Source organism: Schistocerca americana, chromosome 4 (genome assembly GCF_021461395.2).
Source record: "Schistocerca americana isolate TAMUIC-IGC-003095 chromosome 4, iqSchAmer2.1, whole genome shotgun sequence".
Classification (NCBI taxonomy): domain Eukaryota; kingdom Metazoa; phylum Arthropoda; class Insecta; order Orthoptera; family Acrididae; genus Schistocerca; species Schistocerca americana.
In genome coordinates, this window is record NC_060122.1 from 183,638,609 (window position 1) to 183,710,697 (window position 72,089).

At 41.4% G+C, this 72,089-nt stretch overlaps 1 protein-coding gene across 1 annotated transcript; it reads right to left on the bottom strand.

Annotated features, from left to right (window-relative positions):
• Nucleotides 1-29,504: 29,504 nt before the first annotated feature.
• Nucleotides 29,505-53,311, bottom strand: LOC124612517 (odorant receptor 43a-like). Its single transcript, XM_047140771.1, has 3 exons — nt 53,204-53,311; nt 41,696-41,851; nt 29,505-29,606 (listed from the first exon to the last, which is right to left on the bottom strand). The coding sequence occupies exons 1-3, from the start codon at nt 53,264-53,266 to the stop codon at nt 29,547-29,549; spliced, it is 279 nt and encodes a 92-aa protein (XP_046996727.1). The 5' UTR covers nt 53,267-53,311; the 3' UTR covers nt 29,505-29,546.
• Between the last annotated feature and the right edge of the window lie 18,778 nt (nt 53,312-72,089).

The window sequence follows — 72,089 nt, forward strand, 5'->3', positions numbered from 1 at the left end:
AAACCAAAGAATATTCCACCTTATTGAATTGAAATATTAGCAGCTGAACTGAAGTTCCATTGTCAGGTTTTCTCTCGACGCTTTCCGGCGGATGCCGAGGAAGTAGACAGGCGCAGAGTCCGGGGTCGATAGCCGGCGTAGCTAAGATGTGGCACCTAGACGTTCTGGCTGCGTCGAAGTATCTTCCGGGCAGTCCGCGGCGGATAGAAAGACGCCTGCTTCCCTTTCTTCCGGCTATTTAACACGGTGGCTCCAGTCTTCCTCCGCTGATTCCAGAGTGATGATTGGCGGCCATTGGCGATCCCTGACTGGTGGATGGTGATATCATAGTGTGACCATCCTTGCCGGAAAAAGGCTCGTGCGCGTGCGTAGTTCGCCGCTGATTGAATGTTTGGCAGGAACGCCTCTAGTGCCATCAGCCGGAACGCGCCGACACTAAGCTGGAGGCGCCGTTTAACTCTGCTGCGGTAGTCGTCCTTTGCGTTTGTGTGGCTGTGCACGCCACAGCAGTTTCGTCAAATAGTGAGCCAGGGTGTGAATCGGACATTCAAAGAAACTACAATCCCCCTTGAAAGTGTCCTCCACAAATGGGGACTGAATGATGGGTTTAAGGTGAAATCCATTTGACCACGGAATAATAGCTCCGAACATTTTATTAATTGTACACGTTTTCCTTTACACACAGAGCACCGAATACTCCTCACGATGGTCCTTCGATGGTGACGACCCATGCATATGCACCACAACATCGGTGAGTACGACTGAAATGGGCACGTGATCATCGGCACTGGACCTTGGCGGAATGACAGAGCGTCGCATGGTACTGCAGGGACGGAACCAAGCAGGCGGTGGCTCCATTATGCTCTGGGGAACATTCACATGGGGTCCATGGCTCCAGAGGAGCTCATACAGGGCACTATGACGGCCAAGGAGTACCATACACTGGTTGCAGACCACGTGTACATCTTCATGACGATCATGTTTCCCAAAGGCAGTGTCATTTTTCAACAAGATAATGCGCCATGTCATAAAGCTAGGAGTGTGATTGATTAGTTTGGGGAACACAGTGTCGAGTTTCAACTCACATGCTGGCGCCCCCAACTCGTCAGACCTGAACCCGATGGAATACATCTAGGATATGACTGGACGTGGCGTCTGAGCTCATCATCCCACTCCCAGAAGTTTTTGGGAATTAGGTGACTTGTGTATGCAGATGTGGTGCCAGCTCTCTCCAGCGACTTGCCCAGGCCTCATTGCTTTCGTGCTACGATGTTTCGCCACTGGTATCTGCGCAAACCGTGAACATAGAGGCTATTAGGTAGGTGGCCATAACGCATTAAAAGTTCTCGGTTTATTTGCCGCCACAAATTTGGATAAAATCCCGAGCTTTCTAAGACTACCTCTGTCATCTTAGTCAGGGGTAAAACTGACCCCTGACCAAGATGACGGAGGTAGTAATCGAAATATCGGGATTTTATCCAAATTTGACGCGGCAAGTAAACTGAGAAGTTTTATGCAAAGACTCCATTGCGAAAGACTTCGTAGTCAGGTGGTCATAATGTCCAAATGTTAAAATGTGTGTGGATTCCTACGGTACCAAACTGATGAGGTCATTGGTCCATAGACATACACACTACTTAAACTAACCTAAGCTAAGAACAACACTCACACACCCATGCTCGAGAGAGGAGCCAAACCTCCAGTGGGAGGGGACGCCCACCCATGACATGACGCCTCTGCGCAGTTGGTCATAATGTTCTGACTGATCAGTGTAAGCGGACACAGTTACACTGTCGAGGAGCGATTAGTGGCATATGTGCTGGTGCACTAACGTTCACAGAAAGAGCAGACAATGCGAAATAATAAGTGCATTTACAGACCCCTTTGGTAAAGCATCTCAACGTGAAGTAAACCTGCTTGATAGGGAGAAACGTGCTTCTGCACTGTACAGTCACTAATGTCATCACCTGCCAAATGCTGAATACCTACCTTTCGCAACGCGAACCGCTGTAAGATATGCAGTTAGACAGCCAATAAGTTGTGGAGGTTACCAACAAGCACGTCTAGCCACGCTGACTCCATTGCCATAGCCAGAAGCGCCAGTGCCAGTTTTCTCACTTGTGGAGCCATGGCATGGGCCACATGATCGAAATGGTTCCACTATTTCATGATTGGTTTTGATTCCGGTAGTTTGGTGGCCACCGGAGTTAGGTAAGCTCCTTCTGGCTTCTTCGAACAATGCATGTACGCTGCGAGCTGTGTGACACGTTACAGTCCTTTTGGAAAATGTTATTGCTGTGCCGTGTTGCGACTCGCGTTGGTGCCGTTGGTAGGTTGGCATCCTGTAATAGGGATAGTGGCGTTTCGTTTTCTCCTTGTGCTCACTGGCGCCACTACATTTGCTAGCGGTGTCTGTCCATGTGTGGCAGCAGCAACGGTTATCGATATCTAGTACAGTTGTACTATATTTGGAGAGATGTCAAGTGTTTTCTGGGTCGGAGTGTGTCAGTGAGTTCGGTTGGGACAGAGCAGCAGTGAGGGCCGGCAGTGCGAGGGCATGCTGGGACCGCTGGCAGCATGTAGGCACTGCCGGATCGAGTTGCTGTAGTTGTGAGGGCCACAACCTCGTTGTCCACTGGACCCAGGACGCTTTAGTTGAGTGAACATTAACCCGGTAGTGAAACCTCTATATATGAAGACAGTACCTGTTCTCGAAAGAACAGAATACTGGTTGATGATTGTGCAGCTTTTTCTTGGAATAAATGATAACTAACTGAACGCCTCAGCTGCCGACAGGTGTTGCTGATATACCTCGATGTGGACAGCTGAAAATGTGTGCCCCGATCGAGACTCGAACCCGGGATCTCCTGCTTACATGGCAGACGCTCTATCCATCTGAGCCATCGAGGACACAGACGAATAGCGCGACTGCAGGGACTTTCCCCTTGCACGCTTCCCGTGAGACTCACATTCCCAACTGTCCACAATTCTACATATGTATTTTCCCTGGGAAAAACTGCACGGTCATCAACAGTATTCTGTTCTTACGAGAACAGGTACTGTCTTCATATATATAGTTAAAGGCTACCCAGCCAGTGACCTGCGTCTGTGCGAATGCGCACAGGTTACCCAAACTCTTACGGGAATCGCCAAAGCGTGCGCGAGTAATGAGTGGATGGGCAAATGTCTATAAGGTACATTACATATGTAGAATTGTGCCCAGTTGAGAATGTGAGTCTCACGGGTATGCGTGAAAGGGATAAGTCCCTGCAGTCGCGCCATTCATCTGTGTCCTCGGTGGCTCAGATGGATAGAGCGTATGTCATGTAAGCAGGAGATCCCGGGTTCGAGACCCGGTCGGGGCACACATTTTCAGCTGTCCACATCGAGGTATACCAACAACACCTGTCGGCAGCTGAGGGTTTCAGTTAGTCATCATTTATTCCAGTGAAACCTCCATTATCTTGAAATCATCCCATTTGTTCGCGCGTTGCTGCTCGCACAGTCGCTGAGATGAAGGGCAACGAGTGGAGTGTTTGAAGTTGACGAAATTAACTATCCATCCACTTCTTATTATTAATCATTCAATTCCTTGTGTTATTATTGGTGAAATACAACCAGCGGTATTATTCTGCCTAGTGGCCGCTGACGCCCCAGTTACCTGCCCTGGAGGTTAGCGCATATTTGGGGCAGTGTACCTTTCCTCGCCTTGCCGCTGCTGTCTGGTAAGGCGTGTAGTTCACACAGCCTCCTTGATTGTGATTCGGATATTTTGTTTCTTTTGGACTACTTTGATCATAGTGAATCCTGCTGCTTCTGTATGTTCTAAACACAGGATTCTGAAGACGCAGTACTGTCCGCCAGTTCCGCCTTGCCTGGGCTATTCCATCGTTGTATTGGTTATCAGACATCAGGTAGATTTTGCAAGAGGTTTGTTCTCCGTTTCAACTGTCACTAGTTTGAGTTGCCATCCGGATAAATGAATAAAACTCTAGGTTGCCTGGCTCATAGTTTACAAAGTTGAGCGACTTACCCCAGTCTGTCCTTGGAGCACTGTCTGAGGTCCACTTCTCTCTTGATTTGGTCAGATTGTGATGATTGTTTAAAAAAATGATTTTTAATTATTACTATTTGGGCCTTCAGCCGACAAAGAGTTTTAATTTCTTGTTAATAAGGCCTTCAGCCATGGGTGTAACTTCTCTTAAGAACTGAGGACTGAATATCTTATCACTGAAATATCTCTCGAAGAAGTTTAATTGCTTCTCAAAAATTTGCTATTCAGGCCTTCAGCCGTCCAACTGTTTTTAGGTTATTACTATTGGGGTCTTCAGTTGACAAATAATTTGAATTTCTTGTCAATAAGACCTTCAGCCGTGAGTGCAACTTGCTTAACAATTTTTTAAATTAGACATTGTGTCTTAACAGTCACATTTGATAATTGTTCCTTATTGTCAACTTTATTAGCAATTGTTTACAAAGTGTACGTAATTTAAAGAAATAAACTGAGCATCCAATGGCAACTGATTATGGCCCCATCCACACCGAATCCTGCCTTTCCATAGGTACCAGGTTTCAACCGTACCGAGGAAGAACTGTATGCAGGTGTTGACAATGTTCTTAAGGGTAGATACGCATTTGTGTGGATCGTTTGTGCCTTCCATAGTGTCGACATCATCCAGGGAATCTGCGAAAACAATGCCCAGACCATATCACATGCAGGGCGTTTGTCACACACGATTCACGCCGTTCATGGTACCAGCTGTCTGTAGGACGGAGCATAAAACTCATCTGAAAAGCCTAGCTGTAACCACTCAGTGGTCAGCAAGTCGCAGTAATGGCGTGCCAATTCCAGCCTTCGTCGACAATGAGCAGTTGTTAGCATGAGTGCATGAAGTGGATGTCTACTGGAGAGGCACGTTAGCAGCAACGTCCTCTTAACGGTTGTTGTGGAGACGCTGCTGGTAGCCCCTTGGTTCATCTGGGCGATCAGTTGCTCGAAGATTGCACGTCTCTTCGCCCGTACACTTCTCTACAACTGTCTTTCGCCACAGTGCACCACAGTTGGCTCCGGGCAATTGTTGGATAACGTGGTTATACTTTAACCACTGCGGTACGTCAACGGTTTACATGCTGAGCCGTTTTGAAAATGCTTACGCCCTTGACGAGAAACCTGATGATGGTGGCCTTTTGAATTTCAGTTGAATCATACCGTCTCCGATGTACGACAACGACCGTACTGGCATCTGCATGTCCTCAACACGTTTTATATAACCTCCACTGCTAGTGCTGCCATCCACCGTATATGAGTGTTTACTGCACGTTGACTTCGAACATAGACTGTGGTCTCTGGAAACGGTTTTACCAGGCGAAAGATAAAGGCCAGGACAAGGGCTGTGGTGCGGAAGAGGAACCCAAGGGTAGCACAGCATCAACACCATTCACAATTAAAAATTTTTAACAGAAAATTTATTTAACAACTGACTAGCGTAATTTGATATAGTGACCTTAACTACTTGCTTGTATTTATGATAATGAAATATGAAGGAGAAATTATTTTGCAGATCTCAATCAGTTTGAACAATGTCAGATATATCTAAAATAGTGATCTTTTAAAAAATGCTAAAAATAATGATCTCCTAAAAGAAGATAAAACTTTTCTTAAATACATTGTATTATAAATAGCTCTGACAAACCCCAAGAACGGAATAATGGTACAAAAAGTAATATGTTTGCTTTACATATTTAACAATTACACTCCTGGAAATTGAAATAAGAACACCGTGAATTCATTGTCCCAGGAAGGGGAAACTTTATTGACACATTCCTGGGGTCAGATACATCACATGATCACACTGACAGAACCACAGGCACATAGACACAGGCAACAGAGCATGCACAATGTCGGCACTAGTACAGTGAATATCCACCTTTCGCAGCAATGCAGGCTGCTATTCTCCCATGGAGACGGATGTAGTCCTGTGGAACGGCTTGCCATGCCATTTCCACCTGGCGCCTCAGTTGGACCAGCGTTCGTGCTGGACGTGCAGACCGCGTGAGACGACGCTTCATCCAGTCCCAAACAGGCTCAATGGGGGACAGATCCGGCGATCTTGCTGGCCAGGGTAGTTGACTTACACCTTCTAGAGCACGTTTGGTGGCACGGGATACATGCGGACCTGCATTGTCCTGTTGGAACAGCAAGTTCCGTTGCCGGTCTAGGAATGGTAGAACGATGGGTTCGATGACGGTGTGGATGTACCGTGCACTATTCAGTGTCCCCTCGACGATCACCAGTGGTGTACGGCCAGTGTAGGAGATCGCTCCCCACACCATGATGCCGGGTGTGGGCCCTGTGTGCCTCGGTCGTATGCAGTCCTGATTGTGGCGCTCACCTGCACGGCGCCAAACAGGCATACGACCATCATTGGCACCAAGGCAGAAGCGACTCTCATCGCTGAAGACGACACGTCTCCATTGGTCCCTCCATTCACGCCTGTCGCGACACCACTGGAGGCGGGCTGCACGATGTTGGGGCGTGAGCGGAAGACGGCCTAACGGTGTGCGGGACCGTAGCCCAGCTTCATGGAGACGGTTGCGAATGGTCCTCGCCGATACCCCAGGAGCAACAGTGTCCCTAATTTGCTGGGAAGTGGCGGTGCGGTCCCCTACGGCACTGCGTAGTATCCTATGGTTTTGGCGTGCATCCGTGCGTCGCTGCGGTCCGGTCCCAGGTCGACGGGCACGTGCACCTTCCGCCGACCACTGGCGACAACATCGATGTACTGCGGAGACCTCCCGCCCCACGTGTTGAGCAATTCGGCGGTACGTCCACCCGGCCTCCCGCATGCCCACTATACGCCCTCGCTCAAAGTCCGTCAACTGCACATACGGTTCACGTCCACGCTGTCGCGGGATGGTACCAGTGTTAAAGACTGCGATGGATCTCCGTATGCCACGGCAAACTGGCTGACACTGACGGCGGCGGTGCACAAATGCTGCGCAGCTAGCGCCATTCGACGGCCAACACCGCGGTTCCTGGTGTGTCCGCTGTGCCGTGCGTGTGATAATTGCTTGTACAGCCTTCTCGCAGTGTCCGGAGCAAGTATGGTGGGTCTGACACACCGGTGTCAATGTGTTCTCTTTTCCATTTCCAGGAGTGTATTAAGGCAATCAGCATCCTGAACTACTGCCACTTCGTGCCAAACCGTAATGATAAAAATACTGACGTCAAGAAAACGAATGATTAAATTTATAACATCGAAAATACCTTCACAAATAAAATTGTAACTAATATCATTTCATAAGCAATTATTTCTCAAGACATACAATTGGCTGAAATCGTAAAACCAACATTCTATAACTGGCTAGTAAAAATTTACAGAGATTAAAATGTGATTAAATGAATTCATGCACTCGCACACTGTAAGAAAATACTGGTAGCCACACACTTAAACACAGTTCAATTGGCAAGTGACAAGGAAATTTAGCGAGGCACTTCAACAGAACCGTTTATACATTATAGCCTTAACACAAATGTCACGTACATAACTTAATCCATAATCGAAAGACAAGGCGCCAAGCCGCTAGATCGTTCTCCTTTGTCATGGCAATATTATAAACACGGTTATTACATTGGGCAGCTCGCTTCTTCCATCAACTGGTCGGCCCAGACTATTTGGCTCTCCATAAACAATTTAAATAGCTTCCCCAGCAATATGGAGAAAAGGCGACCAATTACAGGACCCGAGGAATAGTGCACTAAAAGAGACTAAGTTTATATCATTACTAAGGTGAAATAGTTGACCACACCAGCTTATACTGCCTAAAGGGGTGCTTAGCATATGAGCACTGACACAAAGTAAACTTCGTTATCTGGCACGAATGAAACCTGAATGTACAAAGCTACTGCCAGTCTGCACTAAAAAGGTTCAGTGTATGCTATTACAGGAAACACGACACGGCAAGAAAGCGTTTACAGTTAACATGTTAGCCCAGCTGACCAAGCTATACGACATAGTTACTCCCAGTCAGCACGAATAAGGCTCAGCGTCTGTCATTACAGCAAGCACAGCACGGCAAGGGAACGTTTACAGTTAAAAGACTAGCTCATGTAATTCAGCTGACCAAGCTATGCCACAAAGTTACTGCCAGTCTGCACTAAAGAGGTTCAGTGTATGTCATTACAGCAAGTATAACACGGCAAGGGAGCATCTACAGATGACTAGCTCATCTAATTCAACTGACCAAGCTTTACCACAAATTCACATGCAAACATATGCTTGAGCCGGCTGCACTTTGGACAATTGTAAGCAACGTGCATAGCTGCGGACAAGAAACTCGATTCGTGAGAAACATTCATAACCAGCTTGTGATACAACTCGCCACTTTACGAACATTCGTTGGACTCAGATTTGTCCGAAACTCACCAAGGCTCACCGATTTCAATCTCCGGAACTGATCCCACCAGGCAGCGTACACAATGGTATCAATAGACACGAGGCCACCACTTCACAGCTCCACGAACCACCTCATCGTATTACAATCGCAGCCGACGAAAGGTAGTAGCAGCCGAATCATTAAGGGTCGGTATCCAAACCCCGTCCTGGCCCAGGGCACTCCTCCAAAATCTCTCTCACGATTGCCGTCCACACTCGTCTTCCAGTTCGCGGTGTAACTACTGAAGTGTCACTCCCAATTTCTCTACTCGACCTCTCGAAACCTTGCAAAGATATTCTTGCCGAATGGAAGCGAACATTCGCACTGAACGCCATGGCTCGATCACATTAATGTTACTGGACCACATACATCAGGTAGTGTCGAAGACAGGGTTTGTAGTTGCCATAAGAAAATGCAAGAGGTGCCACCGTCAATCAATGAAGCATTCGCCAATCAAATTCAATAGCAGAACAATAAGACGACATTAAAATGGCTTGAAAATAAGAAGTTTTAAACCAAAAGGAATGTCAGCGTTGGCGGTAATATTGATGTTTTATTGATGGCTAAATTGATTTTCAATCACATAGCGATCATCTTCAGTGCTGTGGTGTACAAATCTGTGGTGTACAGCTTTGGTTACTGATAACTAGATACCAGTGTCTACGAGTTTAATTTGTACACCACAGCACTGAAGATGATCACAATGTGATTGAAAATCAATTTTGCCATCAATAAAACATCAATATTACGGCCAACGTTGACCTTCCTTTTAATGTAACATATATGGTCATTGTTCACACAGCACTCCATGGGGTCACCAATTAAGTTTTAAATTGTTTTCTGTGAACATATATTCGGACGGTGTGGAATGGTGTGGGCGACCTCCTGTACATTGTTGGCACAATTGCCAAATCCCATGTCTCGGGAAAAGTGTTATTGTCTGACACAACACGGTTCACATTCGAGGAAAGAGGTTGTATAGTATAAGGACAATCTACAAGCTGTGCGAAAGCTGGAAAGGGACCTGCATCATATTATGGTATGAACCAGATCAAGGGTACTGGTCAGGCCAGGTTTTTCTGAAGCATACGTAAAATAAATTATTGTTTGAAAATAATACAATAGTGTTTAATGCATAAGCTCGAAACAAAAGAACATGAATCTTGTGTCGTTAGAACTGCTCCAGCATACTTTGCTCTGCATATGCTTTAGTTGTAGATGAGAAATTTTGAGGTCATTGGACGGAGCCTCGGTCGGCACATCTCAAGTCTAACTGAAGTAACGACAACTTCGAATGCTTCCTCAATACTATCGCGCAATTCTTCATTATTCTCCAACAGATTTCGAGTCACATGGAACTCGATTATTCCCCACAACGAGCTGTCGGGCGTGGTTACGTCTGCGTTTAGGGAACAATAAGAGAGGACTACCAAGAACGAATCGCTCAGATTAAAATAGGTCTTATGCGCCTCCTGTTCAATCTGCACACCGAAGCAGTAACGACGTGCTTAAAAGAAAAATTCAAGTGCGTAATTAAAATCGAAGGTGAAAGGTTACCAGTTATAAGATTCGCTGATGAAGTTGCCATACTTAGTGAAAGCGAATAGGAATTACTGGATCTGGTGAACGGAACGAATAGACAAATGAGTACGGTTTATGGACTGACATTAAATCGAAGAAAGACGAAAGTAATGAGAAGTAGCAGAAACGAGAAAGCGAGAAGCTTAACACCAGAAATGATAGTCACAAAGTAGGTGAAGTTAAGGAATTCTGCTACCTAGACAGCAAAATGCCCATGACGGATGGAGCGAGGAGGATGTGAAAAACAGACTGTCACTGGCAGAAAGGGCATTCCCGACCAGGAGAAGTCTACTGGTATCAAACATAAGTCTTAATTTGAGGAAAACGTTTCTGAGCACGTACATTTGGAGCACATAGCATTGTATGGCAATGAAAAATGGACTGTGGGAAAACCGGAAAACAAGACAATTGAGGCGTTTGTGGTTGAATTTTGAAAATTAGGTGGGCTACTATGGTAAAGAATGAGAAGGTTCTCCGGAGAATCGGAGAGGAAAGGAATGTATGGAAAACACTGACAAGTAGAAGGCTCAGGATGATAGGACATCTACTAAGACATCAGGGAATAACTTTCATGGTACTAGAGGGTACTGTAGAGGGTATGTATGGAAACCACTGACAAGAAGAAGGCTCAGGATGATAGGACATCTATTAAGACATCAGGGAATAACTTTCATGGTACTAGAGGGTACTGTAGAGGGTATGTATGGAAAACACTGACAAGAAGAAGGCTCAGGATGATAGGACATCTATTAAGACATCAGGGAATAATATTCATGGTACTAGAGGGTACTGTAGAGGGTATGTATGGAAAACACTGACAAGAAGAAGGCTCAGGATGATACGACATCTATTAAGACATCAGGGAATAACTTTCATGGTACTAGAGGGTACTGTAGAGGGTATGTATGGAAAACACTGACAAGAAGAAGGCTCAGGATGATAGCACATCTATTAAGACATCAGGGAATAACTTTCATGGTACTAGAGGGTACTGTAGAGGGTATGTATGGAAACCACTGACAAGAAGAAGGCTCAGGATGATACGACATCTATTAAGACATCAGGGAATAACTTTCATGGTACTGGAGGGTACTGTAGAGGGTATGTATGGAAAACACTGACAAGAAGGAGGCTCATGATGATAGGACATCTATTAAGACATCAGGGAATAACTTTCATGGTAATAGAGGGTACTGTAGAGGGTATGTATGGAAACCACTGACAAGAAGAAGGCTCAGGATGATAGGACATCTATTAAGACATCAGGGAATAACTTTCATGGTACTAGAGGGTACTGTAGAGGGTATGTATGGAAACCACTGACAAGAAGAAGGCTCAGGATGATAGGACATATATTAAGACATCAGGGAATAACTTTCATGGTACTAGAGGGAGCTGTAGACGGGAAAAAGCTGAAAAGAGATTGAAATACATCCAGCAAATAATTGAGGGCGTAGGCTGCAAGTGCCACTCTGAAATGAAGAGGTTCGCACGGGAGATGAATTCGTTGCGGGTCGCATAAGACCAGTCAGGAGACTGATGATTTCTGGGAAACCCAGGGGAGGAAGATGCACGATGCTAGGACTAAAGTGCAGACGTCTGTGTTAATTTAGGGAACCACAGAGGTCAGAAGTTATTGGGGTAGACAAGCTATTGAGGACGTCGGGCTAAGGGCTACTCTGTGAGAAGGTGCTCGGTTCAGGAGAGGAAACGGTAGCTGACCACATCAAAAAGATTGAAGAATAATGACACGAAATAGGTATTATGTATAGAAGATTCTGCTTGCGATGTTTCCGGAAACTAGGTCGAGTGCAACACTGTACAGGGGTACGCCAGTAGGTTACAGAAAGGAGGTGTATAGTTGCGTCACGCGCGTAGCGTCTGTTTGTACGGGAGAAGCCGGAAGCGACTGAGCCTTGTGTGTGGCAGCCGGGAAAGCGTGTCTCGCAGCGGCAATTACAGGAAGGCAGGCGCAGTGTTTGGTGTAGCCGCCGCCTGCAAACAGCCGTGGGCTCGGGAGAAGGAAGCGAAATAGACCGCTCCAACGACCGCACGAGAGCTTCCCCAGCCGTCCGTAGTCGTCTCACGGGAACTGCATCGTAAGTTGCTAACCGGAGGTTTCGACTTCCACTACCGGGTTCGCAGTTGACAACGAATTTTATCAAAGCAGTAGAACCGCATGAAAGAGAGTCAATACATTACAGGTACGCTTTTATCACCCTGTACAAAAGTCTAATAAGGACACATGACAAAAAAATTGATCATCCTCAAAAGACATAATGCTAAAATCGTTTAACATCGCTTTTACCCTTGGTTGTTGTTGTTGTGGTCTTCAGTCCTGAGACTGGTTTGATGCAGCTCTCCATGCTACTCTATCCTGTGCAAACTGCTTCATCTCCCAGTACCTACTGCATCCTACATCCTTTTGAATCTGGTTAGTGTATTCATCTCCTGGACTCCCTCTATGATTTTTACCCTCCATGCTGCCCTCCAATACTAAATTGGTGATCCCTTGATGCCTCAGAACATGTCCTACCAATCGATCCCTTAGTCAAGTTGTGCCACAAACTACTCTTCTCTCCAGTTCTATTCAATACCTCCTCATTAGTTATGTGATCTACCCATCTAATCATCAGCATTCTTCTGTAGCATCACATTTCGAAAGCTTCTATTCTCTTCTTGTCCAAACTATTTATCGTCCATGTTTCACTTCCATATATGGCCACACTCCATACAAATACTTTCAGAAACGACTTCCTGACACATATATATATATCTATGCTCGATGTTAACAAATTTCTCTTCTTCAGAAACGCTTTCCTTGCCTTTGCCAATCTACATTTTATATCCTCTCTACTTCGACCATCATCAGATATTTTGCTCCCCAAATAGCAAAATTCCCTTTACTACTTTCAGTGTCTCATTCCCTAATCCCTTGGTAATGGCCATAATTCATCGAGAAAGAGAGGGCGTAAGTTTCCTCAGCTATGCCATACAAGCTAAAGGTACTCATTAACGTATAGAGGCCGTAGAACTACCAGACTGCGGAGGGAGGTGAGGGGAGGGAGGCGATATGTAAATTGCTGTGTGTCATCTGCTGTTCCAGATACTTTCTATAAGGTTAGGTTTGGGTGATATAGTGTGTCACTTGGAGTGTGACAGTGCACTCGACACTTCGTCAACGGAGAAACGTATGTCTTCAACCTTGTGAGCCTTTTGAAAACTCTTCTTTTCATCTTGCGAGCGGTACAGCAAATTTACCCGCTCGAGACAAACGGACCCGAAAACGATTCCGCTTAGAACAGGGCCTCAGTGACCTTTTAAGTCCTCACAGACAACAGATAGACAGAAAGGCTCTTTTTCGTACGATTACTTGTCTGCAGAGCAGTCACTGTAAGGAGTTACGTTCATAAAATGTCTGGAAGTACGAGTACAAACCGATTTGAAGTGGAAAGACCACATAAAATTAACCGCGAATAACATAGATGGCAGAATGAGATCCATTGGAAGAATCGTCAGGAAACGTAGTCTATCAATAAATGAAGAAGCTTACAAAACACTCGTCCGACGAATATTTGAAAATTGCTAGTTAGTACAGGATCAGTTACAGACAGGACTGAAAAAAGGAATAGGGAAGATAAAAAAAAGTAGCTCGTTTCGTAAAAACAGGGAAATAACACTTGTGCCGCGCGTTGTAGCCGCGCAGTTTGAGCGTCTTGTCACGGTGTGAACGGCTCCCTCGTCGGAGGTTCGAGTCTCTGCTGGAGCATGGGTGTGTATGTGTTGTCGTTAAAGTAAGTTACTTTAAGTAATGTGTATGCCTAGGGACCGATCACCTCAGCAGTTTGGTCCCATAAGACCTTATCACAAATTTCCAAAAATTGACACTGCACCGTAAGGTGGTTTGCGAAACATACGAGTAGATGTCGATGTAGAAGGTGTAGGAGAGATGGCAAAACTTAGTCACCAAGAATGTTGAAATAAACATCCTGTTCAGGTCATCCCGCATGAGTGGGCCCGAGTTCAGCTCGACAGACAATCACGGAATACCACGAAACCATCTCCAGCCTGCACTACAGCCCCAGTACAGTGTCTGCTAAACGCTTCATTGAGCCCTCGGTACAGTCTACGCCTTGCGTAACGTGAGAAGAGGCAAAATGCGACTGTCGGACCACACTATACGCCTCCAGTCAGATTTGTCCAGTTTCTTCGTCGTTTGGCCGAATTAAGTCGTTCATCTTTATGTGCCACTATGAACAATGGTCGTTTTCGAGGTACGCTATTCCGAATGTTAATTTTATTCAGTAACTTCCGCAATTTCCAATCAACAATTGTTTGAGATGGAACCGTATTTATTGATAGAGGCATTTCGTGTCAGGTTTGAAACCTATTGTCAGCGAGGCATCACAGAATCTCCAATCTCTGCGGCTTCCGATCTTTCTACGACTGCAGTTCTCCCTTGTTAAATGGCTCCTAGTGGTACACCAATTCTGAAGGCGTCCAAATACGATAGCACGATAGCTTTTTTTTTCCACGCTGTCACGTCTCCAGAACGACCCATCTGGGCTGCACTGATACCATATAACAGGCTGGCACATACACAGAATTTCTCTGCCATAAGTAATGCAATGATGGAGGATCATGTGATCATTCAGTGAGTTTAGAAATATAAACCAAAAAGTAGTTTTGAAGAAGGATTAAATTTGCGCTGGAGAGAAAAAATATTTCATTAAGACTTACCAACAACATTATAAATCTGGCAGATCCTGCAAATAACTTAGCATACCAATGGGACCAAATGCGTTGCCTCTTGATAAAAGATCTCATGAAGAACAGCAATAAAAGTAAATGGTTCAAATGGCTCTGAGCACTATGGGACTTAACATCTGAGGTCATCAGTTCCCTAGACTTAGAACTACTTAAACTTAACTAACCTAAGGACATCACACACATCCATGCCCGAGGCAGGATTCGAACCTGCGACCGCAGCAGCAGTGCGGTTACGGACCAAAATATCGCGAAGAACCGCTCGGCAATAAAAGTAAAACAATGGGAATCGAGTGCACTGGAATTATGCCAACTAGCACTATGACATGTACGCTAGAAAGATGACCATGAATGTCGTACACATACTTTGATATGGTGACAGCAGGATAAGTAATGTTGTCCTACGTAATGAGGACTAACAAGTTAAGTATTACTGCAACGAAAATATATCACAATTCGGTGTGACTGTGAGTATCAGATGCCGGCCGGGTGGCCCAGCGGTTCTAGGCGCTACAGTCTGGAACCGCGTGACCGCTACGGTCGCAGGACCGAATCCTGCCTCGGGTATGAATATGTGTGATGTCCTTAGGTTAGTTAGGTTTAAGTAGTTCTAAGTTCTAGGGGACTGAGGACCTCAGAAGTTAAGTCTCTTAGTGCTCAGAGCCATTTGAACCATTTTTTGTGTCAGATAGCCTATTCTGAAAGTATTTCTCTGGCTAAAATGGCTCTGAGCACTAAGAGACTTAACTTCTGAGGTCATCAGTCCGTTAGAACTTAGAACCACTTAAACCTAACTAACCTAAGGACATCACACATATCCATGCCCGAGGCAGGATTCGAACCTGCGGCAGTAGCGGTCGCGCGGTTCCAGAATGTAGCGCCTAGAACCGCATGGCCACTCCGGCCGGCAAAGTATTTCTCTACTGCATAGCATTATATACACTGAAGCCACAAACAAACTGGTATACGCATACATATTCAAATGCAGAGATGCGTAAAAAAGGCAGAATACGGTGCAGTTGTCGGCAAAGCCTATATGAGACAAAAATGTATGGTGCAGCTGTTAGATCGGTTAGCGCTGCTACGATGGCAGATTGTCAAGATTTAAGTGAGTTTGAACGTGTTGTTATAGTCGACGCACGAGCGATGGGACATAGCACCTCCGAGGTAGCGAAGAAGTGGGAATTTTCCTGTACGACAATTTTACGAGTGTACTGTGAATATCATGAATATGGTAAAATCTGCGGCCGGATAAAGATCCTGCAAGAACGGGACCAAGAACGACTGAAGAGCGTCGTTCAATGTGACAGAAGTCCAACTCTTCCGCAAATTGCTGCAGATTTCAAAGCTGGGGCATGGAGAAGTGTCAGCGTGCGAACTATTCAGCGAATCATCATCATCCCACTCGTGTACCCTTGATGACTGTACGACACAAAGCTTTACGTCTCGCCTGGGCCTGTAAACACCGACATAGGACTGCTGATGACTGGAAACATGTTGCCCCGTCGGACGAGTCTCGTTTCAAATTATATCGAGCGGATTGATGTGTACGGGTATGGAGAAAACCTCATGAATTCATGGACCCTGCATGTCAGTATGGGACTGTTCAAGCTGGTGGAGGCTCTGTAATGGTTTGGGGCGTGTGCAGTTAGAGCGATATGGGACTCCTGATACGTCTAGATACGGCTCTGACAGGTGACACGTACGGACACATCCTGTCTGATCACCTGCATCCAGTCATGTCCACTGTGCATTCCGACGGTCTTGGGCAATTCCAGCAGATCAATGCGGCGCCCCACATGTCCAGTGTTGCTACACATTGGCTCCAGGGACACTCTTCTGAGTTTAAACACCTCCGCTGGCCACCAAACGCCCCATACATGAACATTATTGAGCATATATGTGATGTCTTGCGACGTGCTGTTCAGAAGATATCTCCACCCAGTTGTACTCTTACGGATGTATGAACGGCCCTGCAGGATTCATTATGTCAGTTCCCTCCAGCAGTACCTTAGATTTTAGTCGAGTCCATGCCACGTCGTGTTGCGGCACTTCTGCGTGCTCGTGGGGGCCTACACGATATTAGGCAGATGTACTAGTTTGTTTGGCTCTTCAGTGTAGATTCGAAACATGGACTGTAACCATCAGAGGTATGGACAGATTAACAGAAATCATCCATTAGCCATGTGAAGCACCAAGAAACTAGCAAGTCACATAGTTTCTCTGTTTGTTTTCATAGTTTAATTATTTAATTTTGAGTGTTTCTGCGTACTTGCATATTTTAATTCTTAAATTCATTAAGTATTTTGATATTTGAAAGACGTAGTGCCACGCAGCCTCTGCCGCTGTAATAATTTGTCTGGTTTGAATGGCTAGTGAGCGTTGACCACAGCTCATTCCGTTGCCAGCCTCTGTTCACGAAGCACCAAGTGACTAGCAAGTTACGTATTTAGTATTTATGTTTGTTTTCATAGTTTAATTATTAAGTTATTAGAATGGTTAGGGAGAGGGGGGTGCGTGCTGTCTACGTAGGCAGAAAGACGTAGCCGCAGTTCGCGAACAGCTGAAGAAGCTTATGGCACAACGCGTGGGACACTTCAGGCGTCACTCGTTTCGCCCACGAGCTCTGCTGTCAGGGCACCTTGCAGCACATCAGGCTCGGGAGATCCGCGCTCACTGCAGATTGAGTGTCTGGTTGTTAAGGGGTCGTGTCGCTCGAGGCGGAGAGTCATTGTGGTCGAGTAGGCACGTGGGGGTCGGGGTTTACTAATTATCGGGAGCTCCAGTGTTAAGCGCGTTATGGGGCCTCATAGATAAATAGCCTCCAGGGCCAGGAATAATACCGATGTGCACGCGGCGTGTCTTTGGGTGCCATGCAACATGTGGAGGTGGCTCTGCCTACGGCTGTCAGGAATGTGGGCTGCAGTTTCATGTGAGTTGTTGCTCATGTCAACAGCAATGACCCCTGTCGCCTGCGATTTGAAGACATCTTCAGTTCCTAAACGTTGGTGGCAGAAGTGTTGAAGGTTGCTGGCCTCGCTCATGGAGTGCAAGCACAGCTCACAATTTGCAACATCATATCCAGATTAGATTGCGTCCTTTTGTTTGGAGCTGTGTGGAGGATCTCAACCAGAAGCTCTATCGATTCTGTAATGACGATGGCTCCAGATATCTGGACCAACGCTATACAGTGGCGAGTTGTAGGACTTCCCTTGATAGGTCAGAGGTGCACTCAAGCAGAATAGTAGGTCTATTTGTGAGGTGCTTATGGGGTTTCTTTAAGGTTAGGTAACAGTTTGACTTCTCTGATGAATGGTCGCCCGTCGATACACAGAAAAATTTTACAAACTACTCTGCCAGAAGAAAAATTTTACTTGGAATGCCTTGTATTTACGTAGTAGAATACTACGCCCATTGCAAATTACAATTGTATTGCCGTCCTTTGTATCGTAACTACGTAGCAGTCGGTAGTGGAAGATTTAAAAAAAGGAAGAAATATGTCAATATAACGGACTTTCTTCAAAAACGGAGTAGCGGCATCAATGGCAAGGTTCCAATTCTCTGCAAATTATAAAGTTGGGACAGGATTTCTACGATTCTTGCACCTACATTTTAAGTATAGTACATGATCAAGAGCACTGTTATATAGAACTGTATACAACATGTGATTTCTAGCGGGGGCACTTTGGCAGTTAGTTAGTGATTTTTGTATGGGGCCACAATAATCAAAAACTTTGCTAACAGGTTGGGCCTTCGCAGTGTATATCGCTTTACTGTACACGGATGTACGATAGGTGTCACTTTAATATATACACACAGCTACATTTGCTCTCTAAGTAGGTTTCTGGAGGTCAAGAGAACGGTATGTGTGCAAAACACACACAAATTGCTTGTTGTAGTATGCAAGTGCGATTACAGAACTGTGATCGTAAAATAAAAAACATGTCATCTTGTATCACAATAAAATTGTATGAAAGTACATAATAATTCGCGAACAAAACACATGTGGCCTTTCTGTCGTAACGTTTTTGTTCTATAGCGGTAAGAAATTCCTCTGATAAGCTGAAATATTATGACCACTGCCCACTGCAACTTTGGATGCCGCTTGGTGGCGTTGCAAGCATGTGACCTGCTAACAAAAGTATGTAAGCGGGACGGGCACGACGGCGGATCATCCTAGAAAACATATGGGCTGCAAATGAGGAAACCCATTGAGATAGTTGGTCGAATGTTCATTCGTTGCCGTCGTGGGCACCTTCAGCAAGGTAAAACAGTGAGACTACCACTAGGCTCTAAATGGTTGGACGTCCACGACTCTTCAGAGGAGGTTTGTCTGCTAGATAACGTAAGATGGATGGTGATCCGTGGCATCTCTGCCGAAACAGCACAATGGTGGTGCGCGCACAAATCTTTCAGAATACACCCGTTCATCGTACATTGTTGAACATGGAGCTCCGCAGATGACCACTGCTACGTGTTCACATGTTGAATCAACGCCATCGTCAGTTACGTTTGCAGTGGGCATGGGACCATTGGGATTCGACCGTCGATCAATGGAAACGTGTCGGCTCTTCGGGTGAACCAAATTTTTGCTAGACTAGTTCAATGGTCGTCTCCACAAACGCCGTCATCGAAGTGAACGGCACATCGAAACGTGCAGCGCGCCACGGACGCAGACTGGGGGAGGGAGTAGTACTATGCTGTAGTAGACATTCTCTTGCACTTGCTTGGAACCTGAAGTAGTAATCGAAGACACGCTGACAGATGCGAACTAGTTGCATTTATTCATGCTTGATGTCTTCCCCGATGGCCATGTCGTCTTTCAGCAGTGTAATTGTCCATGTTTCGGAGCCAGAACCACGCTACAATGGTTTTAGAAGCATTAGCATTACAGTGAACTCACGTTGATGTCTCGGGGACCAAATTCGCCTGTTTTAAATACTATGGAAATAATCTAGGTCGCTATCGGGTGCCATCACCATTACGCAAATCAGCTGCCCGTTGTTTTTGCTAATTACATGCCCTTTACGTATACATCTAATGACACATACCTCCACAAACCTATTGTCAGATCCCTGATACGCTGAATTAGTGGTGTATTTCGTTCCAAAGAAGGAAAAACAAGTTATTAACCAGGTGCTCGCAATGTTTTGATTCATCAGCGTTCATTGTGTTCCTATATTTACATTATTAATGACTACAACTTCGTTATGTCATTGATTGATTGTGGCTGACCTACAGACCAGTTACAGCAATATAAATGACCCGGTGGACAATGTCGGAAGCTCGTTGACGCTGGTCATTGATGATGCGATTGTGTATAAGAACGCAGAAATTCTGGAACATTGTAGTGAATTGCGGGAAGATCTCCAGAGGATTGATAATTGGTACATGGACTGTTACTGACACGCCGCTGAAAACCATAAATTACCTAGGAGCAACTTCCAGAGCGATCTAAAGTGTAATGACAACATAAAACATAATGGAAACAAAGCCGATGCCACGCCGAGATTCATAGTACTTTCACTCACCACGCACCACCGGTGACATGCATGTGTTATCCATCTGACTTTTTTTTAGTCTTCGTATAGACATTAGAATCGTTCCGGGGAAGGTTTGTGGAACACGTAACGGAAGAAATCAGCGTTGTGCATACCTCATGATGGTTTGGGTGCATACTATAGACGTTCACGTGCAATTTGCTAAGGGGTGAGACTTCACTCCCTCTTAGGAATGAAACATACGTGATGGTTTTGTTTATAAAAGAACTTATTTTCTACTTCCAGAATGGAAACACCCCCTGGGCTGTGGCTAAGCCATGTCTCCGCAATATCCTTTCTTTCAGGAGTGCTAGTTCTGCAGGGTTCGCAGGAGAGCTTCTGATAAGTTTGGAAGGTAGGAGACGAGGTAATGGCAGAAGTAAAGCTGTGAGGACGGGCCGTGAGTTGTGCTTGGGTAGCTCAGTTGGTAGAGCACTTGCCCGCGAAAGGCAAAGGTCGTTCGAGTCTCGGTCCGACACACAGTTTTAATCTGCCAAGAAGTTTCATATCAGCGCACACTGCGCTGCAGAATGAAAATCTCATTCTAGTAAATTTGTGATTTCATTCGATGAAGAGCCTTGATCATTAAAACACTATCGCTTTCAAAAGACTCAATGGATTCAAGTCAGATTTTTTCTTTACAGTATTACCAAAGCAGCTTCGAGAAACGCTTTAACGTTACTTGGTACTAAGAAGTTGTCTCTTTTCGTTTTATTACCTGAATTGTCCTCATACAAATATTATGTTGGTATTTTTTTGATTGTCTTCATGGTGATGTGGAGCAGAAATAATTCTCAGAACTAGTTCACAAGCTATGACTAACGGTTCCAATTACTATTTAACATCGTCTTTAGAGAGGTGTATTAGTACTGTTTCATTTTTATTCTATTTAAGTAGCCTGTTTATATGTTGGCAGCACTTTATTCTGCATTTATATCACTGACAGCGCTGTGCGGCCTTGCTAAGAGACTCTGTGGCTGGAAGGACTCGCAATTAAAAGTTAATAGCTAGCAGTGATGGAGGTCGGTAATGTTAGAGCGAGCGGACGGACTGGACATGTGTCCGCCATGGAGAGTTGATATTGGTTGGACATTGATTGTAAAATGTGGGCAACGGAATATAATTTTTGGAACTGTATGTCACATGATTATGGTAAAAATCTGCTAAACACCTTGTTTACTTTGCAACAAAATCGTTCCTTTGCTATCTACATGCCTATTAGTAGTTAGAGCCTACAGTAGTTAGAATCTTTTTATTGAGCTGGCTGTATACTTGCTGTATTTACTGCAGTTCGTGTCATGAAGACTTTCTGTTAGGTAAGTGACGTATGGAATGTATGGGATATTGTTAGGATTTCTTCTAATTCAGAGCCATTCTTTTGTGTTAATTAATAGTCAGATTGCGTTGCGATTGTATATTGTGGGTCATAAATGAATATAATAAGTTTGCGCTGTATTTTTCAGGGAATATTCTGTAGGTCAGTGTTGAAACGATAAAGACAAGCAAAGTGACAGTACGGTGTGTTTCACTAATCAGTTTTAGAAGGTTCAATTACGTTAAGCAATTTAAGAAAAAACGTAGAAGTTTCACCTTTTCAGTTATTTCAATCTAAATAAAAATTTGTATTTAGAAGTTTCACTATTTGCAAATGACTTTTTCATGGGCACTAAACGTAATTATTTGTAAATATTTTTTTACGTTCCATTAACTCGAAACTTATTCTTTATACAAGATTATTTACTAAGGAATGAAGTCTACAGTTCACGTTGTGACGACGACGAAGTCGTTAAAGATGGAGCACAAGCTCGGATTGACGATGGACGTAAAAAGAAATCAGCAACCACATCCATGATAGACCTAAAGGTGATTGGGTCGGAGGTTCCATCCGTCGTTTTCTCAAATGCTAGTCCAGTGTCATACCAAAAAAATGGTTCAAATGGCTCTGAGCACTATGGGACTTAACTGCTGTGGTCATCAGCCCCCTTGAACTTAGAGCTGCTTAAACCTAACTAACCTAAGGACATAACACACATCCATGCCCGAGGCCGGATTCGAACCTGCGACCGTAGCGGTCGCGCGGTTCCTGACTGAAGCGCCTAGAACCGCTTGACCACTGCGGCCGGTAGTGTTATACCACAGTGCTGTTCTGCTCCCTGATCATATAGAATATTAATTTGTGGGCCATCGGTCTTCTGTCTGGTTCGATGTGGTCCACCACGAATTACTCTTCTTTGTTAAGCTCTTCTTATGAGGCAATTACGTGCACCCAACATCATTAATTATATCTAGGATATATACTAATCTCTGAAATTCCCTACAGGTTCTACTCTCTAAAACTTTCTCCAGCAGCATGAAAAATATTATCTGATATCTTAACACACTGGGGATGTACAAAAATCTGGAAACCCGGCGAGAAATTCATACTTCAACATAAATACAGATAAAAGGCAAATCTGCAGGTAGCACTGTTGCACCTGACCTCGAACGGCACAGTGCCATTTCCTCAGTATGTTGCAAGTGTCAGTCGCGTGCTCACAATAGCGTTCCGCGCTGCCGTTAGTGCATTTTATTAGAGCTAAGTGAATTAGAATGTGGCCACATTGTTGTGCTCATATGATGGGTTCTTGCGTAAGCAACGGAGCCAAAGTTTTGGGAGTTTCACAAGGGAATGTATTGATGATTTATACAGCGTACGGGGAAAGTGGGCAAACATCATCCACTAAGTCATAAAGCTGACGAAAGTGATCATGACGCAAGGTCACTGAAGCGGATTGTGACAAAAAATAAGAGGACGATAGCAGCGGAATTCACTGCAGAACTAAATGCTGCACTTGAGAAACCTGTCAATACCAAAACACACCAAAGGAGCTCCATACGCAGGGAATTTCAGGGTAAGGTTGAATTCTAAACCCACTCATCAGTGATGCAAATGTCCGTAGCTGAAAATGTGGCGCTGAAGCCATAACACCTGGACTAGAGAGCAGTGAAGGAACATCATTTGGTCTTTTCTGTTTCCAAATTCAGGTCGAGTTTAAGTCCCAACAGTGAAATTTGGCGGGTAGGTAGTTGATGATTTGGGCTCGCCGGCCGGTGTGGCCGTGCGGTTCTAGGCGCTTCAGTCTGGAACCGCGTGACCACTACGGTCGCAGGTTCGAATCCTTCCTCGGGCATGGATGTGTCTTATATCCTTAGGTTAGTTAGGTTTAAGTAGTTCTAAGTTCTAGGGTACTGATGACCACCGATGTTAAGTCCCATAGTGCTCAGAGCCATTTGAACCATTTTTTTTTTTTTTTTTTTTTATTTGGGCTCCATGTTACTCTGTAAGGTCACATCACGATCAAGGATTACGTGACCATTTTGGGTGATCACGTCCATACCATGGTACCAAGTTCGTCTCCCAATGGTGTAGCTATGCCGAACGGCGTTAGGACGCCTGTTAACCTAGCTCGCATCATCCAGGACTGGTTTTGTGAGCATAAAAATAAGTAGTCGCATCTCCTTTCGCTATCACCATCACCAGATATTAGTGTTATTGAGCCTTTGTGGTCTGCTTTGGGAGAATTGTGAGTGACTACTGTAACCTCCATCATCGTCTCCTGAACTTACCATTACTTTCCACTGTTTTGCAGGAACATTCCATTGAATAAGCGAAGGACAACTATTTATCCATTCGGAGGCGACTGGAAGCTGCTTTGAATGCCAACGGTTTTCCTACACCGTTTTAGGTATAGCAATGTTTTGTGTTTTTGATATTTCCATATGGTCTCCCATATGTCCTCTCGTACTGTCCTTTCTTTTGTCAATGTTTCCTAGAATTCTCTTTTCATCTATTATGTGGAATACCTCATTTTTTTATCTTATCAGTAACACTAATTTTTCAGCATTCCTCTATAGAATCACACAGGACCAACGATCACGCAAAAGGATAGACTCACGTAGTCTACATTTATAAGACTAGTATAGCAGTTGACGCGGGTATATCGTATCGCTGTGCTTACAAAGCGAATTCAGGGAACACGACGGGTTTAAGACTTCTCGGAAAAACCAGTCCGGCTTAAAACTGCAGTAGCTGGAAACAACTGTGAGCTAAAGATGGGTATTAACAGAACGTGGAGGACGTACAAATCGTTACTATACATCGTTGTTTGCAACTGCATACACTGAAGCACCAAAGAAACTGGTATAGGCATGCGTACTCAAATACAGAGATCTGTAAACAGGGAGAATACCGTGCTGCGGTCAACAACATCTGTCTAAGAAAACAAATGTCTGGCGCAGTTGTTATATCGGTTACTGCTGCTACAATTGCTGATTATCTGGATTTAAATGATTTTGAACGTGGTGGTGTAGTCGGCACACGAGCGATGGGTCACATGATAGCCACGTCGTAGTGAAATGTAATTAGCGGTCTTACGTTAAGCTCAGTCAATAGACGTGCTACGGGTGGTGAAAGCGATTGTATGTATTTACCCATGACAGTCCATAAGTACCCAACAAAGCTGTGATTTCATCAGTGTGTTTGAATCACTTCGTTTACTAAACAAGTGTGACTGTCTGCAACTACCCTTAACGTAAATATAGTTGTACGACTGAAAGGATGGTGTGTAATGTATCCGTTCAAGTCAAATAATTGATTAAATGCCTGTTAGCCTAAGAGTACCAAAATGTAATCAGCCAGTTACATGTAATAATTCTAGTTTCCAAGAGTAGGTAGTCCCTTCGCTAAACCGTCCCTCACGTATACTTTGGCCCCAGTCAGTGTGACATCAATGAAAAATTATTTAATTCAACAGTTATTATGCAAAATGGTTCAAATGGCGCTGAGCACTATGGGACTTAACTTCTGACGTCATCAGTCCCCTAGAACTTAGAAGTACTTAAACCTAACTAACCTAAGGACATCACACACATCCATGCCCGAGGCAGGATTCGAACCTGCGACGGTAGCGGTCGCATGGTTCTAGACTGAAGCGCCAAGAACCGCTCGGCCACTTCGGCCGGCTATTATGCAAAACCATGCAGGAAAGCTGCTATGAGAAAGAGGGCACCAGTTTTGGGTTTTTGGTTGGAAAGGGGAGCGTCAAACTCTTGACAACTCTGCGCCAAGCCGAGTCCTCTGCTTCTGGGACAATGTGGCCGCGTCTTGCTAACTGCTGGAGTTGCTTGCTCTTGGCTTATGCGAGGTAACAGTCGGGGATGTTACCTCCTGGTCACTCTCAAATGTGTTGATATCTTGAGCCAGCTGTAGGGACAGCTGTTCAACAGACAAATTTAAATGCAGAAGTTGCTGAGTGATCATTAGGGCAGCTGCTCTCAGTTCATTTTGGTCAACGGCGCTGGGCCAATACGTAAGCAGTTTCTCCATGAGGCGAGGCCTTGTCATTACTTACTTCGCTTACAGCCTGCGCTAATCCTTTCATCGCTAGTCGGGACATTTTTAAGCTACTTCTTGGGGCTACTAGCTGTGGAAGAGAAATGTGTTGGTTCTATCTTTTCTGTAGAAACTGTGCGTGTGTGCGCGCGCCTGTATGCAGTTTGGCTTCACGTTTCCCTTTGCCCACAGCGAGGTTCTTATTTTAATGTAACGAAAAAGGCTTTCGTATGTCAATTTCAATTATCCCCGCACTGCTAAAAGCATCAAAAAACTCCTTTTATTTATTATTGTCTTGTAAATTTAATTTTTTTTGTATTGAATGACCTTGTCAGCAAGCATTTAACTTATCCCTTGCGAGACACAATAACAAAATATCCACTATTGGTGTTATTTGTTTTATGGGTGCAAAATCGTGGTCCGAGACGTAATTCTTCGTATAACATTTCGTCTTTCAGTGCTGGGGACATCACCAGAAGTTTTAGTGACTGAAAACGCAATTACACTCTCAAAGAAGCTCAGCAACTGTTTATAATTATGTGACGATTCGTGACGTTATCAGGCCGCAGAGAGTCGAACCGAAATATGTTATGGAGCTTGTTTGGGGTTGGTGTCGCTTTTTTTATTTGATACTAAGACCTGGAACTTTTCTAATTTTCATTCTTTTTCTTTTCTGTTAAAGATGTTTTTTGTACTTTCGAATTTCTATGGCCTCTCTGTCCATCCTAGCATCGTAATACATAACAGTATATCTTTGTAAAATGTGCACGACACGTATCCCTCCTGCAAGTAAGCACAGAATCTGGAATTGATTGTTTGAAGGACAAATGATATTTAATGCCGTTCTGTTCAGAAAACTACACCGCACAACAACACTCCCTTAAGTAGAACCCTCCCCCAGCTTTTACCTTCTCACCCGTATTTCCGGATACTGCTAAGAAGTCTGCGTTCGTGAACTTTTTTTATTTAAATTTCCATAACAGGACTTGCGCGTAAGGATTTTCACTGCCTGACGAGTACCATAAAGAATTTGTCAAAGTAAAAACACATTTATCATCGTCGAATACTTGCACATCACAAGAAACTGGCAGTCATGGAAAAGATTCGAACGCGAAAAAGTCGATCAATTCGTTTCTCTTCTATACTCTGTGCTCACTTCTCAAGCGTTAATCGCCATAAGCTCGTACATCCATCTGGAGAGTGAAATAAGAGTCATAATTCGTCATCATACGTCGATAAATTTAGAGCAACGATCCGACAGCATGTCCCGCAACAATATTTACTGATCAGTCCGCCTGCTTAGCTGGGTGGTAACGTGTTCGCCTCCCATGCAAGTGGGCCCGGGTTCGATTCCTGGCCGGGTTGGAGGTTTTGCCCGCTCGGGGACTGTGTGTTGTGTTTTCCTCATCATCATTTCATCCTCACCACCGGCGCGCAAGTCGCCCAATGTGGCGTCGAATGCAATAAGACTTGCACTTGGCGGCCGAACTTCCCCGAATAGCGGCCACCCGGCCAACGATGCCTTCCGCTCATTTCCATTTTTTTTATTTACTGATCAGGAAAGACCGAAAGAACTATTGTGGTCAAATTCCAACTTCAACGATATCGTCACGTAAGTAATTTGTATACAAACGATGAAAACCAGGTAGGGAATTTTTTAAATCGGTAGGCTTATGTAAAATAACCAATTACATACCTTACATGTTTCAGCTTGTTCAGTTACATACCTTATAAGGCAGTTAATCAATAATGATCTCAGTATGACAGGGTAACAAAAGAAAGTGCACCCACAATATTCGCGTGAGAGACATAGTCGCGTGTTTAGTGGCGACGCGACACGCTGACATGTGTTGTCTGCACAGTCTTTCTTAAAGGGTATCATAGCACTAAAAACAAAATTTAAAATAAGCAATACTTCAGGCTTGCCAACGGCCTTGCCGCAGTGTTAACACCGGTTTTCGACAGATCACAAAAGTTAAGCGCTGTCAGGCTTGGGTAACACTTGGCTGGGTGACCGTCATGATCAGCCGAGCGCTGTTGTCAAGACCTTTTGAGACCTATTGACGACTACCTGATCGACAAGTATCGGCTCCGGTAACAAAAACTAACAACATGCCCCTCCATCCAGTGGCGCCTAACAGCTGAAGGTTACAAGGCGGTCGGTCCGCACCGACGATATATACCAGGTAGGGATTTCTTAAGTCGGAAGCCGTAAATAAAATATCCATTACACTCTCAAAGAAGCTCAGCCAGCCGAACTGTTTATAATTATGTAACGATTCGCGACTTTATCAGGCCGCAGAGATTCTAACTTGCTAACTGTAGGAGCAACTTGTCCGTGGGTTATCCAAGGTAACAGTCGGGGATGTCCCTTCACGTCACTCCCAACTGAGCTGGTATCTTGTGGCAGCTGCGTCGAGAGCTGCTCTTGAACGGTGAAGAAATTGCACAGTGTCAGTGTCGTCCTTGGACGGAACGCTTTTGGCGTAACTTCGGGAAGTTTCATTTTGGACATTAACATGTGTTGGAAGAGCAGTTTTAAATACATCTGTGATGTGAGAATATGTCCTATGCTCCACAATTACGTTCCTGGATTATCGGTATATCTAAACTGCACATTATTGGTGTGGCTTTTCATTGAACACGCACTTATTTGTGTCAATAAATGGTTGATTTTGAAAAAAAAAGAATGCCTTTAAGGAACATATGTGTAAAAATTGTAATTCTTTGCCCAAATTTATAATATTATTGATTTTTTTTTTAGATTTAATAGATTTTATACACAACTCATGTCTCAACATTGCTGCACAGTCTCAGGGGGAGAACCCTGGTTTACATATACTTTGTAAAATATTTTACCATACGTAAATTCTTAATTTTTGAAACATCTTATGACTCTTGTACAAATATAAAACTATTTATCATCCTGTAACACCACATTATTTAAATCTCTGATAGAAAATCACTGATGTAAAACTTTCTAATGGGTCACATGGTAGCTCACCTCTATTCTAGAACAGGTTCAACCAAAAATAGAAAAGAGCTCTGTGTAGTCAGTTGTCAGTTTGGTACAAACACTTCCTGCAAATTACAATATTTTTGTATGAATTTTGTGTCGGAACTGATGGTGGTACCATTGTAAAATGTCGTAAAGTCTTAAATAAAATCCTAGAATAAGGTACAACGCATTTTTTTTGGAGTTATATTGTTGTTCGAAATACTACCGCTATGATATACAACATGTGTTTCTACAGTAATTGAAAAACACGCCATCGTATTCGAAGCGGTACCGCTTCTAGACGAGACGGTAATGCATTTGGCGGCAAGACACCGGAAACAACAAACCATTAAAAAGTTTAATCTGTGGTTTACTAACAGAAAATATTTCAGTGCACTGATCTTAACAGTAATTTCGCATCTTATCATCTCTCTTGTAGCGCTAACAATAGTTGCAATGGACGCCGGTAAAGTATCATGACAAGCATGTCTTAACTCGCAGACCATTATATAAGAGTATTTATTTCTCAGTGATACATTATATGTAATAACAATTGTGCATTGCTACTGACATTGTAGACACGTATGTTACAATAATTTTTTATTGCTAGTAGGTTTTGTATGGACGACTATTGACAAATTAATACTAGTTTTTCATAAAAGAAAGGGTGTATCCAAAGTTTCCATGTAGTTTAAGCTTCTGAGAAATCTGTGTCATTACTTTTAAATACAGATTGTTTCCTTTCTATTCTCAAACAAAAAGACCCAAAGAGTAGCTCTAAAAAGTAAGCTTAATGGTTTATTACGTGATATCTGGACCGCTAAGCTTCATGGCGATGTTGGCCACTGGGGCATTACCTATTACGTTGCAATGTGTAAAGCATGTTGAACATCGCGTACGATCCATTCAAAACCTGAAAAAGACATTCGCATCAAAATTTTATCAAGTGCTTAGAATTTTGAATATAAATTATTACTATCAAATTGTATAACGATGATAAGAGCAGAAATTTTTAATCAAAATTTTGATTCAAAAGAGACAAATCATTATTAAAAGCGTAAACAACTTTTAACAAATGTTTATGGTAGAATGTTACCTGGCATAACCAACACACTGACGTAAAAACTTGCACATTTTTAAAAAGAATAGTCTCCTTCAGCTGTCGTTTGACACATTCCTTCACATCTATATTCCAAAGAATCCTTTTCACATAGCTTCACCTGTGTATTTTTACGGAAAAAATGACGAGTAAACTGTGCCTTTACAGTTTTTACTCTGTTTACAGTGGATTTAACAGAACGGAATATTTTGGCATGAGTTGAGACAAACGCTAGTGATAATTATTACTAAGAGAGAGGCGTTCCATTATCTATACTGGTGGAATTTGCAGCGAGTATTCAAGAAAATTCGCTTATGTTTCATCTAATTTTCTTGATAGCACATGAGATTCTTACTAGGACAAGGCAACGATTAACTGCTTTATTTAGATAACGAGGAACTCTAACTTTTGTTGCTGATAACGAAATTAATTTTTTGTTTTCAAATGAGGGTGATGTATCAGCGACATGAAAAGCAGATATCCTTCTGTGAATGACGATAACTCGCTTTTGTAGAAATCACATGTTTATACACTAATCGTATTTTGTACCCTGAGATTTACCGTCCGAAGAAATTAATATTCAAATTAATGTACGAAAAAGAGGAAAGTATTAAAATCTAGTTCATCGACGTTATTAAACTTTTAACAATATTTATAGTCTTTGTTTTTCGCCAAAAGGATGAAATATTTTTAATTTCGGTACGTAACCATATTTTCACGATTTCCATTCAGTAATGTCTTGTGAAGTGATTTTGTGGTAATCACTTAAATCTGTCCACAAAAACCAATTAAAGACACTTCCTGGCAGATTAAAACTGTGTGCCGGACCGAGACTCGAACTCGGGACCTTTGCCTTTCGCGGGCAAGTGCTCTACCAACTGAGCTACCCAAGCACGACTCACGCTCCATCCTCACAGCCTTACTTCTGCCAGTACCTCGTCTTCTACCTTCCAAACTTTACAGAAGGTCTCCGGCTCTCCAGGCTGTGGCTACGCCATGTCTCCGCAATATCCTTTCTTTCAGGAGTGCTAGTTCTGCAAGGTTCGCAGGAGAGCTTCTGTAAAGTTTCGAAGGTAGGAGACGAGGTACTGGCAGAAGTAAAGCTGTGAGGACGGGGCGTGAGTCGTGCGTGGGTAGTTCTGCTGGTAGAGCACTTGCCCGCGAAAGGCAAAGTTCTCGATTTCTAGTCTCGGTCCGGCACACAGTTTTGATCTGCCAGGAAGTTTCATATCAGCGGATACTCCGCTGCAGAGTGAGAATCTCATTCCACCCAAAGACCATTGTTACGGTAGGCTTATGCAATGTCAAGTCACATTGATGTGATCACCTGTCAAAAGCCCGAATTACAATGTTTTGCAGCGCAGGCCGCTGCGATAGAAACAGGATGAGGATTGTTGAGGTTCTGGAAGATGACGACTAGTATATGGAGCCACGCCGACTTCAGTGGCGTTTCCAGATGCGATATTCCTTGTTGAGGACCCATGACGTGAACAATCTGATGGAGGTGGTCCCACAGAGTTTCGACGGGTTTAAATCCGGGCATTTAGGTGGCCATGGAAATGTGGTAAAGCCATCCTGGTGCTGTTCGAACCATAATGTACCATAAGAACTGCGTGACATGTTGCATTGTCATGCTAGTAGATTCCATCGTGCCAAGATATCAAATGGGTTCAAATGGCTCTGAGCACTATGGGACTTAACATCTGTGCTCATCAGTCCCCTAGAACTTAGAACTAGTTAAACCTAACCAACCTAAGGACATTACACACATCCACGCCCGAGGCAGGATTCGAACCTGCGACCGTAGCAGTCGCGCGGTTCCGGGCTGCGCGCCTACAACCGCTAGACCACCGCGGCCGGCCGTGCCAAGATAAAACAAACTATATTTATGGGTGGACACGGTCCCCAAGGGTAAAAGCATACTTGTGTTGATCCATTGTGCCTTCCAGAAAACTAAACTCTTGAAGGTGATGCCGTCCATCCTGGACCTTTCTCATGATGGTCAGAGGTTGTTTGCCTTCAGATGTTTCACACCATACAGGAAAATGGCTATTTGTCCGATGGAGCATAAAACATGATTCATCTGAATCTGGACGTCCAGTTGCGATACTGTCGTGCAAACTGTAGCCTTAGTCACTGAAAATAACAGTCATCATTGGTAAATGGAACAGGCGCCAGTTGTGGATGCCCACATGAAGCAACATTGACTGAACGATCATTGAGGAGACACTGTTGGTTGCCCATTGATTCATCTGTGTGGTCAGTTACTCAACAGTCTGCACATCTATTCGCCAGTGCACATCTCCACACATATAGCTCAGCACCGTCCTCTATGGCTCTTAGTGCACCACACTTGCCTTGGCGCTGGTTCTGGATAGCGTCATTTTGTAATGCACACTATGCTTTAATTATAGTTGCGCTTAGTCACTTCGGAAATGCTTCCACCCTTGGCCTAAAATACAATTATTACGCCCTTTTGGACGTTAGATAAACTGCTCCACTTCCACATTATGACAACGACTGCACTGTCTTACTCCGTAAAAAAAACAAAACAAAAAAGAAAATCTGCATAAATCACAAAATCCTACGAATTACCTCATAGTTTTGTAATCTATGTTTCTTTTTCTGTAGAAAAAGTAACCCAGAAGCTACAAAAGGATTATACATTCTTTTTAGTCATTCACCTCATTCATCTCAGTCCTAAGAAAAATAGATAAGTAAAAGAGAATATATATATATATATATATATATATATATATATATATATATATATATATATGTGTGTGTGTGTGTGTGTGTGTGTGTGTGTGTGTGTGCATGTAGAAAATCTAAAATTGGTCATTTCCCTTCTCATTTACTTACTTATTTTTCCTAGGATTGAGGTGAATGACGTGAATGACTCTATGAAACGTGGAATCCTTTTGTAGGTTGTAAGTTATTTTTTCTACATAGTTTTATTTTATATTTAATCAGTGGTCAGTGGACACATCAAGCTGACTTTCAGCCTTGTCCTCTGACTGGCAATCACGTTGTTTCTACTAGTTATATTTATGATACAGATTGGATAATTAGTTATGAAATAATATGAATTTATATCAGAATCACCGCTCAGTAGTGAAACTCATTTAAAATCTAAAAAAAATCGTAAACCTTCAATTAATTATTTTCCAGATCTAAATTCCACATTTCTTGTAGGAAATCTGCATTTCTTCCATACTTCACATAGAGTGTGCTCAGCTTTATATGATCAAATAGTGATGAAACAATAAACTGATTATTTTTTCGATTCGTTTGAAATGTGATGAATATGGAGTGAGGCATATCAAATTCTGCTGAGCTATAGGAGTTCGTAATATCTACCTCAAACTTCTTCTTCCCAGTCAATGCAGCAACTTCCACAGTTCGTAGTTCTTAAAATGATATTGGAATTTTTGAAATATTCAAAATATTTTCTCATTGTTCAAGCTCAGAACTAGATTCCTCTTTAGCTATAGGTACACAAATTTCCATACGTTCTACAAGTCTACCATCATTTGGAAGAGTGTCTTTCATTTCAATTTTAGGACCATTGTAATCAGCCCGTTTAAGAATAGCACATGCAGCTCTTGAGGGCTATGTAAATATTACAGAAAGATCCCCCTCCCAAATGACCTCTTTATAAACTCTGAAAAATCCACCATGCATTACAGATGGACTAAGATGGACTAAGCACCTTACATTTCTTCCTCATTATTTTTCCATTGTTAAGCATATCATCTTCCATGGCTATTTTATGAGTAAGAGACGAAGCCAAATCCAACAAAATTGATGATGAAATAAAAGGACGTTCGGTTCTATATAAAATATTATTTTCTTTCCTTATGGTTATAAAATCGAATAGCTTTTCAACATGTTTATCAATAAATATTTTATTAGATGTTCTGTCATATTTTAGGTTCTATAATCCATCAGTATTAAATATCCTACTCTGAGTAAGATTAGGATGTACTCAACCATGACCAATATAGATTTTAGTTTCGGTAGCCTTAGTAGAAACATTTAAGCTATATTTACTTTTCTCACTAACAGGGAGTGAGAAAAATTGATACTCTTTGCACATTTAATATGGACAAAATTTTACAAAGCCATTTATAAAGTTTGGAGTTAATTAAATTCTTATTTTCATAAGTTTCAGTCATTTCGAAATCCTGAATAGGAGAAAAAGGCGAATATATACACGATAGTGTGGTTCATGGTTTATTCGTCCACCAAATTTAGAATTAGGTTTGAATGAAGCAATAATCAAGTTTCTCACTGAAAGTGAAGCGAACGAGGTGGCGCAGTGGTTAGACACTGGACACGCATTCGGGAGGACGACGGTTCTATCCCGCGTCCGGCCATCCTGGTTTAGGTTTTCCGTGATTTCCCTGAATCGCTCCAGGCAAATGCCGGGATGGTTCCTTTGAAAGGGCACGGCCGACTTCCTTCCCATCCTTCCCTAATCCGATGAGGCCGATGACCTCGCTGTCTGGTCTCCTTCCCCAAACAACCCAAACCCAACTGAAAGTGATCTGTATGTTTCACAAACATTCCATTAGCTGACTGAAATTTACACTATGTAATCAGAATTATCCAGCAACTGGCTGAAAATGACCTACAAGTTCGTGCCGCCCTCCATCAGTAATGCTGGAAATCAGTTTGGTGCTGGCCCACCCTTAGCCTTGATGACAGCTTCCACTCTCGCAGGCACACGTTCATTCAGGTGCTGGAAGATTTCCTGGGGAATGGCAGCCCATTCTTCAGAAAGTGCCGCACTGAGGAGAGGTATCGATGTCGGTCGGTGAGGCCTGCCACGAAGCAAGCGTGACAAAACATCCCGAAGGAGTTCCATACGATTCAGGTCAGGACTCCGTGCCGTTCAGTACATTACAGGGACGTTATTGTCGTGTAACAACACTACCACAGGCCGGGCATTAGGAACAAGTGCTGGACCATGCTAAGCGATGCAATCGCCATCTCCAAATTGCTCCTCAACAGTGCGAAGCAAGAAGGTGCTTAAAACATCAATGTAGGCCTGTGCTGTGATATTGCTACGCTAAACAACAAGGGGTGCAAGCTCCCTCCATGAAAAACAAGACCACACGATAACACCACAGCCTCCGAATTTTACTGTTGGCGCTACACACGCTGGCAGATGACGTTCACTGGGCATTCGCCATACCCGCACCCGGACATCTGATCACCAAATTGTGTACCGTGATTCGTCACTCCACACAACGCTTTTCCATTGTTCAATTGTCCAATGTTTACGCTCCTTACAGAAAGCGAGGCGTCGTTTGCCATTTAGCGGCGTGACGTGTGGATTATGAGCAGGCGCTTGACCATGAAATCCAAGTTTTCTCACCTCTAGTCCAACTGTCATAGTACTTGCTCTGGATCGTGATGTAATTTGGAATTCCTGTGTGATGGTCTGGACAGATGTCTGCCTATTACACATTACGACCCTCTTCAACTGTCGCCGGTCTCTGTCAGTCAACAGACGAGGTCGGCCTTTACTCTTTTGTGCTGTACGTATCCACTTCACTATCACATCGGAAACGTTGAACCTAGGGATGTTTAAGTGTGTGGAAAATCTCGAGTACAGACACAAGCGAAAACCAATCACCTGACCACGTTAGAAGTCCGTGAGTTACGCCGAGCGCCGCATTCTGCTCTCTCACGATGTCTAATGACTATTGAGGTCGCTGACATGGGGCACTTGGCAGTAGGTAGCAGCACAATGCACCTAAAATGAAAAACGTATGTTTTTGGGGGTGTCTGGATACCTTTGATCACATAATGTTTGTCGATTAATTCGAATGGAATAATTTTAGTAAAATCATTAGCAAGTCTTTTCATTAGCAAGAATTGTTTGGCCACCAAATCGAAGCACACATTCAATGCTTTTCTTCACATCCATATGCAGTTTTACATCACTTTCAATAGTAACTTCATTTAAAATATTATCTGCCTTAATGTGAGTACCTGGCTTTTTTGAATGAATAGCTTTCTCTAAGATTTTCAAAGTATATTGTCCACCAGGAATTTCTATTGCCTCTCCACTGCAAAACAATTTATTACTTTTGGACATAATATATAGTGTTAAAAATAGAACCAGCTGATGTGACATCACTGTAGCTGTCTCCATCTCAATTTTTTTATAAGAGCAGATGGCTTACTACTAATTTACTAATAATGAAAATATTATTAATCAAATGAAAACTGATAAGAAACCTAAAATAAGAATTCCAGAGAAGAAATGAAAACATAAGCTTGAGAAACTTATGCCTAATTCTAATTTATGAGGAATGATAGGGCCAAGTGGATATGAAAACAACATTAATGGTTGACAACTATCCTCTAGCTGTGGGAGAGTTTATACAAATGTGTAACCAAGTGGGAGACAAAAATAACGAGAAGATTATTACTTTTACTGAAAATAGTGATGAAGCCATTCCACTACACCAAGGTCAAGACAACAATTTTCTTGTAGAATTTGATGTTTTCATTTTCGAAAAATTGGTGGAGAATGTTTTACTAGATGTAGAAACAGTGGGAAAGATTGTTTTTATTTAGCTCAGACATATTCAAAAATACCAAAACAATTAGTGAGAAATAATCTAATTTTCTAAATATACACTCCTGGAAATTGAAATAAGAACACCGTGAAATCATTGTCCCAGGAAGGGGAAACTTTATTGACACATTCCTGGGGTCAGATACATCACATGATCACACTGACAGAACCACAGGCACATAGACACAGGCAACAGAGCATGCACAATGTCGGCACTAGTACAGTGTATATCCACCTTTCGCAGCAATGCAGGCTGCTATTCTCCCATGGAGACGATCGTAGAGATGCTGGATGTAGTCCTGTGGAACGGCTTGCCATGCCATTTCCACCTGGCGCCTCAGTTGGACCAGCGTTCGTGCTGGACGTGCAGACCGCGTGAGACGACGCTTCATCCAGTCCCAAACATGCTCAATGGGGGACAGATCCGGAGATCTTGCTGGCCAGGGTAGTTGACTTACACCTTCTAGAGCACATTGGGTGGCACGGGATACATGCGGACGTGCATTGTCCTGTTGGAACAGCAAGTTCCCTTGCCGGTCTAGGAATGGTAGAACGATGGGTTCGATGACGGTTTGGATGTACCGTGCACTATTCAGTGTTCCCTCGACGATCACCAGTGGTGTATGGCCAGTGTAGGAGATCGCTCCCCACACCATGATGCCGGGTGTTGGCCCTGTGTGCCTCGGTCGTATGCAGTCCTGATTGTGGCGCTCACCTGCACGGCGCCAAACACGCATACGACCATTATTGGCACCAAGGCAGAAGTGACTCTCATCGCTGAAGACGACACGTCTCCATTCGTCCCTCCATTCACGCCTGTAGCGACACCACTGGAGGCGGGCTGCACGATGTTGGGGCGTGAGCGGAAGACGGCCTAACGGTGTGCGGGACCGTAGCCCAGCTTCATGGAGACGATTGCGAATGGTCCTCGCCGATACCCCAGGAGCAACAGTGTCCCTAATTTGCTGGGAAGTGGCGGTGCGGTCCCCTACGGCACTGCATAGGATCCTACGGTCTTGGCGTGCATCCGTGCGTCGCTGCGGTCCGGTCCCAGGTCGACGGGCACGTGCACCTTCCGCCGACCACTGGCGACAACATCGATGTACTGTGGAGACCTCACGCCCCACGTGTTGAGCAATTCGGCGGTACGTCCACCCGGCCTCCCGCATGCCCACTATACGCCCTCGCTCAAAGTCCGTCAACTGCACATACGGTTCACGTCCACGCTGTCGCGGCATGCTACCAGTGTTAAAGACTGCGATGGAGCTCCGTATGCCACGGCAAACTGGCTGACACTGACGGCGGCGGTGCACAAATGCTGCGCAGCTAGCGCCATTCGACGGCCAACACCGCCGTTCCTGATGTGTCCGCTGTGCCGTGCGTGTGATCATTGCTTGTACAGCCCTCTTGTAGTTTCCGGAGCAAGTATGGTGGGTCTGACACACCGGTGTCAATGTGTTCTTTTTTCCATTTCCAGGAGTGTATTTAGACAAGGTGATACAAATTTAAATCATATTTACCATGAGTTTGTTGATTCTGATTTAATGGTTGATGATTTTAATGAATATTGTCGTAAAGGCTGGAATGAAAATCCGTTCGCATTTTTTTAGTGATGTACATAGCAAGGAAACCTAATGGAAGAAAATACAGATATCAAATTATAGATTTTTTGCAACAAATGAATGTTAAATGTAAAAGCTGTTTTATTAAGATGTTTTTGACGATAGTAAATGTTGGCAAAATATGAGACAGAAGTTGTTAAAAATGCTAAACTAAATGGAAAAAAATTTAAGAATTGGAGAAAAGTATTAAAGCTTTAGAGTCAACAATCAAGAACAGAATACGAAAAATATAAGAAGGAAATCAGCCTGTCACTAGTGTAAATGTGTAGGTAAATCAAGGAATTGAAGGATTAGATGAAAATGTTCTGAAAGCTATTGAAGCAAATAGATAAGTTGAAGAACAAAGTATTCCATAGCATCCTACCACTCATCAGTCTGAAGAATTTGGAGGTGTACCAAAAAATTTGACAGTGTGAAACTCCACAGTTTCATTAAACATTAAGGGAATGAAAATACAGGCTGCACGCAATAAATAGGAAGGAGAGGAAGAGAAATAAAAAAAAGGACAATGAAAAGAAAGGAGAGAGTGATGTTAAAAAATAAATATAAGTGAAAGAATTTTAAAGTGTATTAACTGTGTGAAGATAATTTTTTTGTATTAAAACCTGTTGGCACATTCAAATTTGTTGATTCCTTGCCAGTTCAGTTCAGGTTGAATGTTGTCTCAAAAGCAAATTTGACCTAAAAGGTTTATTGCTTTTTTGCAAAATTCTGACTTCTTTATATTAACTATTACACCTGATTTCTCTGTTATCGAAAGTATTATTTTGTTAACATTTAATGTTCATTCCAGTTACATCTAGTGACAAGTACATAATCTATGTCAAATTTAGCCTCTTCCTTAAATCTTCCCCTAACATTAAAACCAGAGCACGAACAAATGTTATATCCAGTACATTGAGACAAAATAAAAGCTGAATTTTTCTACAACACTCAGATGAATCAATTTGCCAGTATCCTGTAGTCAAATCTAAGCTAGACACGACTTCTACTCCAGCGAATTTCTCAAGTAGCTGTCTAAAATTTTGTGGTTGTCATCGTTTTGGACGATAATCATTAATGTTTCTCACATGCAGAACGATTCTCTTCGTTCACTGTAAAAATTGGACTGTTTTAGCAATATTTGGACCATTTTATGATACCAGTATCTGGAATTTTGTGAGTCTTTCTAATACTGAAGCTATGTGGAACACCTGACAAGAAATTGTCCCTAAAGGGGAATCCTTTTATTGCAACTGGATAAGTTGAGGAGACTTTATTATACCCAAGCATCAAATGTGACAGAATTCTCTTCATCATCAATCATTTCCATGTAATGAACATTTTTAATGAAATTTATAGTTTCGAAATGTTAGTTAAACCCACGTGGTTCAGAAAGATGTAAACACATAATTGGAGTGTATTTTTTGCTCTTCCAACAAATTGCAATTGAGTATTTTATCGTTAATTTTCAGGTCAATGGTGCCCTTACTGAGCTTGACTACCACATAAAAATCATACAAAAAAATCATTATGACAATCAAATCTGTGTTTTAGTTTGGTACTTCTATCAGAGGTAGTTCTACAATGTGACCTTGACATTCTACTATAATAAATACAAATAATCACACATTTTCAACTTTTACATGTGAATTTGAGACAGCTGGCGTGAAGATACTTTCACAGTTTCTATTTTCCTTGCTCTTGTCGAAAATAGCAAATTTAAGTGGGAACAGTTTTAACCATAATACACATATATTATTTTATATTTGCTGACAACAACACCAGTGGTGAGTGGGACAAAACTGTAAGCCACTTGCTGATCAGCAAACTCAAAATGGACACCTTCTTATCAGCATTTCCCAAGAAAAACCGCCAAACGGCAGTACGTTTTGAGATGTTATTTTGTTTTATTTTGACAAAAAGTTTTGGCATTTCTACATGCCATCTCCAGGCTCCATATGCAAACTGGAACCATCGTTATCGGGATACCATGAATGCTACAAAGATAACAAAAACAGTCAGGCGTAAACTAACAATGCTATATGACCCTAATGAGACGTGATTCTCTAACACTTTCTTGACTGCCCATGTTTTCACTAACCTTCAAACAATTTTCATAGATGATTACGATAGTACCAGTCGAATAACCGACCAGCTTCACCGTTTCCAACATTCTTGTTCCTGGTGCAGAGCCACAACAATATACCCTTTGTCGAAGTCCCTCAGTTCACCATATATCCAACTTGTATCTTCCTAGACTGTATCCCTGTGCGATTCAGCTCCAACTATTTACTTTACTAACTACACTGCATGCTCTTAACTCCACCAGGTGGCCATCACTCTCTGTGTCGATAGTGATCGCAATGTTCTAGTGATCAGTGTCAACAAATATGCATAGACTAAAAGAAAACTTCAAAGTGAAAGAATATCAATGACAAGATTTGCTGATGACATCGCTATCTTCAGTAAATTGTAGAACAATACGGGATCTCCTGAATGGAATGATTAGCCTAATGAGTACAGAATATGGACTGAGAGTAAATCGAAGTAGGACGGAAATAACGAGATATAGCAGAAATGCGAACATTAGGAATGATGATTACAAGTAAATGAAGTTACTGAATTCTACTAGCTAGGCAGCAAAATAATGAATGACGGACGGAGCAAAAGCAGAGTAGCACTGGCAAAAAGGGAATTCATGGAGAAGTCTACTACTTTCAAGTTCTATTTCAGGCTGGAGATCGTGTTGTGATATTATGAAAAAGTTTTTCATATCATGGCTTGCGCTCAGTCGTTCACCTTATCCCTAACACGAACATTGATGTTTTATTTAGTATTCTCGATTAACAAGTGTTCAAAAATGGTTCAAATGGCTCTGAGCACTATGGGACTTAACATCTGAGGTCATCAGTCCCCTAGAACTTAGAAGTACTTAAACCTAACTAACTTAAGGACATCACACACATCCATGCCCAAGGCAGGATTCGAACCTGCGACCGTGGCGGTCGCTTAGTTCCAGACTGAAGCGACTAGAACTGCTCGGCGACAACGGCCGGCTAACAAGTGTTGTTGTTCTTATATACCTTTATAATGAATATACTATGAACTTCCAGTCATCCAAGATGACATTGGCCATGTACAAAGGGCTGCCTACATATGGCCCTGGCTTTTTAACCGCTCTATTGCAACTTGCCGTTAATTTATCTTACCTTAATCCCACAGAAACGCTGTGTGACTATTTGGAACTGTGAATGAAACACAGCAGTCAAAATCCCTTGTTTGGTAGCTCTACGAAATCTAATGCACGGTGAGTGACTTAAGTTGAATATGGCGTACCTGAAGAAACTAGTGGATTCTCCGAGCGTTTTAGCTATTCGACATACCACTCACTGGAGAAGCAGCTCTTTTCTGCCAAATATCAGGCGTTGTAGTAGTAGAATAGTCCCAAATTTGGAATTTTTGGGAAATCCTGTTCCTACGTCTTTTTAGAGTCAAGGGAGCCCCACAAAAGCTTTACTGGACTTAGGACGTTAAACCAATCGCACATTATTGCTAAGACAAATCGTCGCAGCCCAAAATTTGCAAGCATAGAGCTTGTTTATCTTGGCAAGTCTGATGACCTGACCTACATGTACGTTGTCCCTATTGATACGCGAAGCATGTACAGAGCACTGCGGCATAAGGCAGAACTTTCTTCATCTCACCTGCAAGAACGTCTCCTTGGACAGCTTGTACGTTTTTCCCACAGTGAATTCCAGAGGTCGTCTGGCCGCCATAGAGAAAATAATCAGGTTGCGCCTGAACCGAGTGTCGCAGTCCACCCATCCACAGCTGAATGCCGAGTGCAGCAGTTTGTCACTCTGTAATGCACATATCGGTACTTATAAGCACAAACAGCAGCTGACACAAGCCAGTATGCTTCAACTAATAGATAATATTGTTTCGTGATTTTCATTGATACATTAAAGTGCTCGTAAAACAAAGCTGAGTTAGCGCTTGCAAATACTATTAGATGTCTAAGACAGTCATCTTGGCCTTTCTTAAGAGAATAAGTACTTATCATTGAGTACGGGTACTTATTGAAATGTGCTGGAATTACGCAATTTACTTTGAAATAAATAATTTCTGTAGTTAGGTTTCCGAAACACTTCAGTCTGGTTTGGTGCCATAGCGTCTGCTAGCTCTCCAAACACCACAGAATTTTTCCTGCATACCAGCACTGGCAGCACACCTGGAAGAAAAGATATTATGCAGAAGAGATCGGCTCGTTAATCGTGCTATGAGAACTGAGTGGTAAGAAAAGTCACGTTCCGAGTTCCAGTAACAGTCTGACACACAGTTTTAATCTGGTAGGAGGTTCCAGAACAGCTCACTCTCTGCTGTAGAATAAAAGATACATTCTTGATTCAATAACCACCCTGCAAGGCTTTACCCTATTTGAATTTTCCACAACATGTTTTCCTGTGTACACGTTATCCGTTGTAAAAAAACATGATCAGTGCTGTTTAAGGCGATATTCTTTAATATAAATTCACCCATCAGTGCGAGAATAATGGTTCACGAATGGGAAACAGGTAGATGTGTGTAATAACCACCACAGTCTATGAATAGAAGTTTGGCACATGCAGTCTGTTAACAAACAAGAGTATGCCATGGAGGCATAGGTGTAGTCTGACAAGAGCTTTCTCTTCATATCATACATCTCTTTTGATGATCGTGGTACTAAATATAATTATATTTGGCCCACTAAAAACATACACCTACCCTTCATCTGACGAGCAATGTCGACGATCGCCACATCCTCAGTTATAATTTTCTTTCAGAGGTTACACAGTTTTGTTTTTATCATTGATTCAACACTGACCTTCCGCGTTGCTTCCACTTTGTCAGCAGTGTCATACTTCGTCTTTTCTTGGGGGGGGGGGGGGGCGGGGAGGAATTCATTTGTGTGTATATATCCACGTGAACCATGTCTGAAAGGTCTATTATGTTCTGATTGAGTATTCAGTAGCAATATCGAATATTTTCTTTACTCAGTGTTTTGTGGCGGTCGGTGTGCATGAGCAACCAGAAATGTGCCAGATAGTAGAAGAAATGAGTGTTACTATCTGGTAGTCCTGGTAGATAGTTCAGAATACGCAATGTCTGAGGTAAAAGTACAGGTTTGCCAGCCCGCTGTGGCAGAGGAAGTTGACCTTCAGTTGAATAGAGAGGCAGGATAAACGGTAACTTGAGTATCAGGTATTCCTGCCATTACCCAGGATAAAGCAGTTCCAGCTGGACTCAGTTTGTCAGGCTCGTTAGTAGAATCGGAATGCGTAAATGCGTATGTAGAGATAGTGTGTAAACTGTCAGGATGACGTCCCCGGCTTGCTTTGACATAGCGGAGACAAGGGCTAATACGACACATCTTCTGCTTAATTTACTCATGCATACTTGATGGATGTTCGAGGGCACTGACAAGGGAGTTAAGGAACTGAAGAAAGAATTTCATGAACAGAAAGAGGAGAGTCAACCTTAATCTGAGGAACAAAATTAAATGTCGGATGAAGTAAATAGTTAGATTAAAAAAAAAATTGACAGGCTTGGGCCAAATACTCATGGATTCAGTAGTTACAAATATGAAATCACAATACAATCTGTTGAAAAGAATGTTTCAATGAGTTGGGTAGAAAATCTTGATAAAACCGTCGATTTATGTCAGGAACTGGTTGTTCAAATTAAGAGTATGCAGAGTAATTTCGAACCTATAATCACAGAAAGCTACAGCTCCACTGATGTTCAAGACAAGATTATCGAGGATGAAGTAGTTAGTCAGAACCAAGCGTAACCAGTGTGGGTTAGAACGTGTGAGAAGAGCAGCAGAGTTTGAACCATTTCTGTGAAAGCATCAACGACAGCGTAGATAAGAGTAGCGATGGTTGTGACCAGATCTCATATAAAAGATCCTACCCGTGGCATGGCAAAACGTAGAGGCGCAATCCGAACATACAAACGAAATTAGTAGCTCTACTGAAATCTTTCGTGTTGCGATTTAGACTGTACCAAGCGGCCTGCCTGACTTAGAAGGTTGTGACGGCTTGAGAGTGCGTGTTCAGGCACGAAGTACAAACATATTTAGTTCTGAAAAGGTAGGCAGGGCCTTTCTTGCAACTTTTACGCTGTTTGGCAGTGTTTAACAGACTTCAGGAAATGAGTGGTTGCCCACATACAAAACGTCACGGACACGAGAGGAGAGTGGACGTTACTCACTCAAGAATGACCATTCTCGTAATAACATGGCGTCTTACTCAATGGATAATGTGTTCGGGGGAGGAATGAAGAGTTCTATGCAAAACCAGCGTAAATTCTGCCACTAAGACTATTATCTGTATTCGGAACTGAGCTCTAGTTGACCAAATTTTAGCGAGAAAGTGGAGGTGAAAATAACGTTGTAGCCTTTCGATTATTTGTAAACAGATGAATGTATGAAAGGGATGTGTACAGATAAAGATACGTAACGTTCAGAAGAAAGAAAGGAAGGACAGGTAATAAGTATGATTACCTCAAATAGATTTGATAGTTGGGCGTAAAGTGCTGGTAAGATGCCATAGACTATCAAAGTAATATAGACTTCTGTCTAACAAGTTCTTTGATATCTGTGCTGGTCCTCTTCGCTTTAGGAGCATTGTGAACAGGAATGTTGTACAAACTGAGATCCTGCTCACAAGGAAGTCATGTATATTACGCAATGTATTCAATCAAAAAGTCCTCATAAAATGAACAGGTGTGCATAAATTTTGTGTGGGTTATTTCTTTTGAACTACAACCATTGACTTTAGAGGTGGTAATTATTGTACACTTATTTCTCTTTCCTTTCTTTCTATTAGAGTTTATGATAACCAACACAAAGCTTGTCCATGTTGTTAATTATCATAATTATGTGATTAACCTCCATTTGTATTTATATTATGTATGTGAGGAATGTTCGTAAAAGAATGGTTATGACAAATGACTCCATATTGTATTTTGCAGAGGTATATAGGATTTAATTTGATGTAGTATTTTTTGAGCACCCACGCAAACGTATCACTAAAGTATATGATGGTAGCAAGAAGCATCGATAGAGTTGTTTCCGTTGTTTTCTAGGTAGGAACTAAGTTAGAGAGGATTATATAGGATATAATCATTGGGAAATGCAATGTAACAACGGCGGGACCAGAAGGAGAATCAACAATTTTGCTAACACATTATTAATAGATTATCTTATGCTAACTTGTGTTACTTGTTGTGTTTCTTTAAATGAGTAGCAGAGAAGAAAATCCCTCGAAAATAGGTGGACGAGTACTGCCCGGCTGATTGATGGTGTTACCTCTGAATGATCCGAGATTCTGTTGTAACCGGGAGCACATGTCCCATGTTCCACATTCTGTTACATTAACTCATTTACTGAGTGTATATGATAAGAGGAAGAAGTGAAAATGGACAGACCTTCGCACTACGTGTGTTTATTATCAGTGACGCAAGAATCGTTCAGCGAGGAACTAATGAACAGAACTTCCAAAGTTAGAAATTGGCAAGAACTTCAGATACCGTCCTAGTCCCCATGGTACATAAAAAATACACTCGCTCTATTATGTTGCATTGTCAGTGATGAGTGAATCTAAAAACAGTGTTAACAGATACGACTGTGCAACAGTGTTTATATCTCTTTCAGTAATAGACAGTCACATTATATTTATTTGAGTGAGCAATATTCTCACCTTTCCCAAGGTGAACGACTTCAGTCTGTAAGAACAATTCACTTTTTTTGCTATGATCATTAATCCCTATCGGCAGACATCCAACTATGTCTTTTTAGAATGTTTTACTTCTACTCATTATTTACAAAACCAATATCTAATAAGTGTATGTTTTTGGATGAGGTCTGTCTTTAAAAAAAGACAGTTTAGTTTTTTATGCCAAAAATGTTTCACTGTACTTGAAGTATCTTCAGTGGGATTTCATTTTATGGCTGTTACACATAAAGAATGTTCTTTACTGTTTTATACACATAAATAATGGTCTTTAGAATCGTAATAACAGGTTTCTGAAGAACATATAAAATTATGTATTCATACATTTTTACCACATGATGAGGTTCTCCTGATGTATTATATTTTTATAGTGTCTCTTTTCTTTCACAGTTTGTCATCTGCAACCACATACAACTTAATGTACACAAATTATTTAAGCAAAAATTACGATCTGGAAACTGTTACAGTTGTGATTGAAATTAATTAGTTCTATGGAGAAGATTGTGTGTGTGTGTGTCTATTTACATTATGTTTCACTTACGTTTTATTTTTTTACTCATCCTCTTCACTGTGAAGTTCTGTATATTGGACTGTTACTGCCACTGTCACTGTTTCACTGTTTGCCAGCTGTAAAAACAAGATGCAGGCAGTGGAACAGTTAAAGGTGTAGAACCAAGATGGCGGACAGTGGAACAGTTGAAGGTGTTCCTGGTGGTTGTTTTGAATAGTATTTGTGTGTGTGTGTGTGTGTGTGTGTGTGTGTGTGTGTGTGTGTGTGTGTGTGCGTGCAAATGTATGTGTGTGAAAAAGGGGGAGAGAGGGAGAGAGAGAGAGAGAGAGAGAGAGAGAGAGAGAGAGAGAGAGAGAGAGAGAGAGTAGGCTTGAGGGTTTTTCATTATAATTTCGTTGGTTTTATCTAATAATTCTCTGAGGGTGGAGAATAGAGTTCTATTACACTGAGCTTTGTATCCATTTATTATTTGATTTTCTTCAACTATGGGTTTTTGTATTTGATAGTTTTCTTCAATTAATAGTTTTTGTGGGGGGCTGTTGCTGCATTTAAGAATTTTCAAGTTTGTATTGATGTATATTGGGCTATTTTCTTGTCTGTGAGGTGTTCAGCAAATGTGGAGTGACAGCTGTGCACAGTCAGATGATTAAAATGCATGTGAATGGTTGTGCTGGTGGTGGGCACTTTCCTGAGTATGGATAATTGGTATTGGTTGTTGTGTCTGTACATTGTGACATCGAAGATACTTAATCTTTTGTCGTTCTCTGTTTTTATGATGCAAAGAATTTGCCAGAGTGATTAGGGAAACTTGAAATACACGGAGGGCAAATACACGAGCAATGGAGAAAGAGAAAGAAACAGTGGGCGGTATGACCACAGTATAAGGTTGGTATGTGGATGATGCTATCAACTTCGTATATGTCGAAGGAGAAGACAAAATAGTTTTTGCAAAGTATCAGAGGCCATACTAAATGGCAAAGACTACGTCGCCAGTAAATGTCAAGATTCAGTTGACGACGAGAACGATAGCCGTGCATGTAGGGCTGCTGAAACCTTTTCAGGGGAGTCCGAAAGTTATTCCAGGGACAGAAGATGCCGACAGCAAACGGAGAGTGGGAAGAGAGGTCTCCGAAGATAAAAAAGAGATTGAAACGGCAATGACGAACTCTTGTCGATTTAGGCCTTGGAGATAGTCATTTAATATTCTTTCTTAAGTCAGGTATATATTTAGTGCAATTAGTGTAAGCAGCTGTGGACCAGCAATAAATTTAAAGGGGTGGAATGTAATAGGTATTCCTGCCATAGGTGAAGTGCACAGAATGGTAGGTCATGCGGTTCATAGCGGGACTACTGATCTTCGTCGGGGCGAAAGCGTTAGGGAACCAGCATCTGGAAGGGGGACTGCTGTTCTCAGGAAGACATAGTGACCACCAGTCGTCGCTGGGTGATACAGATGGTGTTCAACGAATCGGAGATGCGTAGCGAGTTGAGAAGTTTGGAAGAAGCATTCGACAAATTCCCTTATGGAACGAAAAAACAGGGATTCTCAAAGGAAGGATCGGTGTATAGAAGATAGTACATGGAGCGTGCGAAATATTAAGGAGTATTATGAACTAGGTACTGGGTGTTATTCCACATACGTAAAGGAAGATGGGTTGGATCGACGCTGGAAGTCGGCTTATGAAACCAAATTCGGCACTGCTGATGAGGAAGACATTCGAAGGGTGAACGACGCAACAGAATAAGTCAAGCAGTGAGCAGAAGGGAACAAAGCCGTGAGAGATTGGCACATTACGTAGATTGGAAGTTTTTAGAAGGACCTATTGAATAACACGCGACTATTGCAACCACTGGAGAAGTAACGTGTTGTGTCAGAGGTAGTGAAGAGGCAGTTAATCAGAATAACGGGGAACTACAAACGGAGTAGTAGTGACAAAATGGTTGCAGACCGTAGATGATAGCGTTTGGGAAGCGCGAGGGAAAGCAATAGAATTACAGGAGGCTGTGCAGCAAGTTGTGAGAGGCAAGATAGGGGTAAACTTGCTGTCGGCGAAGCGGTATTTAAAGGATCTAAGGAAAGCACAGAAGGTGTGCTGAAGTTGGGGTTGGTTTTAGAGCCCGAGAACAAAACCTTACATTTTTACTTCAAGGTAGCCACAGATCGGTGAGAAATGATGGAGCGGGAGTTTACATTTCCATTTCTACAACAGGGGCAAGGAAACAAGCACGTTCCGAGTGCTACATAGTTCATGCACATCCTGTCAAGCGGGGGATGTTGAAGAAATTTGTTAGAGTAAAAACGCAGCACTGTGTATGTAGGCTGTTTAGGTTTTTATGTTGGTAGCGCCATGTAGCGCTCTGTATGAAAATCACTGACTGTGCTGTGTGCAGTCTGTGGCTGGTTGGCATTGTTGTAATATTAGATATTGTAGTGTTGGGCAGTTGACTGTTAACAGCGCGTAGCGTTGCGCAGTTGGAGGTGAGCCGCCAGCAGTGGTGGATGTGGGGAGAGAGATGGCAGAATTTTGAGCACGGACGATCTGGACGTGTGTCCATCAGAAAGAATAAATTTGTAATATTGGATATCATGAACTCATATATATATATATATATATATATATATATATATATATATATATATATATATATATGTGATGACTTTGGAACATTATTAAGATAAAAACATTGTTTGTTCTCTATCAAAATCTTTCATCTGCTGACTATGCCTATCAGTAGTTACTGCCTTTAGTAGTTAGAATCTTTTATTTAGCTGGCAGTATTGGCGCTCGCTGTATTGCAGTACTTCGAGTAACGGGGATTTTTGTGAGGTAAGTGATGGCCCATATGAAACGTCCCCTTAGAAACATTATAAATGACTGTGCTTAAACTGACACACAATATTTTTTGCGCAACGCAATCTGACTTTCAACAATACAAAAGAATGTCCCTGACTAACAATAACCTATAACTTTCATTAATCATTTACCTCACAAAAATCTTCGTTACTCGAACTACTGCAATACAGCGAGCGCCAATACTGCCAGCTAAATAAACGACTAACTACTGAAGGCACTAAGTACTGATAGGCGCAGTTATCAAATGAAAGATTTTGATAGAGAACGAACAAAGCGTTACCAACATAAAAACATAAACAGCCTACTTACAACTGTTATTAATTGCGGAAGACAAGGGAAGATATTAAGAAAAGGAGGATGAACAGTTGCAAATGTGCTACCTAGGGAAATCACAGTGTGTCCAAATACAGTAATAAGAGGGGGGCTGGATTCCTGCAAAGTAAATTGCTAATGGGACAATAAGAGGTAATAAAGAAGTGATTGAGCAGGAATTTTAATTTCACCAGGTCGAGGTGCGTTAGTTCTACTCTACCTTTGTCAAAATTGTAGTAAGGGCTACTTATTTCGAGTAGGGGAAGCTTACGTCAGAAAAGAGGCTAAAATGAAACGTGACGGGTTTGTTAAGTGCGAGATAACGGAGCCTACTTTGCGTCTGCCCACCGTGATTTCAGCGGTAACTCACCTGAATATTTCTCAGCGTCGTTTGTTTTGGCAGAGGAGCCCATGAAACTGCTACCTGCCGCAAATCTAACAGCTTAACTCTAACTGTAGTGCCGGAATTAATGTAGTCTATAAACATGCTTCTGAAAAAGCAGGAGAGATGAGTCTCCTTGGAAACGTCATTGCGGCATGTAAATTTATATTGGGAAAATCAATCTCGGATAGAGACAACATTGACTGCTCTCATACTACCCACCGCAGCGTCACTCATTCTGCTGAGCGTGCCCTTTTTTTAGTACGTATAAGACGAAGCAGAAGACTGAGTTCGACACAGATGTCGTTCAGTGGGTTGGATACACGAAGCATAAAAGCAGCAGAAGAAAGATGAAAGCACAAGGGGCTAGTATTAAGAATAAATGATTAATTTGAGCTTGTAAGTTATGAGAGTTAGAAGTTATTGTAAGTTATTGTGCAAGAAGCCTAGTAATGAAATAAATTCCACGATGAGTTATGGATCGGGGCAAGAAGCCCTGTAGAAACTCGTAACATTAGGCTATAGTGTTAAGGCAACCAATTATTAGAATAATTCTTAAGAGGCAAAGCGGGACCAGTAGTACCGGTCACCAGGGACTCTAGAGTAAAGGATAACCTAGTTTGTTACACCCGAGGGACCGAGTGTTGATAAAAAGCAGTCAAACTTAGCATATCGACCTTATTTAGTCAAAAAATATACTAGAGCGGAAGTGAGGTGCAAAGAGTAAGCCACAGGCAGACAACATTACCGACGGTCGTTGCACAGCAGAGCCAGGTGGACGCAGTATAGCAACAGCAGACGCTGCAATACACTGGCGGAAAGACAGAAGCCTTTCCTCACTTGCCACCGCAGAAATGTTTACTAAAAGCGTAAGCCCTGAACGGACTTAGTCTGGAGGTATAAGTACTCAGCCATTCATGTACTAAATGGTTCTCGTCTCAATATCAAAGTCTGAACCACAAGAGTGTGGCATCCGGAGCGACATCACAAAACACAGCATGGTGTTCGCTGTTCGTCAACGGGCCCTGAGTCACGAGACCAGCCGCCACCGGAGCAGAGAGCCAACTGCTCGCTGCCGCCGTATCGCCAGCGTCGTCGCCGTGCTGTTACCATAGCCGCAGCCGGAGACGTCGCTGACAAAGGTACTGGAGTGACACCACGCTCGACCCCACTGTCTGCTTTGTCAGCAATGCCGCACGTGTACGGATTCGCATGTGAGGTAACTGTACGCCTCTACCAAGTTGTTCCTGATGTACTGCAGCCGTATCCAGCCACTGTCCGAGGCGTCTGCAGATACGTCTTAGCTGATCATCGGAGCTCGGTTCTAAGCGGGGCTCATCACTGAAGACAATTCTGCTACAGTCATTTAGATTCCAGGCCGAACGTACCTGCCCTAGTATCAAGACGTCCTGTTTTTATTAGCCCTGCCAGCTGCGTGGTGATAACGTGTTCAGTTCATCCATCTGAAACCAAAGTTTACAGTCTTGCGTGTTCTGTAGCTGTCTCTATGACCATCAATTTGCGATCAGTTTTCATAACTCCATTGTGGGGAGTCGTTCTCCTCTTTTTGGTGTATGTCAGCAAGAGCAATAAATGCTAAATATATTACGACATGGGGCATCGTTCCCATCTTTTTGGTGTATATCAGCAAGAGCAACAATCGCTAAATATATTACGACACGGCTGCACTGCCTCATGCAAAAGCCAAAACACCAACACGTGTACCAAGCCGGAACTCGAAACCAAAACCTTGCCTCGCATGGCTAGTCGTTTTAGCAGCAGAACCGTCCAGGACGGCACCACGACCACCAAGTCTGGCAGTCCCTCGTTTCACTTCAGTGAATTTTATTCATTTCATATCCGCCTCAACATCTACATCTACATGGGTACTCTGCAAATCACATTAAAGTGCCTGGCAGAGGCTTCATCGAACCACCTCCACATTAATTCTCTATTACTCCAATCTCGATCATAGCCCACAAAAAAGACGAACACCTTTATCTTTCCGTGCGAGTTCTGATTTCCTTCATTTTATTGTGATGATCGTTCGCCGGCCGAAGTGGCCGCGCGGTTCTGGCGCTGCAGTCTGGAACCGCGAGACCGCTACGGTCGCAGGTTCGAATCCTGCCTCGGGCATGGATGTGTGTGATGTCCTTAGGTTAGTTAGGTTTAACTAGTTCTAAGTTCTAGGGGACTAATGACCTCAGCAGTTGAGTCCCATAGTGCTCAGAGCCATTTGAACCATTTGATGATCGTTCCTCCCTATTAGCTCGGCGCGAACAAAATATTTTCGCCGTCGGAGCAGAAAAATAATGCTTGAAATTTCATGAGAAGATTCTGTCGCAACGAAAAACGCGTTTGTTTTAATGATGTCCATCCCAAGTCCCGTATCATTTCAGTGTATTCTCTCCCCTATTTCGCGATAAAACAAAACCTACTGCCCCTCTTTCAACTTTCTCGATGTACTCCGTCAATCCTATCTGGCAAGGATCCCCAACCGCGCAATAGTATTCTAACAGAGGATGGACAAGTGTAGTGTAGGCAGTCTCTTTAGTACATCTATTACATTTTGTAAGTGTCCTGCCAATAATATACAGTCTTTGGTTAGCCCTGGCCACAACATTTTCTGTGTGTTCCTTCCAGTTTAAGTTGTTCGTACTTGTAATTCCTAGGTATTTAGTTGAATTTACGGCCTTTAGATTTGATTGATTTATCGTGTAACCGATGTTTGACGGAGTCCTTTTGAGCACTCAAGTGGATGACCTCATACTTTTCATTATTTAGGGCCAACTGCCAATTTTTGCACACGTAGATATCTCTTTTAAATCGTTTTGCAATTTGACTTTACTAGTCGATAAACGACAACATCGTTTGCAAGCAACCTAAGACGGCTGCTTAGGTTGTCTCCCAAAACGTTTATATAGATGAACTGCAAAGGCCCTATAACACTACATTGGGGGACGCCAGAAACCACTTCTGTTTTACTCGATGACTTTCCGTGAGTTACTGCCAACTGTAACCTCTCTGACAGGAAATTACGAATCAAGTCACGTGACTGAGACGATATTTGAGAAGCACGCAACTGCAGTACAAGCTGCTTGTGTGGTTCAGTGTCAAAATCTTCTGGATATCTAGAAATACGGAATGAATTGGAAATCCCTTGTTAATTGCACTCAGTTCCTTGTCAATAGCACTACCTCATGGCAGGGTAAATGGGCTCCCCATTGTAGTGCTAATCTCAAATATCCCGGAAAAGAACCTAGGGAGAACTGATGATAAAGGGACAATGTACTAGTAACTTTCTCAAACAACTCGATTGTCTTTTCTTCCCATTTGGGTAGTTTAGGCTGGGCAAGCGCTGAGGTCTGTATACTTACCTGTGCCGTTACCATCTGCCCGATGACGCAGTATAACCCGACCTCAAACAGGACGTGAGGCATTGCGCTTATGATCTTCAGTGCTTTTATAGTGCCTCCGACAGTCTGCAAAAGCTGAATGTGCACAATTTTTATAAATTAATTTGGATTTTATTATTATAAATCCTGTTACATATTATTATTCCAAGGTTTAAACTCATATGGAGATTGAAAAACATACATTATATCTCGTGTTCTTTACTTATGAATATGATGTTGTAGGATAATGTAAGTAAAAAGGGGTATGTGCATTTGCTCCCTTCATCGCATAAGCCATTAGTATATACTACTTATTAGTTAAACTCTAAGCAGATGGTAGCTTTTAGTGAATAAGTCGTTTAATGAAAGTAAAAAAAGAATTAATTTGTCCAGACGCTCATCTGGAGTACGTTTCTGTATGACTGTGAACGCCAGACACTGTTGATGATAGACGGAAAGTGTCTAAAAGCGCCGCTGCGTAGGCAGATAAGAAGGATCACCAGGGCAGAAATGAAAGCCAGTGAATACATGTTGAAACAGATCAATGGTTAAAAAAACCTCATCGAAACTTTTCAAGAAAAGGGAAACCTTTTTAGAGATTTACTTTGACACAAAATTTTTGACAGCTGTACAAAAGCGGAAAATTTTGTTACAGAAGAATAAGTGTTGAAATTGTCAACATATGACGAAAACTGCCTTAAACAATGAAGAGTCACTGCAACGACGAGGAATACCTTTTCGAAGAAGAATGTGATGATTGTAATTCTCACATTCTCTTTTCAATAAATTATCTGTTCCTTTCACTTGACGTTCAAATGGTTCAAATGGCTCTGAGCGCTATGGAACTTAACATCTGAGGTCATCAGTCCCCTAGAACTTAGAACTACTTAACCCTTTGTTGCCTGACGGTACTTAAAAGTACCAGTAAGTTTTGACTCTAATTATTTTCTCGTGGTGCAGTTTCGTGATCTGAGAGCCCGTCGGTACGTAACAGTAACTCTGCTCTACTGTTTCATAGATGTTATTGTGCAATACATAGACCTCTCTGGCGGTCAGAGCTTGAAATTGTTTTTCCGTGCTGCTGTGAAAACAAAAGATCGTATGTGCTTGTTTTCATGGTGTTGCCTGAATTTGTGCGCAATTTATTGAAACTTCCGTTGAGTTTTCCATTGTACGTACTTACCTTCTTTGTTTTTTTATAATAGTTTGAAGCATTACGTTACAAGTGAATGAGATAAAGTGAAAAATATAAAGCGGACTTATTAATACCGTCAGGTTGTGCGAACACTTTATTGTAGCAACAATGCGTTACCTCTCACTAGTTGTTCTGTCCACTTTTTCTCACACAGAAATCGGTAAATACATTTGCCTGTGGAACAATTAGAACAAACAAGAAAGGTTTGCCAGGGAATTTACCTAATGATAAATGTCTAAATCAGATCACAGAGAGTCATCTTTAGACCTAACAGTATTTCAATGGAAGGAAAATAAAGTAGTATATTTTGCGTCAAACTTCCATGGCATTGAACAGAGCGTAGTGACAAGAAAACAGAAAGATGGAACTAGTATGACTATACCATGTCCAGTTATTGTATGTGATTGCAATAAAAACATGGGTGGTGTGGATCATGCAGACACATTACATTCAAGTTATGGTCTTGACAAGCGATCAAAGAAAGGGTGGTACCGTCTCTTCTGGGGTGCAATAGAAATTGCTTCTGTCAATGCTTACGTCATTTTCAGTTATCTACATGGGGCACTGCCACTGCTGGAATTCAGGTGTGCTGTGGCACTAGGGCTAATGAATGAACAGCAAGTGCAAAATCTCAAAAAGAGAAACTCTGGTAAAGATGAAATAACTCACCCAAAGAGAAGGAAGGATAACTTTTCTGTTCCGAAGGATGTACGTCTTGGCAACCGAGGAAACCATTTTGTAGTGTTCAGTTGTAAAAGAGGACGATGCGAAATGTGTGCGAAAAATAAAATTCAGTCGAGACCACATTCACTATGTAGTACATGTAAAGTGTATTTGTGCTGCAATGAGAAAAAGAACTGTTTCCTACAATTTCATGAGGTATCACTAAATATGTGATATGTATATACTGTCAAAAATGTATAGCTAAGTTACTATGTATTGTGAAGTTGCTCTAGAATAAATTAATGCGAAATTTAAAAAAAATTCAAAAATATCATATTTCGGTTAATTAATTTTCTAATGTAAAAATATTTAATATTTATGTGGAATGAGGTACAAGTTATGAAAATTGGAGCATTTGTCTGCGCATGTTGTGATTCTGTACATGGAGTCTGACGGTACTTCTAAGTACCAGGAGAGAAAAAAGTTGTGAAAAATAAAATAAAATTTTACAAAAAATCCTACCGTCATTTGAGGCCACAATAGCATAAATTCTGCAAAGAAAATGTTAAAAAGTAAATATTTTCTTATGTCAGGAAACAAAGGGTTAAACCTAAATAACTTAAGGACGTCACACACATCCATGCCCGAGGCAGGATTCGAACCTGCGACCGTAGCGACCGCGCAGTGCCAGACTGAAGCGCCTAGAACCGCTAGGCCACACCAGCCTCCTCACTTGACGTTTCAAACTCTTTGCCTCTTACACTACATTACACAAGGCTCAAGAGCTATTCCTTCTCCCTAAACTGGACTCTTTTTCAAATTTCTCCGTTGTTGCATGCTCAACGTACAATTTTTGTAACATTGCGAACAGGATACACACTCTCATCAGCGGATATCTCCCTTTCAGAGCCTTCCACTCATATTACTGTAGTCTGGATTCTGTTCAAGTTGCAGGTAAACCTTTGCTCCTTGGATTTTATCCCACCTAAAATCAGAAGTTCTAAGAGTATATTAGAGTAAATATTGTCAATATCGTTTTCTAAATATGCAGATTGCTGTGTTTCATATATTTGTGTACAACAAGAACAAGTATGAGAGATATCCCTCATTATTCTTATCATGCCAATTCCTGTTGCACTTTGGGGTCAATACAAGGGTGGTTAATGCTGATCGTGGACGATGGTGGAGTTGTTTTCCATATGCGCTCTACTGGAGGAAGACGGGGAGGCTGAACATTCAAGACAACATACCAACAATCTGTAGACCACGCTGGGTTACAACTTCGGTATGTTGGCAAGCGATATCCTGTTGGAAAACACGCGCTGGAATGCTGTTCATGAATAGTAGCACAAGAGGAAGAACAACCAGACTGACGTACAAACTTGTAGTCAGGATGCATGGAATAACCACGAGAGTGCTGCTGCTGTCAACGAAATTGCAACTCAGACCATTACTCTCGGTGTAAGTCCAATTTGTCTAACAAGTAGACAGGTTGCATGCAGGCCCTCTAGAGGCCTCCTTCCAGCCAACACAGGGCCATGACTGGCACCGAGGTGGAACCAGCGTTCATCAGAAAACAGAACAGACCTCCATCCTGGCCTCCAGAGAGTTCTCGCTTGACGCCAACGAAGTTGCAGATCGTGATCGTTTGGTATCAATGTAATGGGCGTCGGGTTCGAAACTGTTATTGAAGTAACCGATTTGCAACAATTCATTGGGTCACTGTGGTGCTAACTGCTGCTTATACTGCTGTTGCAGATTCAGTACAATGTGTCATAGCAATACGCTGAACACGACTGTCTTCCCTCTTGGTAGTGTTACGTAGCTGTCTGGAGCCCACTCTTTTTGCGATTGTTCATTACCATAGCCACCATCGTCAGCAATCATATGCAGCAGCAACGTTCCTGCCAAGTATTTCTGCAATATCGCTGAAGAAACATCCAGCTTCTGGTAGCCTTATTACGCGACCTCGTCCAAACTATGTGAGGTGTTGATAATGGCTTCGAGGTTCCTGTAACCGATTCAGAACTTCTGGCCACAATTGTATACATTCTCTTTTAATGTCTCTTAGCTGCAACGGTAGTATTTTTTCCCAATGGAACTGAATGTCCAATCTTTCCATCATGCACAGTTCCTGCCAGCAGTTGAACATTACTTCAGTCCGGAAGCGCGCCACTGCTACGGTCGCAGGTTCGAATCCTGCCTCGGGCATGTATGATGTATGTGTGTGATGTCCTTAGGTTTGTTAGGTTTAAGTAGTCCTACGTCTAGGGGACTGGTGACCTCAGATGTTAAGTCCCATAGTGCTCAGAGCCATTTGAACCATTTTGTTGAACATTACCACACAAATATCAACATGTCAATGTCGCAGAGCGCAGCAGCTTGTGACCACCAGAGTACTGGAAAATAGTTAGTTAATTAAAGTCAACTTTATAATTGAATATTGCTGTTGTTATTTTGAGTGATAGTTACTGAATGATCACTTCATTTATTACAACCTTGAAGGTTTCAGAATTTGGTATTTTCGTCCTTAAAAACATAAAAAGAAGCCAAGTGTACAAAATACGATTTTGAAATCGGATACATATTTTTGTATAAATCTTGCTTCTACAATCACAAAAAATCGCGTGAAACCATTAAAGCTTTTCCTTCGTACAGAAAAATTCAGTACTACCAATATTGAAGGCATTCTTGACTAACATCAGCTCATCAGTCCAGTCTCAAAGATAAATAAAGCTCACGTTCGTTACATCGTGTATTTAAAGGAAATCTGATTTCCAACCTCGTAGCGGCGTTACTAGCGCAACTCTTATGTGACTGGCACGAAATCTGAACGGTCATCGTCTTGCAGATGTGTAAATACGCTTACTAATTGCCTTTTATGAACGCCTGGACAAATTATTCATTGTGTTACTTGCATTAAACTAGCTATCTTCTACTTGCAGTTTAACTAATAGAAAGTAGCAGAACTTGAAAATACCGCTTCAGCTGTAAGTTACTTTGTTTTCATAGGGCCCGTTTCGGACTGTTATAAACCCATCCTCAGGTGTCGTAGCTGTGCTGTGGTCCCCGAGCGCCGCGTGTACCTGGCGCGGTGTGCTGCCTATGAGCGCAGAACGGGCGCTAAACAGCACATGCTAACGGCTTTTATTTTCAGTATATGTTACCTCCATCCAAGCTGTATGTGTTCAGATGGTTCACAGTGCTTCATATGAAGGTTGACTGTAGCTTAATCTATACAGTCTGGAAAGGAAACACTTCAAATTGTAATTTTCAGAATACTCGGTATGTCTCGAGAGCCACCATTACAAATTACTCTCCGAGCATTCGATCACGGCTTGAGAAATGAAAGAGTAGTGTTGTGGCTGAAACTGGCTTCTGATTCCACTTCTGCCATATAAAACGAACAGAAAGTTGAGTTCAATTCTTTAAAATGGTACCTGCTGTGCTGTATCATTTACTGTATGTAGTGTCACTGCACCAAAGTTTCATATGCCTGTGAAAAAGTGATAGTCAATACCATTTTCTCTGCCCTCTCGTAATGTTAATAATGTTTTGTTGTTGTTACGACACTAATGTCTGCTTAAATAACTCTAGAATAATTTCTTGTATTTCCTAAACTTCATTTGAGTTAAAGACATTCCACATTTATTTATTTATTTTGTTTCTTTGCTGCAAATAATTCGTACACCGGAGTTAAGAATGTAAGAGAAATGTCCAAGGAAATGTGATATTTATTCGATGTATATACTGTCGAACATATAATCTCAGTATCCCTGAGAGAGCAAACACTAAGAAATCGAGAATTTGAGGTAAAGAAAGGTGACGAAGAGCAAGAGGGGAATAAAGATATGAGAAAATCTAGTCATCTCCTATTACCAAGGGCTAAAAGAAACAAATATGTTTTGCACATGCAATAAATGACTATTTAATGAAATAGCAGATCAATGGGCAGTGTATTGGTACATTCAGACACGATAAGACTCAGATCCCTTACGTTAATATATTCATTTGCCTTAATTAGGAACAAACTTTTTAAAAAGTATTATACATTAACCGAAATTACTATTTCGCAGTTTTCATTATTTTTACTGTCATGTATTGCAGTTTTTTTGTAAACATACCAAAATTTATCATCTAGTTAAATACAAAGGGAAGATACTTTTTAACGATATTAATCATTTTACAGAAAGAAAATTAATTTTAATTATATTAGTAAACTAGAATACAGTAATAATAACGTTTTACCTGAGTGTCATCAACAACGTGATATTTAACACGTAGCCAGCAACAGTGTGTAACTAAAAAAAATGAAAATACAAAAAGGAAAATCACAAATACCCAGCAACGTATATAGGCCAAGCTAAGACAGTAACAGAGGATACACAGGAATTATCCTCCACAGCATGATGACAAAAGATGGTCGACAGTATTTTTTATTTTCGTTTTTTGTCTGCACGTAATATCCTGTTAAGAAAGGGGCGATTACAAAGGCCTCTATTGTTTTGACTGAGAAGGAGAAACTCTGTGTGATTCGAGCCCATGCTGACCTCAGTGGTATTGGCACGATTCGCAAAATTTAACTGAGTCAGTTCGGAAACGCACCAAATTCTACTTAGCAATTATATGGCACCTTCTTCCACTCACACTGTTCTGCTGAATATTCCTAAGTTATCATATGTTTATATATTTATTTAGTCCTTTGTTCATATGTAGTACAACGCTCGAGATAATACTGGAATTAACTCTAGTCAGCACAGAGAACAGTTTTCAAGATTGTATGTAGTTGCACACGTTACAATTTACAAACTTACAGATCTATACTTTTAGTTCAAGTACTCACTTACTGAATTGAAGCAGTGGTACTGTAGTTATTCTCTAATAAATCTTAACTTTTAATATTTACTCTACATTTTATATCATTTGGCAACTTATTGACTAGTTTTATTCCCATACAGTGTGTACATTTCTGAAGCAAACTTCAATTGACCGGAAGCAAATGCAAGTTAACTTTTAATATAGTCTTCTGTTTATATATGTCACAGTTTTTTCTAATACTTTTTTTTGAGGTATCAGTCTTCTGACTACTTTGGTGCTACCCACCACGAATTCACATCCTGTAAAACCCTTTTCATCTCAGAGTAGTAACTACATTTATTAATATCCTTCTGTGTGTCAAGAATGAACAAGTATAGTAGTGGTTGCACTTTCTGTGTTTTGAATGTCGGTTTCCATGACTGTATAGGTCTAATAATTCTAATGGCTCTCTTTCAGTTTCTGATGGTCCCCACACCTGCTAGTGAATTTCCCCATGTTTTATGTTTGCATTAAATTGCGTTTAGCAGCCATGCATTAGTTCGTGTGTATTTATGGAGCCTTTTAGAGGCCTTAAGAAATAGTAGCCTGTACTCAGCTTGGTATCAATGTGTTCTGTATGTTTATCCCGTTTAAGATCACTTTGAATCCATATGCCAAGAAATTTAGTTGCCTTTTTATTCATAGTGGATTTATGGTTTGATAGTTATATCTAGATAATGTTGTTTTGTTAGTTGTTAAATTTAATGCTACTGTTTTCCTATTGTTTATTACAAGTTATTTCATTACTGATTGTTTACCTAGTTGATTTGTAATGGAGTTTACCCTGTGTAGCACTCCACCATTTATTATTGCTTTTCCTAATTGTGTTGTGTCATCAGCAAACGTAGTTATTTTGTGAGATTCAACCTACCCATCCGTATCAATGAAATACAGTGTGTAAGGGGTGCAGGGACAGATTGTGTGATTATAGGAGCCTTAACATGTATCCACAACAGTGTGCTAGTTTCTCTTTCACAGCATCAAACAATCTTCCTGCAAACATATCACACAATTTAATATCTGATGTTTTCGGCATAGTCGTAGCTGAGCCACGAAGAGGACTGTGGCTTGTAATAGGCGTAATTATTAGTCTGAAAATCAAATAAATACCCATCTAATAATGTCCAAAATACTGTTATTAGTCATCAGCAGAAATATCTACATTCAGACTCCGAAGACCCTGTATATCAGGAAAAGAAGTCCCATTATGAACTCTTGATGTATCCCATACGTGATTCGGCTTTTTTCTGATAGGTATTCTGAGACTCATTGTGCTTTTTCATCGACATGTCTAAAATATACATTTTAATTCTGGTCACAGTCATTGTCCAGAACGCTGTTACTAGTAATCAGCAGAAATATCTCCACTCATACTCCTAAGACCTTGTATATCAGGAAAAGAAGTCCCATTATGAACCCTTGGGGTACACCATATGTCATTGGATGTTCTTCTGATATGTATTCAGAGACTATTTGCGCTTTTCCGTCTACATGTCTAATATAAACATTTTACTTGCGATCACTGAGAAATGAACGAAGCCAATCATTTGGCAATCTCTGAATCCCATAGTACTCAAGCTTGTTTAGAACTGTTATGTGGTCCACCATGTCAAAAGCTTTAGTTAAGTCTGAAAATATAAATACTGTTGCTGCTTTCTATGAAAGCAATTCAGACACTATTTATGTGTTCATGCATTCATCCTTTGCCGTTGCAGTTGATTTCTTACTTCAGAAACCACATTGAGTACTGGCTAATACTTCGTTTATGTTCATAAACTTTATTAACTTGTGGTACATAATTTTGTTCAATACTTTTGAAAAACAGGATATATTTGCCATACGGAAATAGTTTATCACTTCGTCTTTGTCATCAGCTTTGAATATAGGATATTTTTAGCTGATCAGGAAAGATACCTGTCTCCAATGAGGAGTAGGATATTGTCAGTCTCATTAGTAGAGAGTATGGACTGAGAGTAAACAGCAGAAACGGGAAAGCAGTGTGGAGTAACAGAAATGGTATTAGCGAGAAACTTCATTTAACTACTTGTCATCAATTCTGATGTTAAGTGAAGGATTTGTGGTATCAGAGAAGCGAAATAGCTTATGACGAATGAGCATGGAGAACCCGAAAATCAGACCAAAAGAAGCGATGAGCGCACTCCTGCCAGAAAAAAGTCTACTAGTATGAAACATCGTTCTTAATTCTGGGGAAAATTTATGATAATATACCTTTAGAGCACAGTATTATATAGAAGTGACTCATAGACTGTGGAAAAATCCGTACAGAATAGAACCGAAGCGATTGAAAATTGGTTCTGTAGAAATATATTGAAAATTATGTGGGCTTTTGAGATAACAAATGTGGTTGTGCTCTGAAGAATCTGCGAGAAAACGAACATGTCGAAGTAACTGTAAGAAGAAGGTAGAGGACGTCAGGGCATTTGCTAAGACATCAGGGAATAACTTCCGGGATACTAGAGGGAGCTGTAGAGGATAAAAAGTGTAGGGTAAGTCAGAGATTATTAGATATCCAACAAATGATCTAGGACGTTGGTCGCAAATGCTGCTCTTAGGTAAAGAGGCTGTCTTAGGCAGCATGAAATTGGACATAAAACTGATGACATAAAACACACCATTTATGAATGTACATAATATTTAAACTTCAGTAGTCCTTTCAACACCTATAAAGGAAAAAGCACTGTTTGATTTTTTCTTTTTACTTATCACCAGGACAATGTAGCAAACATATTTTAAATGCATATAGATTTAAAATGGAAACTGCCTCTCAAATACTTTATTTGAGGCCAGAATATTTCATACTGAAGCTGTGTAACATGCATTTCGATGGTGTCATTAAATACTTTCCTCGGTGTAAGATATCAATAGCCTCGTTTCAAGCAAATTTGCTGTTTTCTTCAAGTCACTACCAAGTTGCTATAGTAAATTTCTTATGCTTTTACGTGATAAGTATGATATCAAAACAGTAACATATAGTAAATGAAGAAAAACTTAAGAAGAGATATTTGCAGTGGTCGCATGATCTAAAATGTTAAATTACTCGCAAGGCAGACAATAATTCTTTTAACAATCGAAACGAAATTCTTGAATGGGACTGAATAAGTAAGTTTAGCAGCCTCTGATCGTTAGATTCGCAGATTAATTCTGATCACAAATATGGTAGTTTTAGCAGATCTGGTGAATGGAATTAGGATCACACCTATCGCAATATATGATTCAAAAAGAAATAAATTTAAGACGACAGTGAGAAATAACAGACAGGAGACGTTTAATATAAAAATTGAGGGAAGGTACAATGAACGAAGCCGAAATGAAATAAACGTTACTTTAAAAAGAAAAATCACAAGGGATTGCGGATAGCAGCTGGAAAATAGGAAACAGGAAATATTGCAAAGTAGTATTCTAGAAGTTTGTTAATAATATAATGAACAGATATTGTACAGAATGAAGAGGTGCTGTGAAGAATATACGAGAAAAATCTTCAGCAGAAGAACGGACAGCTTAGTGGAAATTTGTTGCGACATTAAAGAATTTTTCATCGGGAGCTGGAAGTAATACAAGTAGGAAAATGTTGGAAAAATTTGGAATATACTAAACTGACTAGCGAGGTTGCTATTACCATGCATGTAATAATTAGCACAAGATATAAATTAACGCTGACATTACATCAGCAGAAGAACTCAGGACTGAAAATAAACCATAGTATATGTAGGAAGAGCCTGTAACTCCTAGAGGGCGCGTCCCCAGGTGGCGGATCGGGGAACGCCTCCCAGATATGGGTGGTAGGAGGGAAATCAAATACCTCCCGCGGACCAACAGGCCGGGCAGAGCAAGTTCGTTAGCTGAAGTGAAAGCAACTGCTCTAGGGGTAGGCATCCCCGAAATCAAGACCCTGGTCCTCCAGGTTGGGGGTTGTGCTTAGGGCCAGCGACCCTATCACAGGATCCTGTAGGAGAAAATGGATTGCTACGAATCAGAATGACAAGAATGCTGGGCCACCAAACTTGATGACGAACTTGCAAAATTTAAAGGTTATGAATATGGGAACATGGAATGTATTAAGTCTCTATAGATCAGGATCACTGATAAATGTCATACAGGAACTTGAAAGGTATAAAATGGATTTAGTTGCAGTACAAGAAACCAGATGGACGGGTAATGGAAGTATAAACAAAAATAAGTATACAATAATGTATGGGGGAAATGATACACAAATACATGCACTAGGGACAGGATTTATAATAAACAACAAATTGTTACCTTTTATTAGGAAATTTGAGGCAGTGAATGAAAGGATATCTCACATTACGATTCAATGCAAATATAAGACTTTAAATGTTATAAATTGCCATGCTCCAACAGAGGATAAAGAGGACAATATTAAAGAAGAATTTTACAACAAATTGGAACAGGTATATGATACATTCTCGAAAAATTCAATTAAAATAATTCTAGGAGATTTCAATGCCAAGTTAGGACATGAAAATCATTATAAACCTACAATTGGACCTCATAGTCTACATCAGCAGAGTAATGAAAACGGAACAAAACTTATTAGCTTTGCCACTTCCAAAAACATGTTGATCAAAAGTACATATTTTGCACATAAAGATATACATAAACAAACATGGGCTTCAAGAGATGGCATCACAAAAAATCAAATTGATCATGTATTAATCGAAAAACAACATCATAAATGCATACATGATATCAGAAGTCAAAGGGGAGCAGACTGTGATTCGGATCACTTTCTTGTAAAAGCCAAGTTCAAGATCTCACTCTCAAGACATAAATGGTCTAAATTAAATGGTGTTCCTAGGTTTAATACAATGAAACTGAAAAACCCAAACATTCTCAACCAGTACATTAGAGAATTAGAAACACACAAACCTGAAGTGGAAAGTAAAATTGACAATGATGATACTAATCAAGCCTGGAACGCTCTGAAAGAAAATATCACACGAGCAACTACCTCAGTTTTGGGACATTTTACTACAACTAAGAACCCCTGGTTTGATGCCGAGTGCTCGAACGCTATCGAAGATAGAAAATTAGCAAGGGAAAAATTCCTACAAAAACCAATAACACAAAACAAACTTATTTTTGAAGAGAAACAGAAACTTGCCAGGAAACTCATTAGGAAAAAGAAAAGGGATTTTATGAATTACAAATTAAAAAGAGCTGAGAATGACCGTACCACAGACTCCAGAGGATTTTTCAAGAGCATAAATATGTTTAAAAGTGGGAATATAAAAAATTATGGACAGTTCATAACAGACCCAGATGGCTCCTTGCTAACAGAAAGAAGTGACATTGCTAACAGATGGAAGGAATATTTTAATGAGTTACTAAATGCTCCAACTATAAGCGTCTCTCAGGAAGATGACAATGAATATCTTACTGCTGACCCATCGGACGAAGAGCCCAGCTTAGCAGAAATTAAAGAAAGCATCAAGAAGCTGAAGAGACATAAAGCTCCTGGAAGTGATGGTATAGACACAGATATATGGAAGCTCAGTAAATTTCCTTTTGTAAACTGCTTACACAAAATCATCACCAACATCTGGAAGCAGGAACAGGTCCCACATGATTGGAAAGAAGTAGTTGTGTGCCCTATATACAAGAAGGGGGACCCAACAAATTGTTCAAACTACAGAGGAATTGCGTTACTAAACACAACATATAAAATTCTGACAAATATACTGTTAGCAAGGATAAGCCCTTACGTTGAAGACTCCCTAGATGATGCCCAATGTGGATTTAGACCTAACAGATCGACTATTGACAATATATATGTCCTAAGGATGTTGGGTGAAAAGAAATATGAATTCAATCAAAATGTACATATGCTTTTCATTGATTTTAAAAAAGCTTTTGACAGTATCAACAGGGAATATTTATGGAAGTGCATGAGGCAGATTGGCATCCCTAACAAATTGATAAATTTAATAAAATCTTGCACTTTAAACTCAAAATACAAAATAAAAGTAGCTAGCAAACTTTCTGAAGACTTTGAGGTTAAAACTGGAGTCAAACAAGGGGATTCACTCTCACCAGTTCTTTTTAACATAGTAATCAATAGAATAATCCAAAAAGTAAAGCTACTACAAATTGGAGCACAACTGGAAAGCAAAATTAACATTGTAGCATACGCTGATGACATTGCATTATTATCTGACAGTGAGAATCATTTGAAGCTTCTTACAGCACAATTAATTAAAGCCACAAATGGCACAGGCCTCCAGCTGAATACAGACAAAACAATGTACTTTATCTTATCCCGCTATCCATCAAATAATAATGTACTGCAAATTAATAACACAGCTTTCACAAAGACAAATGAATTTAATTACCTTGGTACAATAGTAACCTCTGACAACTCCATAAAAATTGAAATAGAATCACGAATTCAGAAGGCTAACAAATGCTACTATAGTCTCTTGACAGTTTTCAAAAGCAAGTTAATTTCTAGGAACACCAAACTACAAGTATACAAATCATTGATTATACCAGTACTCACCTATGGATCTGAAACCTGGACTCTCACAAAAAAAGAGGAAAACAGATTAAGAGTATTTGAACGAAAAATTTTGAGAAAAATATTTGGACCCATAAGAGATAGGATCAGTGATGAATGGAGATTGCTAAATAACAATGAAATTTACAAATTATATAAAGACTCCGATATAGTGGCCAAAATTAAAGCCAAAAGACTGAAATGGATAGGGCATGTCATCAGAGCACCACCAAACAGGACCATCAAGAAAGTGACTGAAGAGATTCCCACCGGAAGACGACCTCTTGGACGCCCACGCATGAGATACTTGGACAATATTCAAGACGATCTCAGAAAACTAGGACATGACAGACAGTGGCAAATTACTTGTAAAGACAGAGCAAAGTGGTTCAACATTGTCCATTCTGCAGCAAAAAGCCTTCATGGATTGTAATGCTTAATAATAATAATAATAATAATATGTAGGAATAACAAGAACTGTCAAAAACAACTTACTGCCGTGGCAGCGAAGATATTGCTGGATAATGCGATCGTCGTAGCCAGGAACAGAATAAAGACTCCTGTGTTCATTACTTCCTCTAGCAAGACGACGCACCTGGACGTAAAGGAAGTATGTTTCATTACCCGATTATCGTAATTCAAAATTATCTGTTTGGTAGTTGACTAACATTTATAAGAACTCACACAGCGCATACTCCACATTAATGGCAACAGGAACAAAACAAATGAGAGAGATAAATCTTAACATTTAATTCACAATTTGAACCAGATATACTGTAGTTTTGTTAGATCAAATCTCATTAAAGCTACAAAAATCATAATAGTGTAATGATATTGTTCTTACATGACAGACAGGTTGCAATTAGTACTACACATTTCAGTTTTTGAACTCAACTGTGAGATTAAATCGTGAATTCTACTTTAATTCTTAAGAATATGAGGCTCTAGTCAGAAAATTTAAATGGACAGAAAATGTGAACTATACATTGTAGGAGTTTGTGTGTTATTGGAAAGAGTAACTGTGTAACTGGAGAACAAGTTTTACAAAAGTTAATAGTCTATGTTGTCCCATTTCCTTGTCATTGCTTTCCATATGTTCCATTCCTTGTTCATCTTCCGGAGAATCTCCTCATTCCTTACCGTATCAGTCAGAGGAATTCTTAACATTCTTCTGTTGCACCACATTCCGCATTCCTTACCTTATCAGACAGAGGAATTCTTAACATTCTTCTGTTGCACCACATTCCAAATAATTCCATTCTCTTCTTTTCGTGTTCCCACAGTCCATATCTCACTTCCGTGCAGTGTTATTCTCCAAAAGTACATTCTCAGATGTTACTTCCTGAGATTAAGGCCTAATTTTGATACTAGTAGACTGCTCTTGACAAGGAAAGCACTTTGGCCAGTGCTAGTCTGTTTTTATGTACTCCCTGCTCCGTCCGACACGGCTTATTTTGTTGATAATGTAGCAGAAACCCTCCTCCTATTCTAGATCACCAATTCTGATGTGAAGTTTCTAGCTGTTCTCATTTCAGCTATTTCTCACTATTTTCTGTATTCGATTTACTCTCCATCCATATTCCCAATTCACTATCCATTTCAACCGATTCAGTAAATCTTCTTCACTTTCACTCACAATATCAGCGTCATCAGCGAATGTTATCATTGATATCCTTTCAAAAAAGGGGGCTCTGAGCACTATGGGACTCAACTGCTGAGGTCATTAGTCCCCTAGAACTTAGAACTAGTTAAACCTAACTAACCTAAGGACATCACAAACATCCATGCCCGAGGCAGGATTCGAACCTGCGACCGTAGCGGTCTTGCGGTTCCAGACTGCAGCGCCTTTAACCGCACGGCCACTTCGGCCGGCGATATCCTTTCACTTTGAATATTTATCCCACGCCTGAATTTTTATAGCCGTCACTGCTCGGTCGATGTCAGATTGAACAGTAGTAGCTAAAGACTACATCCTTGTCTTACACCCTTTTTAATCCAAGCACTTCTTTCTTGGTCTTCCACTCTTATTTTCCCTGTTAATTCTTGTACACATTGTATGTTACCCGTCTTTCTCTATAGCTTAGCCCTATCTTTCTCAGAATATCGAACCTCTTGCATCTTTTGAGAATGTGCGCCGTTTTTTCCAGATCGAAAACCCTATGAAAGTGGATTGATCTTTCCTTACTCTTTCTTCCATTATCAACCGCAATTCAGAACTGCGTCTATGAAGCCTTCACTATTCTTGAAACCAAACTGATCGTCATCTAACACATCTTTAGTTTTCTTTTCCGTTTTCTGTATATTATCCTTGTCAGAATCTTGGATGCATGAGCCGCTCAGTTAATAGTGCGATAATTCTCACACTTGTCGGCTCTTCCTATCTTTCGGAAGTCAATTGGTATATCGCCAGACTCAAAGTCTCTACACACCAACATGGATAGTCGTTTTGTGCCACTTCCCGCAATGATTTTAGAAATTCTGGTTATTCGATCTCATGTCTTCCAAAGATCTTTAAAATTTTGGTTCTAGTACTGGATCCCCTATGTCTTCTATATCGACTCCTGTCTCTTTTTCTATCAAGTCAGTCTTCCCCTCACAGACGCCTTCACTGTACTCTTTCACTAACAGCATTTAACAGTGGAATTCCCATTGCACTCTTAATGTTATCAGCCTTGCTTTTAATTTCACGGAATGTCGCTTTGGCTTTCCTTTTCTTTACGACTCTCGCGCAGCCATTTCACCTTATCTTCCCTGTATTTCCTGTTGATTTCATGCTTGAGTGACTTGTATTTCTGTATTCCTGAATTTCTCTGAACATCTTTGCACTTTCTAATTTCATAGTTTAACTGTAGTATATCTTCTGTTACCCAAGGTTACTCCACAGTTACTGCCTTTGTACTTAGGTTTTTCCTTCCATCTTCTGTGGCTCCTCTTTTTAGTGATTTCCATTCATCTTCAACCGTATTACTTACTGAGCTATAAGTTATCCAGTGTCTATAGCCTCAGAGAACTTCAATAATGTTTCTTCATGCCATAGTACTCACGTATCCCACTTCTTAGGGCACTGATTCTTTGTGACTGGTCTCTTACACTTCAGCCTCCTCTTCATCACTACCTAATTGTGATATGAGTCTATATCTGCTCCTGAACATACCTTTCAATGTAATTACTGATTTAGGAATCTCTGCTTGACCATGATGTAATCAAACTGACATACTCCCGTATCTCCCGACCTAATCCACATATACCTTCACCTCTTGTGATTGTTGAACAGAGTATTCTGTATCAGTACCTGGATTTCTTTGCAAAACTCATTTACCCTTTCTTCTGTCATTCCTAATACCAAGCCCATATTCTCACATAACCCTTTCTTCTACACCTCATTATTTTACCAACGATTAAAATGAAGCAGAAAGTCACAGCTCTGTATGTTAGTGGCAATTAAAATTGAAAAAGCTGTCCCTCTCTTGCTCGTTCTACCTCCCACTCATGAACGAGAGTACTTTGACATTTTTACCACACTTGTGGCTAGTCACAAAGGGGCAGCTTAGTGTGGAAGGACTCCCAGATTTGCCTTTTTTTCAGGAAGTGCGTCAACACTATGTTATTATTTGGCTTAATAATACTACTAACTGTTTTGCAAAAGACAATGTGGCCAAGAAGGCTGTATACAATTTATTACGTCTGCGTTTGGCCAATTTCAGCTGAGGTGCGTTTTCATATGCATACATTAATACCTTAGTAATGCTAATGTCAGAAACGCTTATGGACAGAAACTACGTAAATCTCTGTATACTATTCTGCAACAATACAGGGTAAATTGATTTTTAGTCATCCTGTATGGCAGCTGTTCCGTTCTTCCAAAGAAGGCGACTTCCCCCACCATGAGTGGTGCTCGCTTTTCAGCTTACTGATAGACAATTGTATAATGTGAGCAGAAAATATAGCTTTACTGAGATCGTATTTATGTAGTGAGTTATTTTCAGTTTATTAAGTGAGTAACTGTTGGCTGTAGCTGTAGTGCGAATTTGCTCAACAGTTGGAGCTGTCAGATATCTACCACACTGAAGAGACTGTCTCATGTGTAAACTGCTGCCAGCATATATATTTGATCATTACGATTTCACAGTGGCTGGAGTACTTTTCACAGCATGTGGAGTAACAAAGGCATTGCCACAGCCTCATTCTCCCCACATCTGAGGCGGCCCAGGGGCTCTAAGTGGCTCCCTCTGAGACAGATGTAGCCCATCTAGGTGTTATAGAAGTTCAGATATGTCAGCGTAAGTGAACCAATGAACCACAGGAGATTACTGGTGCACATCTGAACGTGATCAGTCTCATTCCAACAGACATAATGAGAACCACCTTGCAAGATTTACTGTGGATGTGTGGTAGATGGCCCCCACTTTGTGCAGCCCCCTCTACAAGCGCCCGAAATTCGTGAGTGGGAGAGATGTGTTCTGTATACCAGAAACAAATTTAATGGTGATAAAAGTGCACTACTTTCTGGTAACTTATTAATTCACCATCAACTGACCGTATCATGGTTACACAGCTTTACCGTAAGATGTCAACGACTGACAGTTACAAGGTACCACATTTACCTATCCAATCACTTTCCCACAGCACTACACGGGAGACTGATAACATCACGTCTACGAGTTAAATACTTCTCAGTCATTGTTGATAGCGAAATATATTACGTAAAAGGTCACTTAACAGCTGCAAAAATATACTAACCTAACAAATTGAATATAACTGTACTACATCAAAGCGAGCTCAGAGAAGTTGCTATGTTTACTCACGTAAGAGAGTTGGTCATAGTACGATGGGAAGTATTGTCTATCTGTAAACTGAAAAGTGAGCAGTGTTTGTGGTGAATGAAGTCACCTTTCCCGGAAGAATGCTGTAACTGATGTACAAGATGACTAAGAGTCAGTTTCCCCTCTAGCAGTGTAGGACAGTGTGCAGTATTATAAATATAACCTGTTCACATGAGTTTCTTTCGTATTAGTGACTCCTATGTGTATACCATATAGTGTTCATGTACTTTGTTGAAAATAAACACCACATGAGAATCTCTGTGCACTGCGCCGCCAGTGATACGTAAGGATAGTTGAAGAGGGGTCGGTATGACGTTGTGAAACCCCTGTAGTTGTTTCTTGTGTAGTGGGATAGGGAAAGTGGGGAGATACCTGCTCCCTCTTTATTCTGCAGACTTACGAAGGATGGAATGACCACAACCTGGCGACATGCCTTTCCCCACGTGTCTCCCCTTCACCAACCATCTTCGCCCGAACTCAGTTTGTTCTTTAACACGACTCTACTGCAGTTATATGTGGTAAATTCATTTATTACTTGTTCTTAAACCACTTCATTGAACAACAAACATTAAACTCTAATTTTAATAAATCCTGATATTTTCTTCCCCTGCATTTCTAAAGCTGTTAGTTCTAGAGAAGGGCGAACAGCACAGTTGTATAGGAAATTTTATGAACTTAAAGTCTGTACTGCGAAATATTTTCGCTAGGAGCCACAATTCACGATTTCTTCAGAAAGTAATTATTTGATTAAAAATAAAATTTTAATATACAATTTTTGTATATCGGAGTATAAAG

Excerpts from the sequence above, each read along its gene's own strand:
- LOC124612517 (XM_047140771.1), bottom strand. The coding sequence starts at position 53,266 with ATGCCTCACGTCCTGTTTGAGGTCGGGTTATACTGCGTCATCGGGCAG. Across the intron at positions 41,852-53,203 it reads GGCAGATGGTAACGGCACAG|AGTGACAAACTGCTGCACTC; the intron begins GTAAGTATACAG and ends TGTGCATTACAG. Across the intron at positions 29,607-41,695 it reads CCAAGGAGACGTTCTTGCAG|GTTTTGAATGGATCGTACGC; the intron begins GTGAGATGAAGA and ends TGTCTTTTTCAG.